We start from the raw sequence: 72,089 nt of genomic DNA, 5'->3' as shown, positions 1-72,089 counted from the left end.
GAGAAATAGTGGTAGAACTAGAACTGGGATTCAGAACCCTAACTCCCGCTTCTGGGAACTTTCAAATCTACAACCATGTCTATTTTTTTTTAATATTATAATTAGCACCAAGATAATGTTAGGGAAACCACTGACCAACACCTCCCACCTTGGTCAGGCAAGATAGTAACCACTTGCACAAATTATCTTACATCAGGAGGTCCTGGTAAGGAATGTGGAACTAACAAGCTACCACTAAACCGAAGAATTTATGAAAGGTCAAAAGGAGAGAGGAAGTTCCAGTCCATATGTCCTACCAATCTCCCAGAATCCTCATAGGAACCCACCTTGGCTGAGCCATGTGTGCACAACCAGAAGGACCCTGAGTTAGAGTGATTGGCCAGAGAGAGCCCAGAAACTAACCCCTTAACCGCAAAACCCAAGACTTTGAGCCACATGCCAGAGCAGTTCTCCTGGGTTCCCTTACTGTGTTGTTCTCTGCCTGGGCACCCATTCCCAATAAAGTCTCTTGCTTTGTCAGGATGTGTGTCTCCTTACACAATTTATTTCCAAGTGTTAGACAACAGCTGACTCTTTGGCCACGGAAGGGATCCCCCTTAATGCAGCAATAATGTTCATTCTATTCAAGAAATGCTTTTTTGAACTATGAGATGTATATCTATGTGCACTTACTTATCCTAGGCATTGTACCAAGAGTTGGGGCTATAGACCAGTTCCCTACTTTCTTCTAAGAACCAAGATTATTTGTGTTAGCATGACTTAGTAACCCTGTGTTCCAGGAAATTCTTAACTTAGAAGAGAAAATTGCCATCTGATGGAGAACTTTATTGTTCGCTTCAGGAAATTCTTGTAAGTTAGTTTATCTGGGTCAGTAATCTGCTTATCTCAGCAATTAGCCCTTGAATTAGAAAATAGGCTGTTTATCAAGATTCCTGTCCAGACTCTCATCTCATTTGGCCAGCAATCTAAAATTATTATGTCAGCAAAGTTTGCCCAGTTCCAGGCAATTCTCTGCCATGAATAACATGTTTTAAACGTTGTGATCCCTGTCCCCCTAATATCCTTCTTCTGAGACACTATGATTCTGTCAAAATGCTCTTTTCCATGTTGAATAAATCTAACACCTTTTTCTGATCAAAACATTTTTTTGTTGTTGGTATTTCTGAGGAGGTAACTGTGGATACATTCTACAGGAGGACAGGATGTACAAATGAGGAATATATATTTATCATGATCTGTTTGGATATAGCAGAGACCTTCACTTGTCACATCCTTTAGCAAGGTATTTGCCCTGGAAATGTCTGGCTGGTTGTTGCTTTACAAATTTGTTAAGCATACATAGGTTTTTAACTGGCTATCCCAATTTTGTTTTAATCTACTCTTTAGTGCATATTTAGTATTGGATATTCTGCTCTCTGATTCTGAAACTTTGGTGCCAAAATTCATAGAAGAATGTAGAAATGGATGACTCTGAACACAAGTGAAAGAAAGGCAGTCACTGGAGGAACAACTCCAGGAGGCCACAGGACATTATCTCAAAGCACTGATTGATGTGAAGGTTTGTGACTTTATGTGATTCTAAAAATTATTGTTTTTATTTATTTTGCTTAGAGTTTACATCACTGTTTTCTCAAAATAGCATTTTTGTGTAAAATTCTGCCCCTTCTTACCACCCCATTGAAAATACTATCTGCAGCATGAGATATAGTAACCACAAGCAGTAAAATAGCAAGGGCAGGATTTACAGGACCCTAAGTTGGTCACAGGCCGAGAGGAGCAACCCCACATCCAAGGAGTGGTGGCTGTGCCAGCGCAGGAGAGCTGAGAGGAGCTACTCCACATTCAAGGTCAGGAGGGGTGGCGGTGAGGAGATACCCTTCGTCCAAGGTAAGGAGCAGCGGCTGCGCTTTGCTGGAGCAGCTGTGAAGAGATACCCCACGTCCAAGGTAGGATAAACCCAAGTAAGACAGTAGGTGTTGTGAAAGGGCATCAGAGGGCAGACGAACTGAAACCATAATCACAGAAAACTAGTCAATCTAATCACACGGACCACACCTTGTTGACATCACCAGATGGTCAACACCGAAATCAGATTGATTATATTCTTTGCAGCCAAAGATGGAGAAGCTCTATACAGTCAGCAAAAACAAGACCAGGAGCTGACTGTGGCTCAGACCATGAACTCCTTATTGCCAAATTCAGACTTAAATTGAAGAAAGTAGGGAAAACCACTAGGCCATTCGGGTATGACCTAAAACAAATCCCTTATGATTATACAGAGGAATTGAGAAATAGATTTTAGGGACTATATCTGATAGATAGAGTGCCTGATGAACTATGGACGGAGGTTCGTGACATTGTACAGGAGACAGGGATCAAGACCATCCCCATAGAAAAGAAATGCAAAAAAGCAAAATGGTTGTCTGGGGAGGCCTTACAAATAGCTGTGAAAAGAAGAGAAGTGAAAAGCAAAGGAGAAAAGGAAAGATATAATCATCTGAATGCAGAGTTCCAAAGAATAGCAAGGAGAGATAAGAAAGCCTTCCTCAGTGATCAATACAAAGAAATAGAGGAAAACAACAGAATGGGAAAGACTAGAGATCTCTTTAAGAAAATTAGAGCTACCAAGGGAACATTTCATGCAAAGATGGGCTCGATAAAGGACAGAAATGGTATGGACCTAACAGAAGGAGAAGATATTAAGAAGAGGTGGCAAGAATACACAGAAGAACTGTACAAAAAGATCTTCACAACCCAGATAATCATGGCGTGATCACTGACCTAGAGCCAGACATCCTGGAATGTGAAGTCAAGTGGGCCTTAGAAAGCATCACTACGAACAAAGCTAGTGGAGATGATGGAATTCCAGTTGAGCTCTTTCAAATTCTGAAAGATGATGCTGTGAAAGTGCTGCACTCAATATGCCAGCAAATTTGGAAAACTCAGCAGTGGCCACAGGACGAGAAAAGGTTAGTTTTCATTCCAATCCCAAAGAAAGGCAATGCCAAAGAATGCTCAAACTACTGCACAATTGCACTCATCTCACACGTTAGTAAAGTAAGGCTCAAAATTCTCCAAGCCAGGCTTCAGCAGTACGTGAACCATGAGCTTTCGATGTTCAAGCTGGTTTTAGAAAAGGCAGAGGAACCAGAGATCAAATTGCCAACATCTGCTGGATCATGGAAAAAGCAAGAGAGTTCCAGAAAAACATCTATTTCTGCTTTATTGACTATGCCAAAGCCTTTGACTGTGTGGATCACAATAAACTGTGGAAAATTCTGAAAGCAATGGGAATACCAGATCACCTGACCTGCCTCTTGAGAAACCTGTATGCAGGTCAGGAAGCAACAGTTAGAACTGGACATGGAACAACAGACTGGTTCTAAATAGGAAAAGGAGTACATCAAGGCTGTATATTGTCACCCTGCTTATTTAACTTATATGCAGAGTATATCATGAGAAACGCTGGACTGGAAGAAATACAAGCTGGAATCAAGATTGCCGGGAGAAATATTGATGACTTCAGATATGCAGATGACACCACTCTTATAGCAGAAAGTGAAGAACAACTAAAGAGCCTCTTGATGAAAGTAAAAGAGGAGAGTAAAAAAGTTGGCTTAAAGCTCAACATTCAGAAAACTAACATCATGGCATCCGGTCCCATCATTTCATGTCAAATAGATGGGGAAACAGTGGAAATAGTGTCAGACTTTATTTTTTTGGGCTCCAAAATCACTGCAGATGTTGACTGCAGCTATGAAATGAAAAGACACTTACTCCTTGGAAGGAAAGTTATGACCAACCTAGATAGCATATTCAAAAGCAGAGACATTACTTTGCCAACAAAGGTCCATCTAGTCAAGGCTATGGTTTTCCCAGTGGTCATGTATGGATGTGAGAGTTGGACTGTGAAGAAAGCTGAGTGCCGAAGAATTGATGTTTTTGAACTGTGGTGTTGGAGAAGACTCTTGAGAATCCCTTGGACTGCAAGGAGATCCCACCAGTCCATTCTAAAGGAGATCAGTCCTGGATGTTCTTTGGAAAGAATGATGCTAAAGCTGAATCTCCAATACTTTGGCTACCTCATGCGAAGAGTTGACTCACTGGAAAAGACTCTGATGCTGGGAGGGATTGGGGGCAGGAGGAGAAGGGGATGACAGAGGATGAGATGGCTGGATGGCATCACCGACTCAATGGACGTGAGTTTGAGTGAACTCCAAGAGTTGGTGATGGACAGGAAGGCCTGGCGTGCTGCAGTTCATGACAGAGGATAAGATGGGTGGATGGCATCACCGAGTCGATGGACAGGAGTTTGAGTGAACTCTGGGAGTTGGTGATGGACAGGGAGGCCTGCAGTTCAATGGGTCGCAAAGAGTTGGACACGACTGAGAGACTGAACTCAACTGAGGTTGGTCACAAGGAGATGGTCTCTGAGAAACCTCATCATGGCCTGGATGGCACAGCCCTCAAAGCTTTCCACCTCCTTTGATTTTAAATGTCATCTGATCTTTAATTATTCAGGTATTTAGCAGAAAGAACCTTCTGGTTAGAGGATAGTAACATAGTGGTTAGATTAAGGTTACAATGAGTAGAAATATCAGTTTCTCAGAGAGGAATTATTTATTTATGTTTGTTTGTTTATTATGCACCTGCTGGGCTTTAGCATTGTACTACATACACTTGCCTTCAAAAACAAGGTCCAGCTTTTGTTCCAGAGTTTAAATGTAGGTAGGAAACCAAGTGACACCTCAGCTGACGCCTGACAGAAATTCCAGATAGAGTGTCTTAAGTGGGGCAAGAATTCAGACTAAGTGCTCACCACACAGCTGCCCAAAGTTTCCTTGTGAGGCCAGAAGTCAGCATTTCATTCTTATTAAGCAGAATTCATTCATTTAACAAGTATATATTGAGCATCTACTATGTCCCAGGTAGTATTATAGGAACTTTGGACCGATGAGTGAATAAGACAGACAGCAATCCCTGTCCTCATGGAGCTTACATCCTGGTAGGAGTTTGGTTTATCTGCTTTGGTACTGGGTTTGAGTTCCCCACACATGGCTATGTCCCATGATGTTTTGCAGCACTCAAGCAGAACGGTTGAAGCAAGCAGGATGAGTCACCAGAACCCATTCTGAGAAAAGTAAGGAACAAAATAAGGAAACAGAAATTATTTCCTCTTTTAACTTTACATCTTACCTCAAGCATGTCCTTGAAAATTTCCAGTCTGAAGTAATAATTCATGGACCCAGGACACTCTCCATTTCTATAAAAAGTCCTGCTTGTTGGGAGTACCAGCTGGAAGCTATATGACAGGATCTGTGGGGAGAGTGGAGAATGAGGGGCTCTGCTAAACCTAGAGTCTGGAAAACTGCGTCCATGGTCTCCACCCTGTAATGAATTGAACTGTGTAATGAATTGACCACAGGAAATGGGTTAGCATCTCTGTTACCCGTGACAGATCATTCTGAAAACTCTGAAGTGTTTCACAAATGTGTGAGATCATTGATATTCATATTAATGTCTAGATTGACAGATCCTAAAGCCATAGTAGAGGTCACAATAAAGAACAACAGCTTGGCTGCCAATAGAGAGGGGATTAAAATGTCAATTAAGTATATTCCTCAGTGTGCTTCAGGGAACTGGACTTTTCTTGTGGATTAGTTTGATTCTTACCCCAGCCTTGAAGCAGAAAATGGCTTTTGTATCTGATCTGATCTGATCTGATCTGATCCCAACAAAGAAGTAAATCTAGCAGTCAGAGTTTTGGGTGAAGTGGAAAAGAATAGTTTTACTGCTTTGCTGGGCAAATTGGGCCACAGTGGCCTATTGCCCTCACAATTGTGTGTCCCAAACTGGAGGTTAGTGAAGAGTTTCAGAAAGAGTGTGATCAGCTCATGGACATTCTTCTGATTGGTTGGTGTTTAGGTAAATGGGAGTCTTCTGATTCCAGCCAGTCTAGGGTCTACAGTTGTGGGCAGCATACAGTTCTCCTGCCTGGTGGGGGTTTCAGTATCTGCAAAACAGCTCAAAGATTTATATTCCTTGATGAGGAACCAGAATCTTGCCCCAAGGCTGCACTATCGCTTTTCTTTTTTGGCCACAGCACGAGAGAAGTGTGCTGAACTTTCCCATCTGGGGATTAACCCTACATCCCAGCAATGGAAGCAGTGGAGTCTTAACCACTGGACCACCAGGAAAGCCCTATTGTTTCTCTTGGCTGTTTCTCCCTTATTTCCGCAACCCCTCCCGTCCCTAAATAGCAACTGTTCGAACCTACTCATTGGAACTCGGGAAAGGTCATAGACGCTGAATGAAGCTTATCTCCTGTAATTTCCTGTAATCAAGAAGTGGGGGACACCTTAAGCCCCACTTTGATCTCTGCATCAGGAAAGCAGATGTGTAGGCACAGTAAGTACAGGGATATTTCTAGAAGCTTGTCTTATGCCAGGATAGGAAAAACAGAACCATTCACAATGTAACCGTGAACCAGTAAAATATATATCACTAAATCTAAACTTAACCATCCTTGGCTCAACTTCTCAGCCACATCTCAAAGGCACAGCTATATCAATAGCATCCAGTATAAGCAGAAGTGTAAAGAAGGAAAGTGGGAGTGAAACAATTAGCAGTTATAACCAATTTGGTTAAAATACATGACTTCAGCAAATTTTATAAAAATATATGACTCTTGTTAGCCCCCATCACCTAAACACTGAAAAAAGACTAAACTAGTGAGGGTCCTAGAACTTCAACTAATTAGCTTTGTAATACATCTGCCTATGGCTGTGATGAATTTCTTATCTATCTGAATGTTATCATTGCTTACAACATGTAAAATGTTCATCCTTATATTTAGGTTAGTAAATATGACCTTACTAACTAGTAACAGTGATAAATATATGAGGATTCTGTTGTATGGTCAAAATGGTGAATCAGATCCAAGTCACTGAAATATTTTCATAAATATTTCATAAACTTACATAAGGGTAGGATTAAAGAGATCTTTTTTTGAACTAGTCACAAAGGTTTCTTTCTGTCTTTCTGAATGTTCACCCAAACCACTCACATCCATTATATTAAAATTTGCATATTAAATTTTAACTTATCAAATTCACAAACTAACTCTCACTTCGGTTTCCTCTTTTGTAATTCCTAATAGCAAAGTTAATGTAGGAGATTTTTTCAGTGGCTGATTTACCCTCAATGTAACAATGCCCTACTACTCTTTTTCTGGAGGTGCCTATGATAGAAATGTGGAGGGAAAGGGATTTTAAAGGGAGATTCTGAAATCGTTGGGAAATTCCATAACTGTTCTTTGTAGCCATGTCAACAAATGATATTGTCCCAGATCCATGATTCACGTGCCAGGCATGCTGTTGTTGGAATGGAGTCAACAGAAGGAAGTTAGCTTCAGACACAGGGACTCAGCTGCTGAGCTAGAAGGGCTATGAAAGATTTCTATTTTCATCAGACTTTTCTTGAACCTTCACTCTGTGTGAGGTGGGTGGGGTTCAAATTCAGCTCCCACAGTTAAGAGGAAAGAAACCAGGAAGTCACTTAGGAAGAGGTACGGTTTGGGCTATAGGAAGGCTCAGAGATAGGAGAGGACAAACCTTGAGATCTTAACTCTTATGGGTGAGGTGGAGATTGAAAGAATGAGCTCTTAGGAAGTGCCCAAACAGTGGTGTGACCTGGCTTGAATTTCAAAGGTTGCATTGATTTTGTCATGTAAAAAGGGGAAAGACACTCCAAACAGAGAAAACAGTATGGGCAAAAGGTACAAGGTACAAGAATTTAAAAGACTGAAGCTAAAGATGGGAGGAGAGAGAAATCGAGAGAGGAGACTGGGGAGGTCTGACAGAGTCAAGCAGAGAAAAACTTCCATCAGGTCAAGCATGTGAACTATCCTGAAGACCATGGCAAGTGGTAGACACTGATGATTAAGCCTGAGAAAAGATATGGCCAGATTCATGTTTTTGAAAGTTCTCTTGGTAGAAGCAAGTGAATGGTGAGGGAAAAGGCTTGGGTTAGGCCATTTAGGAGATTTCTATGGAATCTGGGGAAGAGAAAGGAGGACCAGTCTATTATAGTGGAGATAGGAAGAGGGAAGAAATTTACTAAGAAATTATTTGAAAATTTTAAAAGACTAGGAACCATTACATGTTGGAATACTTCAGAGATGCAAGTAGAACTAATGGCCAGACAACTGTGACATAGAAGTACTGATTGATATAAGGAAATGCTGATAACACAAGAGAAGGTGCAATAACCAAGATACAAAGTCATGGCATACACAACACACAAGATTAAAATGAAATATATCAAAATCGTAAAAGCCATAATCTCTGGATAGTGAAATGATAGCTTATTGTTCTCTTTTGTTTTATATTTTTATATACTCAAAGTGAATCATATTTGTGATATAGAACTATGACAAAAGTTAAGGAGAAAATAAGGATGAAAGGAAGTAAGTGAAAAAAGGGAAAAGAATGAAAGGAGAAAGATTTTATGTTAAAGAGATACACTCAGTGGTGTATGGGAAGTAAAAATGGCTGAATAGAAAGATACAGTTATGATTTCTACATGGGCATCTTTCTGTTCAGTTCAGTTCAGTTCAGTCACTCAGTCGTGTCTGACCCTTTGCGATCCCATGAATTGCAGCACACCAGGCCTCCCTGTCCATCACCAACTCCCGGAATTCACTCAGACTCACATCCATCGAGTCAGTCCCCTTCTCCTCCTGCCCCCAATCCCTCCCAGCATCAGAGTCTTTTCCAAGGAGTCAACTCTTCCCATGAGGTGGCCAAAGGACTGGAGCTGCAGCTTCAGCATCATTCCTTCCAAAGAAATCCCAGGGCTGATCTCCTTCAGAATGGACTGGTTGGATCTCCTTGCAGTCCAAGGGACTCTCAAGAGTCTTCTCCAACACCACAGTTCAAAAGCATCAATTATTTGGCACTCAGCCTTCTTCACAGTCCAACTCTCACGTCCATACATGACCACTGGAAAAACCATAGCCTTGACTAGATGGACTGTTGTTGGCAAAGTAATATCTCTGCTTTTCAATATGCTATCTAGATTGGTCATAACTTTCCTTCCAAGGAGTGTCTTTTAATCTCATGGCTGCAGTCACCATCTGCAGTGATTTTGGAGCCCAGAAAAACAAAGTCTGACACTGTTTCCCCATCTACTTCCCATGAAGTGGTGGGACCGGATGCCATGATCTTCGTTTTCTGAATGTTGAGCTTTAAGCCAACTTTTTCACTCTCCACTTTCACTTTCATCAAGAGGCTTTTGAGTTCCTCTTCACTTTCTGCCATAAGGGTGGTGTCATCTGCATATCTGAGGTTATTGACATTTTTCCCGGCAATCTTGATTTCAGCTTGTGCTTCTTCCAGCCCAGCATTTCTCATGATGTACTCTGCATATAAGTTAAATAAGCAGGGTGGCAATATACAGCCTTGACGTACTCCTTTTCCTATTTGGAAACAGTCTGTTGATTCATGTCCAGTTCTAACTGTTGCTTCCTGACCTGCATACAGGTTTCTCAAGAGACAGGTCAGGTGCTCTGGTATTCCCATCTCAGAATTTCCCACAGTTTATTGTGATCCACACAAAGGCTTTGGCATAGTCAATAAAGCAGAAACAGATGTTTTTCTGGAACTCTCTTGCTTTTTCCATGATCCAGTGGATGTTGGCAATTTGATCTCTGGTTCCTCTGACTTTTCTAAAACCAGCTTGAACATCAGGAAGTTCACAGTTCACGTATTGCTGAAGCCTGGCTTGGAGAATTTTGAGTATTACTTTACTAGCATGTGAGATGAGTGCAATTGTGCAGTAGTTTGAGCATTCTTTGGCATTGCCTTTCTTTGGGATTGGAATGAAAACTGACCTTTTCCAGTCCTGTGGCCACTGCTGAGTTTTCCAAATTTGCTGGCATATTGAGTGCAGCACTTTCACAGCATCATCTTTCAGGATTTGAAAGAGCTCAATTGGAATTCCATCACCTCCACTAGCTTTATTCGTAGTGATGTTTTCTAAGCCCACTTGACTTCACATTCCAGGATGTCTGGCTCTAGGTCAGTGATCACACCATCGTGATTATCTTGGTCATGAAGATCTTTTTTGTACAGTTCTTCTGTGTGTTCTTGCCATCTCTTCTTAATATCTTCTGCTTCTGTTAGGTCCATACCATTTCTGTCCTTTATCGAGCCCATCTTTGCATGAAATGTTCCCTTGGTAGCTCTAATTTTCTTAAAGAGATCTCTAGTCTTTCCCATTCTGTTGTTTTCCTCTATTTCTTTGCATTGATTGCTGAGGAAGGCTTTCTTATCTCTCCTTGCTATTCTTTGGAACTCTGCATTCAGATGCTTATATCTTTCCTTTTCTCCTTTGCTTTTCACTTCTCTTCTTTTCGCAGCTATTTGTAAGGCCTCCCCAGACAGCCATTTTGCTTTTTTGCATTTCTTTTCTATGGGGATGGTCTTGATCCCTGTCTCCTGTACAATGTCACGAACCTCATTCCATAGTTCATCAGGCACTCTACCTATCAGATCTAGGCCCTTAAATCTACTTCTCACTTCCACTGTAAAATCATAAGGGATTTGATTTAGGTCATACCTGAATGGTCTAGCAGTTTTCCCTACTTTCTTCAATTTAAGTCTGAATTTGGCAATAAGGAGTTCATGATCTGAGCCACAGTCAGCTCCTGGTCTTGTTTTTGCTGACTGTATAGAGCTTCTCCATCTTTGGCTGCAAAGAATATAATCAATCTGATTTCGGTGTTGACCATCTGGTGATGTCCATGTATAGAGTCTTCTCTTGTGTTGTTGGAAGAGGGTGTTTGCTATGACCAGTGCATTTTCTTGGCAAAACTCTATTAATAGTCTTTTCCCTACTTCATTCCATATTCCAAGGCCAAATTTGCCTGTTACTTCAGTTGTTTCTTGACTTCCTACTTTTGCATTCCAGTCCCCTATAATGAAAAGGACATCTTTTTTGGGTGTTAGTTCTAAAAGGTCTTGGAGGTCTTCGTAGAACCGTTCAACTTCAGCTTCTTCAGCGTTACTGGTTGGGGCATAGACTTGGATTACTGTGATATTGAATGGTTTGCCTTGGAAATGAACAGAGATCATTCTGTCGTTTTTGAGATTGCATCTAAGTACTGCATTTTGGACTCTTTTGTTGACCATGATGGCCACTCCATTTCTTCTGAGGGATTCCTGCCCTCAGTAGTAGATATAATGGTCACCTGAGTTAAATTCACCCATTTCAGTCCATTTCAGTTCGCTGATTCCTAGAATGTCGACATTCACTCTTGCCATCTCTTGTTTGACTACTTCCAATTTGCCTTGATTCATGGACCTGACATTCCAGGTTCCTATGCAATATTGCTCTTTACAGCATCAGACCTTGCTTCTATCACCAGTCACATCCACAGCTGGGTATTGTTTTTGCTTTGGCTCCATCTCTTCATTCTTTCTGGAGTTATTTCTACACTGATCTCCAATAGCATACTGGGCATCTACTGACCTGAGGAGTTTCTCTTTCAGTATCCTATCATTTTGCCTTTTCATAGTGTTCATGAGGTTCTCAAGGCAAGAGTACTGAAGTGGTTTGCCATTCCCTTCTCCAGTGGACCACATTCTGTCAGATCTCTCCACCATGACCCACCTGTCTTGGGTTCCCCCACGGGCATGGCTTAGTTTCTTTGAGTTAGACAAGGCTGTGGTCCTAGTGTGATTAGATGGACTAGTTTTTTTGTGAGTATGGTTTCAGTGTGTCTGCCTTCTGATGCCCTCTTGCAACACATACCAACTTACTTGGATTTCTCTTACCTTGGGTGTGGGGTATCCCTTCACAGCTGCTCCATCAAAGCGCAGCCGCTGCTCCTTAACTTGGACGAGGGGTATCTCCTCACTGCTGCCCTTCCTGACCTTCAAGGTGAGATTCCTTCTCTAGGCCCTCCTGTGCCCGGGCAGCCACCGCTCCTAGGACGTGGGGTTGGTCCTCCCAGCCGCTGCCCTTGGCCTCGGGCGTGGGGCATGGGGTACCTCCTCCCCGCCGCCGCCCCTGCCCTCGGACGTGGGGTAACTCCTCCCAGCTGCCACCCCTGACCTCGGACGTGGGGTAGCTCCTCTTGGACGGCGCTTAGGCCACCGCTGCGCTTAGTGCGCCGGTCACAGCCGTTGCCGCGCTTAGAAAGAAGTTTCTACAAAGCAAGCGTTATAGCCTAAAGGACTATAGTTTCTTTGAGAGGTGATTAGTTTATGAGGGTGGAGCCTTTGCTCCACCAGGATTATAAGCATACCTTGGAGATATGTGGGTTCTGTTCTAGAAAATCCCAATAAAGTGACTATCTCAATAAAACGAGTCACACTATTTTTTTGGTTTCCTATTGCATATAAAACTTATGTTCCCAATTTGCTATAGTATACTAATTGTGCCACAGCATTATGTCTTAAAAAAATACAATGTACATAACTTATATTAAAAAACACTTTATTGCTAAAAAATGTTAACTGACATCTGAACCTTTGCAGATCCTAAACGTTTGGCTGGTAGAAGGTCTTGCCTCAATCTTGATAGCTGCTGACTGAATAGGGTTGAGGTTGCTGAAGGTTTGGCTCTAGCAATTTCATAAAATAACTGTGAAGTTTGCATCATCATTTGACTCTTCCTTTCACAAACAATTTCTCTGCACCATACAATGCTGTTTGACAACATTTTACTCACAGTAGAACTTCTCTTCAAAACTGAAGTCAATCTTTTCAAACCTTGCCACTTCTTTATTAACTGAGTTTACATATATTCTAAATTCTTAGTTGTCATTTCAACACTCCCCAAAGCATCTTCCCTAGGAATAGATTCCTTCTCAAGAAGCCATTTTCTTTGTTCACCATAAGAAGCAAGTCCTCATCCATTAAAATTTTATCATGAGATAGTTGAAATTTAGTCACAACTCCAGGCTGCACTTTAAATTCTAGTTCTTTTGCTATTTCTAACACATCTGCAGTTACTTCCTCCACTGAAGTCTTGAGCCCTCAAAGTCACCCATGAAGGTTGGAATCAACTTCTTTCAAACTCCTATTAATGCTGATAGTTTGATCTCTTCCCATGAGTCACGGAAGTTCTTAATGGCATCTAGAATGGTGAATTTTTTCCAGAAGCTTTTCAATTGGCTTTGCCCAAATCTACCAGAAGAATCACTATCTATGAATAAAGATAAAGCCTTATGAAATATATTTCTTATAGAATAAGACTTGAAAGTTGGAATGACTCCTTGATCTGTGAGCCACAGAATGGATGGTTCTGTTAGCAGGCACAAAAAAATAACATTAATTCCATCATACATGTCATCAGATGTCTGAGTGCATTGTTGATGAGCATTAACATTTTGAAAGTATTCTTTTTTTCCTGAGTAATGGATCTCAAGGTGATTTGAACACATTCAGTAAACCGTGTTGTAAACAAATATACTGTCATCCATACTTTGTTATTCTATTTACAGAGCTCAGGCAGAGTAGATTTAGCATAATTCTAAGGGCCCTAGGATTTTCAGAATGGTAAATGAGCATTGGCTTAGAGTTATCAGCCAACTTAGAGTCATCAGCTGCATTGCCATTAGACTCAAGAGTCAGACTGTCCTTTGTTTTCTTTTTTTTCCATCTTATTTATTTTTATATTTTATTTTATTTTTTAACTTTACAATATTGTATTGGTTTTGCCATATATCAAAATGAATCCACCACAGGTATACATGTGTTCCCCATCCTGAGCCCTTCTCCTTCCTCCATCCCCATACCATCCCTCTGGGTCGTCCCAGTGCACCAGCCCCAAGCATCCAGTATCGTGCATTGAACTTGGACTGGCAACTCATTTCATATATGATATTATATATGTTTCAATGCCATTCTCCCAAATCATCCCACCCGTGCCCCCTCGCACAGACTCCAAAAGACTGTTCTATACATCAGTGTCTCTTTTGCTGTCTCGTATACAGGATTATTGTTACCATCTTTCTAAATTCCATATATATGCATTAGTATACTGCATTGGTGTTTTTCTTTCTGGCTTACTTAACTGTATAATAGGCTCCAGTTTCATCCACCTCGTTAGAACTGATTCAAATGTATTCTTTTTAATGGCTGAGTAATACTCCATTGTGTATATGTACCATAGCTTTCTTATCCATTCATCTGCTGGTGGACATCTAGGTTGCTTCAGACTGTCCTTTGAAACTTTGAAGCCAGGCATTGACTTGTCTCTAGCAGTGATGGTCTTAGATGGCATCTCAATAGAATCCTGTCTCATCTACACTGAAAATCTGTGAGGATGGTGTTAGAGTGCATGCATGCATGTTCAGTCGACTCAGTCATGTCCGATTCTTTTTGACTCTATGGACTGTAGCCCACTAGGCTCCTCTGTCCATGGAAATCTCCAGGCAAGAATACTGAAGCGGGTTGCCATACCCTTCTCCAGGGGAATCTTCCTGACCCAGGGATCAAACCCAGGTCTCCTGCACTGCAGGCAGATTCTTAACCAATGAGCCACCAGGGAAGTCTGGTGTTAGTGTAACTGCCATTTATCTTAGCTAGATCTTCTGGATAAGTTACTGCAGCTTCTACATGAGCATCTGCTGTTTCACTTTGCACTTTTATGTTATGGAGACAGCTGCTTTCATTAAACCTCATGAAACCCCTGCTAGCTTCACCTTTCCTCTGCAGCTTCTTCACCTCTCTCAGCCTTTAGAGACTGAGGAGAGTTGGGGCTTTGCTCTGGATAGGCTTCAGCTTAAGGGAATATTGTGGCTAGTTTAATCACCTATCTAGACACTATAACTTTCTCCATATCAGTAATAAGACTGTTTCACTTTCTTATCATTTGTGTGTTCACTGGAGTAGCACTTTTAATTTCCTTCTCTTTTTCTTTGCATTTACAATTTGGCTAAGTGTTTGGCACAAGAAGCTCAGCTTTCAACCTACCTTAGCTTTCAACATGCTTTCTTCCCTGAACTGAACTCTTCTCTAAATTTAATCATTCCTGGTTTATGATTTAAAGTGAGAGATGAACACTTGGAGGTATTGTAAGGTTATTAATTGACCTAATTTCAATGTTGTTGTGTCTCAGGGAATAGAGAGGCCCAAGGAGAGGGAGAGAGATGGGGGAATAGTGTTTGGTGAAGCAGTTAGAACACATATTTATTGATTAAACTCAATTTTATATGGACAGAGTTCATGATGTCCCAAAACAATTACAATAATTAAATCAAAGATCACTGATCACAGATCACCATAGCAAATCAACATGTACACTTTGCTATATTTAAAATGGATAACCAGCAAGGACCTAATGTATAGCACATGGAACTCTGCTCAATGTTATGTGGCAGCCTGGATAGGAAAGGAGCTTGGGAGAGGATGTACACATGTATATGTATGGCTGAGTCCCTTCCGCTGTTCACCTAAAATGATCACAATATTGTTAATTGGCTATACCCCAGTAAAAATAAAATTTTTAAAGCAATTGAATAATAATGAAAAAGTTGGAAAATTACCAAAATTACCAAAATATGATACAGAGACGCAAATCAAGAAAATGCTATTGGAAAAATGATGCCAATAGTCTTGCTTGATGTAGGGTTGCCACAAACTTTCAATTTATATAAAAAAAATGCAATGTCTGCAAATAAGCAAAGCACAGTAAAATGAGGTATGCCTGTAGAGTGCTTACAAAAGAGATCCTAGATAGCTTCATCACCCTTCCTTGCCTTAGGAAGACACAGTGAGAAGAAGGCTGCTTACAACCAGGAAATGGGTTCTTACCAGACACCTAATCTGCTGGCTCCTTGATCCTGGAATTCTTTGTCTTCAGAACTCTGAGAAATAAGTGATTCTTGTTTAAGCCACAAGCCTATATGCTATTTTTGCTACAGCAGCCCTAACAGAGAAAGACCTGGACATTAAACAAAATAGTTCTTATACCAAATCAATTAAACTTTAAGCACGTGGAAAATTTGTGGAGACCTACGAGTGTTTGCCTCTCTCAAGGTTAGTTTCAAAGTGCAGGGAGACAGACTGGATTTTGTGTAATTTCCAGTAATGTAGTACCTGATGAGAACCCATGTACCTTTAGTGTTGCAATAATATAAAAAGCCTCAGGAGCACCCCAGCCAACACAAGTCTTCAGAGACAGTCAAGCAAATGGTGTCTGGGGCTGCAGAAACCTGCAAAGAGAGGATCCAGGGTAAACATGACTTCCAAGCTGACCATTGCTCTTTTGCTTTCTTGGCAGTTTCATGCTCTCTGTAGCATCAGGCAAAGGTAGGTACATACTTCTGATTACTAGAGCTTTCTTTTATCTAATTATGATCCTCAGAAAGTAAGGCTTTGAGAACAAAATGCTTTAAGAACAAACATTTATTTTCAAAACAAAAAAAATTTCATTTAATGTGAACAAGGATGAAAAATGACTTCCAGAGTCCTTGGACAACTTTACCTTTACTAACACTTTCTTTGGCTCTAAAGATGTATGTTTTCTTTTGATTTTAAAAGAAATTGAAATATTTTCACAGGCCTCTAAAATTATTGTGGTGCCTAGGCACTGCGTCTATTATGCTACATGCATAAGTCAGCTGTGATTGAATCAGAGTTTGAATTATTTAGGCTCTATCTCTATTCCTCTAAGGAAGTTGTGGTATTTGGATTGGTATAAACATTTGGTTGCTAAAAATAAAATCTTGTTTTATAACACATTTATTTACATGTCTGAATATAAGTTGAATTTTATAGACCAATGTATGGGACTTCCCTATAGCTCAGATGGTAAAGAATCTGCCTGCAATGCAGAAGATCTGGGTTCAATTCCTGGGTCAGGAAGATCCTCTGGAGAAAGGAACGGCAACCCACTCCAGTATTCTTGCCTGGAGAAGCCCACGGACAGCGGAGCCTGGTGGGCTACAGTGCATAGCATCACAAAGAGTTGGACACAACTGAGGGACTAACATTACTACTGTCACTATATATAAATACATATGTACCCAAACCCAGTTACAATTTGTATTATATTCCTTGGGATCCACAGTTGATAAATATTGTTCATTAACATTGAGCTAGGTAACCCATATGTTTTAATTATCATTCAGTTGATGAAGATTCAGACAATAATCATTTCCTATCTGTTTTGAAGACCCCATGAGGGATCCTAGACCCTTCTGAGAATCTGTTCTACAGCAAGTAACATCTTGTTTTTAACATGTGGTTTCTGCACTTGAATTTTTTCTTTCATCTTTCATTAGCATTAAATAATTTTTTAAAAACACATCTCTGTGAAATAGACATAAGTTTCTATTCTTTCTAAAGATGGTTTATTTGTTGATGTTATTATAGCTGACCTCTTGGAAATATCACTATGGTTTCACAAAGGATTCTGCAAAATCAAGTGGAAAGAAAAGTGTCATATGGAGGTTCAACATTAATTTTAAAAACTATAAATATTAGTCTTCACATAGAAAGTTACTCAAAGCAGTCAGCAAAAACATTTTCAGTTCAGTTCAGTTGCTCAGTCATGTCTGACTCTTTGCGACCCCATGAACTCCAGCACTCCAGACCTCCCTGAAAGAAAGCAAATGGAAGTCAAAGTAAAAGTGAAGTTGCTCAGTCGTGTCCAACTCTTTGAGACCCCATGGACTGTAGCCTACCAGACTTCTCCATCCACGGGATTTTCCAGGCAAGAATACTGGAATGGGTTGCCATTTCCTTCTCCAGGGATCGAACCCAGGTCTCCCGCATTGTAGACAGACATTTTACCCTCTGAGCCACCAATGGAAGTCAAAGGATAGCCAAAAAGTAGTCTTATTTGCAGCAATCTTCTTCTTAAAATTAAGACTTTTGTGTGTGTGTGATCCTTAACTCATCATGTTAGAGTTTAAAGAGATGCAGCAGAGTTCTTCCTTTTAATGAAACCAGTGCCTATTCCTTTATTATTTTCACTGCTTCCATTGTGCCAAGTCTGAGCGCACTGCTTCAGTGCCAGTGGATGATAACATGTTCCATTCCTTTCCATTTAAAATGTGTCAAATAATGAAGAATGGTTCAGAATAGATTACACTGTAAAAGTTTAGAAATCATGTAATTGCTTTTAAAAGTGCTGAGTTATTTTGTATCTGCCAATGAAGAGTAACAGGGTTCTGGGTGTTCAGTGGTAAACAAAAATAAGAAATATCTCTGTCTTTATGAAACTTAATGTGGTGCAGATGTCTGTTTGGTTTTGGCTCGTGTTCCCTAGCTTCCAAATCCTAGAGCAGTAATTCCACTTACTTGATATAAACAGATTCTGAATCACCGCCTGGGGAGCTGGCTAACTTTCATCCTTTAAAGTAATTAGAGAAGCAGGACAGAGTTTCTGAAATAATAAGTTTAAATTGGGAATGTTATGGCTTCCCTGGTTACTCAGCAGTAAAGAATGCAGGAGAATTGCTAAAGACACAGGTTCAATCCTTGAGTTGGGAAGATCCTCTGGAGAAGGAAATGGCAACTCACTCCAGTATTCTTGCCTGGAAGTCCCCATGGACAGAGGAGCCTGGCAGGCTACAGTCCATGGGGTCACAAAGAGTGGGACATGAATGACTGAACAACAGCAGTGATTAAAGCAACTCTTGGTTCATCCTGGTTAACTTTAGCAACCTGCCTCCAGATTACCCAGGAATTCCCTTTACTGTGACTTCTGGGTCCAATGGCCTTTGGCAACATAAGTGAAGTGCTGCCGTGGTTACTGGAAAATTGTGAAGAAATCCTGTTGGGACCATTTCAGTTAACCACTGAACTCAAAGGACCATGATTTCAATGCCAAAGAATACCTAAAAACAGGTAAATAAAGCATCTCCCCGGAGAAGGCGATGGCACCCCACTCCAGTACTCTTGCTTGGAAAATCCCATGGACAGAGGAACCTGGTAGGCTGCAGTCCATGGGGTCGTGAAGAGTCGGACACAACTGAGCGACTTCACTTTCACTTTTCACTTTCATGCATTGGAGAAGGAAATGGAAACCCACTCCAGTGTTCTTGCCTGGAGAATCCCAGGGACAGTGGGGGGCCTCGTGGGCTGCCATCTCTGGGGTCACACAGAGTCAGACACGACTGAAGCAACTTAGCAGCAGCAGCAGCAAAGCATCTCCCAATTTTTTTTTTTTTTTAGCTCATTCACCAAGAGACCTCTCCTGAGACTTTAGAAAAAGTGGGTGCAGACAGTAGTTATACAGATAGTTTTGAGAAAAGTTGGTTTGATTTTTCGCAATTAAAATTTTCATTTATCATGGAACTACTAAGGAAAACTCAGAAAACTCAGCTCCTCGATTACCTGATGGAATTACTAACTCCAACCTGCCACCTTTTCTGTTGCTGCTGCTTAAATGATTACTTTTTCATTTGTTTGCCTCTTCAGTGAAAGAAAAAAACAGCAAAAGCAATTTCGCTTTTTTAATTACTGAAAATGTAGAGTAAAACAGTAAACTTAATACTATTAATTTCTCAAAAAAAAAAAAAAGGCACAATGAAAAAGTTTCTTTGCTCTTACCTAATTCAATGCTGAGTGCCAAAGAACTGATGCTTTTGAACAGTGGTGTTGGAGAAGACTCTTGAGAGTCCCTTGGACTGCAAGGAGATCCAACCAGTCCATTCTGAAGGAGATCAGCCCTGGGATTTCTTTGGAAGGAATGATGCTAAAGCTGAAACTCCAGTACTTTGGCCACCTCATGCGAAGAGTTGACTCATTGGAAAAGACTCTGATACTGGGAGGGGTTGGGGGCAGGAGGAGAAGGGGACAACAGAGGATGAGATAGCTGGATGGCATCATCAACTCGATGGACATGAGTCTGAGTGAACTCCGGGAGTTGGTGATGGACAGGGAGGCCTGGCGTGCTTCAATTCATGGGGTCGCAAAGAGTCGGACATGATTGAGCAACTGAACTGAACTGAATTCAATGTTATCAACAGCTTTGAAGGATGAGAAAAATAAACGATAAAAAGGGATAATTTTTCCATTATTTCCAAAAACTTCTCAGTAGATGTGCTAACTTCAACTAAACAAAATCAGAGTTCTAGCCAGATTGGCACCCATACCACCCTATCCTTACTACTCACTGTATTTAGTCTTTCAGGGCCCTCTGGCCATCAATCCACTACACCAGCAGAACAGAAGACTGGAAATACTGGGAAATTAATAGGCCTGGAAGCAACCTTTAATGACTCACCAGTTCAGTTCAGTTCAGTTGCTCAGTCATGTCTGACTCTTTTCGATCCATGAACTGTAGCACGCCAGGCCTCCCTGTCCATTACCAACTCCCAGAGTCCACCCAAACCCATATCCATTGTGTCGGTGACGCCATCCAACTATCTCATCCTCTGTTGTCCCCTTCACCTCCTGCCCTCAGTCTTTCCCAGCATCAGGGTCTTTTCAAGTGAGTCAGCTCTCCACATCAGGTGGCCAAAGTATTGGAGTGTCAGCTTCAACATCAGTCCCTCCAATGAACACCCAGGACTGATCTCCTTTAGGATAGACTGGTTGGATCTCCTTGCAGTCCAAGGGACTCTCAAGAGTCTTCTCCAACACCACAGTTCAAAAGCATCAATCCTTCGGCACTCAGCTTTCTTCACAGTCCAACTCTCACATCTATACATGGCTACTGGAAAAATCATAGCCTTGACTAGATGAACCTTTGTTGGCAAAGTAATGTCTCTGTTTTTGAATATGCTATCTAGGTTGGTCATAACTTTCCTTCCAAGGAGAAAGTGTCTTTTCATTCATGGCTGCAATCACCATTTGCAGTGATTTTGGAGCCCAGAAAAATAAAGTCAGCAACTGTTTCCCCATCTATTTGCCATGAAGTGATGGGACCAAATTCCATGATCTTAGTTTTCTGAATGTTGAGCTTTAAGCCAACTTTTCCCACTCTCCTCTTTCACTTTCATCAAGAGGCTCTTTAATTCTTCTTCACTTTTTGCCATAAGGGTGGTGTCATCTGCATATCTGAGTTGATATGCAGATTGACATTTCTCCCAGCAATCTTGATTCGAGCTTGTGCTTCCTCCAGCCCAGTGTTTCTCATGATGTACTCTGCATATAAGTTAAATGAGCAGGGTGATAATATACAGCCTTGATGGACTCCTTTTCCTATTTGGAACCAGTCTGTTGTTCCATGTCCAGTTCTAACTGTTGCTTCCTGACCTGCAAACAGGTTTCTCAAGAGGCAGGTCAGGTGGTGTGGTAATGACTCACCAGCTCAGATCAGATCAGATCAGTCCCTCAGTCGTGTCTGACCCTTTGCGACCCCATGAATCGCAGCACGCCAGGCCTCCCTGTCCATCACCTACTCCCGGAGTTCACTCAGACTCACGTCCATTGAGTCAGTGATGCCATCCAGCCATCTCATCCTCTGTCATCCCCTTCTCCTCCTGCCCCCAATCCCTCCCAGCATCAGAGTCTTTTCCAAGGAGTCAACTCTTCCCATGAGGTGGCCAAAGTACTGGAGTTTCAGCTTCAGCATCATTCCTTCCAAAGAAATCCCAGGGCTGATCTCCTTCAGAATGGATTGGTTGGATCTCCTTGCAGTCCAAGGGACTCTCAAGAGTCTTCTCCAACACCACAGTTCAAAAGCATCAATTCTTCAGCGCTCATCCTTCTTCACAATCCAACTCTCATATCCATACATGACCACTGGAAAAACCATAGCCTTGACCAGACACACCTTTGTTGGTCATAACTTTCCTTCCAAGGAGTAAGCGTCTTTTAATTTCATGGCTGCAGTCACCATCTGTAGTGATTTTGGAGCCCAAAAAAATAAAGTCTGACACTGTTTCCACTGTTTCCCCATCTATTTCCCATGAAGTGGTGGGACCGGATGCCATGATCTTCGTTTTCTGAATGTTGAGCTTTAAGCCCACTTTTTCACTCTCCGCTTTCACTTTCATCAAAAGGCTTTAGAGTTCCTCTTCACTTTCTGCCATAAGGGTGGTGTCATCTGCATATCTGAGGTTATTGATATTTCTCCCGGCAATCTTGATTCCAGCTTGTGTTTCTTCCAGTCTAGCGTTTCTCATGATGTACTCTGCATATAAGTTAAATAAACAGGATGACAATATACAGCCTTGACAAACTCCTTTTCCTATTTGGAACCAGCTTGTTGTTCCATGTCCAGTTCTAACTGTTGCTTCCTGACCTGCACACAAATTTCTCAAGAGGCAGATCAGGTGGTCTGGTATTCCCAACTCTTTCAGAATTTTCCACAGTTTATTGTGATCCACACAGTCAAAGGCTTTGGCATAGTCAATAAAGCAGAAATAGATGTTTTACTGGAACTCTCTTGCTTTTTTGATGATCCAGCAGATGTTGGCAATTTGATCTCTGGTTCCTCTGACTTTTCTAAAACCAGCTTGAACATCAGGAAGTTCACGGTTCACATATTGCTGAAGCCTGGCCTGGAGAATTTTGAGCATTACTTTACTAGCGTGTGAGATGAGTGCATTTGTGTGGTAGTTTGAGCATTCTTTGGCATTGCCTTTCTTTGGGATTGGAATGAAAACTGACCTTTTCCAGTCCTGTGGCCACTGCTGAGTTTTCCAAATTTGCTGGCATATTGACTCACCAGAGTAGCATGTAAATAGCTCAACTCCCTTGCCCCTCAGGTGGATAACTCCAAAGCATGTTTTACATGGTTTCCAGGAAAGCTCTGGGCTTCCCAGGTGACTCAGTGGTAAAAATCTGCCTGCCAGTGCAGGAGACTCAGGTTCAATTTCTTGGTTGAGAAGATCCCCTTGAGGAGGGCATGGCAACCTACTTCTTCTTTTTTTTTTTTTTTTGTGTTCCTTTTAGATTTTTGTTTTCTTTTCTTTTCTTTTATTTTTAAACTTTACATAATTGTATTAGTTTTGCCAAATATCAAAATGAATCCGCCACAGGTATACATGTGTTCCCCATCCCGAACCCTCCTCCCTTCTCCCTCCCCATACCATCCCTCTGGGTCGTCCCAGTGCACTAGCCCTAAGCATCCAGTATCGTGCATCGAACCTGGACTGGCAACTCATTTCTTACATGATATTTTACATGTTTCAATGCCATTCTCCCAAATCTTCCCACCCTCTCCCTCTCCCACAGAGTCCATAAGACTGTTCTATACATCAGTGTCTCTTCTGCTGTCTTGTACACTGGGTTATTGTTACCATCTTTCTAAATTCCATATGTATGCATTAGTATACTGTATTGGTGTTTTTCCTTCTGGCTTACTTAACTCTGTATAATAGGCTCCAGTTTCATCCATCTCATTAGAACTGATTCAAATGTATTCTTTTTAATGGCTGAGTAATACTCCATTGTGTATATGTACCGTATCTTTCTTATCCATTCATCTGCTGATGGACATCTAGGTTGCTTCCATGTCCTGGCTATTATAAACAGTGCTACGATGAACACTGGGGTACACGTGTCTCTTTTGAAAATTCCTTGGACAGAAGAGTCTGGTGGGCTGCAGTTCATGGGGTCGCAAAGAGTCGGACTGAAGTGATTTAGCACACACACAGGTAGTGAAGCTCCAATTAACCCATAACTATAAATTACACTTCATTGATTACCTTTTTGTTTATTCACTATTGTCTCCACTTCACCCACTTTGTTCACTGGAATCACTTCCAAAATAAACTACTGAAACTTGAATTCACAACTGAGTGATAGCTTTTGGGACAACCAGTCTTGAGACAGTAGCTTTGAATACTATGCAAGGCTGGAAACTAACCTTTGTGTTTAGTTTCTTCTTAATTTCTAAAGTGGGTAAAATTATGCCATTTCCTATCACCAAGAGAATTTAAGGACATGTAAAATTCCTATAACTTTTAAAATAGTCAAATAAAATAATATTTTCAAATGTAATCTAGTTCAAATATAATAAAACATATGTACATAGATAGATTAACTAAATGTTCACACAATTATAAGGTAAAAATATTAAGAGAATAATATAATGGCCTGTGGGTGCTAAGTCACTTCAGTCATGTCTGACTCTGTGAGACCCCGTGGACTATGGCCTGCCAGGCTCCTCTCTCCATGAGATTCTCCAGACAAGAACACTGGAATGGCTTGCCATTGCCTTCCCCAGAAGATCTTTCCAATGCAGGGATCGAACTCTGGCATTTGATGCTTCCACTCTCATCTTTTCTGCTGGCAACACCCTGCTTATATTGCTTTCATGTTTACTCATTATTCTTGAACCATGAGACTAGTGTTAGAGCAAAATTGCTATAATTTCATTATATTGAACAACAAAATAGCAAGGATTTACCTGACATTATATTCAGTGTCATTGTTTATTAGTCAGAATGATTTACTTTGTACCATAGGTTGTCATTGTACAGGAGACTGGGATCAAGACCTTCCCCAAGAAAAAGAAATGCAAAAAAGCAAAATAGGTGCCTGAGGAGGCCTTACAAATAGCTGTGAGAAGAAGAGAAGTGAAAAGCAAAGGAGAAAAGGAAAGATATACCCATTTGAAGGCAGAGTTCCAAAGAATAGCAAGAAGAGATAAGAAAGCCTTCCTCAGCAATCAATGCAAAGAAATAGAGGAAAACAACAGAATGGGAAAGACTAGAGATCTCTTTAAGAAAATTAGAGCTACCAAGGGAACATTTCATGCAAAGATGGGCTCGATAAAGGACAGAAATGGTATGGACCTAACAGAAGCAGAAGATATTAAGAAGAGGTGGCTCAGTGGTAAAGAATCTGGCTGTCAGTGCAGGAGACTCAGATTCAATTCCTTGGTTGAGAAGATCCCCCTGAGGAGGGCATGGCAACCCACTTCTTGCCTGGAAAATAGACAAACTATATAAAAAAGGTCTTCATGACCCAGACAAACTGTATAAAAAAGATCTTCATGACCCAGATAAGCACGATGGTGTGATCACTCATCTAGAGCCAGACATCCTGGAGTGTGAAGTCAAGTGGGCCTTAGGAAGCATCACTACGAACAAAGCTAGTGGAGGTGATGGAATTCCAGTGGAGCTATTTCAAATCCTAAAAGATGATGCTGTGAAAGTGCTGGACTCAATACGCCAGCAAATTTGAAAAATTAAGCAGTGGCCACAGGACTGGAAAAGGTCAGTTTTCATTCCAATCCCAAAGCAATGCCAAAGAATGCTTAAACTACCGCACAATTGCACTCATCTCTTACTCTGGTAAAGTAATGCTCAGAATTCTCCAAGCCAGGCTTCAGCAATACCACGAACCATTAACCATGAATTTCCAGATGTCAAGCTGGATTTAGAGAAGGCAGAGGAACCAGAGATCAAATTGCCAACATCTGTTGGATCAGTGAAAAAGCAAGAGAGTTCCAGAAAAACATCTATTTCTGCTTTATTGACTATGCCAAAGCCTTTGACTGTGTGGATCACAATAAACTGTGGAAAATTCTGAAAGAGTTGGGAATACTAGACCACCTGACCTGCCTCTTGAGAAACTTGTATGCAGGTCAGGAAGCAACAGTTAGAACTGGATATGGAATGACAGACTGGTTCCAAATCGGGAAAGGAGCACTTCAAGGCTGTATATTGTCACCCTGATTATTTAACTTATATGTAGAGTGCATCATGAGAAATGCTGGACTGAAGGAAGCACAAATTAGAATCAAGATTGCCTGGAGAAATATTTATGACTTCAGATATGCGGATGACACCACCCTTATGGCAGAAAGTAAAGAACGACTAAAGAGCCTCCTGATGAAAGTTAAACATGTGACTTCTGCTAACAACTGGGCTTCAAACAAATGGCTTCTTCTTCCTTAGGTCCAGTTTCTCTTAATTTTGAATCTACAGTGCATCCAAAGCTAGCCATACTGTCCAATTGCAGTGATTATTAGCATTAAGAGAGGGTCTGATTATTATCCATTTTCTCCCAGGTAAAAGACTGTCTTGACAAGTGAGTTGGCAGTAGACAATAAGAGGAATATCTATTTTAATAATTGCTTTCAGAAGCCAAAATGCTTTTCTTCATAAACGCTTTCCATATCCTGATGAGAAATGAACTTTTTTCCAGGGTTATAAGAGTGAATAAAGCCGTACTGTGAGGAAATAAGGCACACAACCATGGTCTTGAAACATAAATCTATAGACTTCTGTTTCCATCAAATGGAATAGGTAGCTAGATTGACTCCTAAAGATAATTTTCAAAGCTGTATTAAATATTATTTTAAACCACCTTTGAATCTGTCAATAAACTGCTAAAAACATAAGGCAAACAAGCAAGAGAATGAGTAGAAGAAGTTGGAATGCTCTTTGTGTGTTATGTACTTTTGTCTAATTATCATTGTTCTATATCTTGTCTGCATATGTGCAATCCTCATAATAACTCAAAATAGGTAATGTCATTTTAAAATTTCACAGATGAGGAAACCAAGGCACAGAGAAGTTAAGTGATATGCTTGTGGTTACATAGCTAGGAGGCTCAAGGCTGGATAAAAATTTAGGTATTCTTATATGTCTACAGACTTACAGACACATAAGAGTTGATGAGAGTAGTCTGGTGCAATAGTTAGGAGAAAGATTGAAAACTCTGAATAAAGGTGAAGCAGATTGAAAATTATTCCTATTAAGACCTAGTAAAGTCAGAGATAATTTAGGTGCATCTGAAATGTGGAACATCAATTTAAAACATGATAAAAATTTTGTTTTTCCACAATGAGTTTTCAGCTTATTCAATTAATTAAAGCAAGAAGAAAAAAACCATCTATTACAAAATGTGGGAGAATAAATTTAAGTGAGAAGATGCTAATGCTTTCTGCCTAACAGAAATGCAAATTAGACCACAATGTGGTACTAAGAAACAATATATCAAACAACTCTGAGCATTAGTATCTGGAAAAAGGTGAACACATACATTGCCCAAAGAGAAATTTAAATTCATATAACCACTTTGCAGATGATTAAGTAGCTTTCTAAATTACTTTCTACCAGCAACAGATCATCTGGATACATAGACAAGATATATTTGACAGAGAATGAGGGGTCCTGGGCTTTATGGGAACTGTCTAAGGTGGTAAGAAGTTGACATCTATGAATGCTTACTTTCAAAGTACTTTTAAAAAGATTGTATTATCCTGAATCTAGAAGCTAGAATTTGCAACTGTGTGATAATGTACATGTTATAACTTCTGAGGTCCCCAAAACAAGGTGTATTATTGACAAGATAAAATTCCTTGAATAGTCTATAGAATTAAAGAAAGAGATCTGGTGACTCTGGTCATACAGATCTAAAATTTATAGTAGAAGAAGGTACATTGACAAGACTATTTTTACTCTCTTTAAAGTACAGGTATATTAGTGCCATAGCATGCTAATGCAAACTATCTCAATAGAAGGGAGAGATGGGGGAAAAATAAAGCATACTCCTTTTCTCTCCTGGGTGTCATAAAAAACCCCATGATTTGGATCTAAAAAGCTTTTATTTAGGAGAAGCTCAAGTAATCAGCAAATAGAAGGATATACTAGAGGGGAAGATTTGTTCTAGGGTTTAGGTATACTCTGTAGATGAAAAGTATAATGGATATATGAAAGGGAAGCAAGTAATGGTAATGTTGAGTAACTGAAGTCTATTAAACAATTTTGGATAATTATTTTTGGTAGAGACCAATGGTCTAAGAACCTCTATTAAAGAAAAGTTGACCAACACAATTACTTTGAAATCTCATCATATATACATTTCGAGTTGTCATAGTAAAAAAGAGTCCCAGGAAAAACTTGACTGACAGTGGATTTCTATACTTTTATTGGTCAACAAAGGTTGGTTGTTAAGTATTTGTTTGCCAAACCCTGTTTTGAACTGTTTAGCTTGTTGTGAAGCCCTGGTTTCATAGTGAGATTGTGAGATGGTAAGACTAGGTACCAAAACCTGTTGAAAGGAAGAAAAAAACCACATTTTCCTCCTCAAAAAGATTTTTTTTCTTTTTTTAAAATATAAATTTATTCATTTTAATTGGAGGCTAATTACTTTACAATATTGTATTGGTTTTGCCATACATCAACATGAATCCACCATGGGTGTACATGTGCTCCCCATCCTGAACCCCACTCCCACCTCCCTCCCCGTACCATCCCTCTGGGTCATCCCAGTGCACCAGCCCCAAGAATCCAGTATCCTGCATCGAACCTGGACTGGCAATTCATTTCGTATATGATATTATACATGTTTCAATGCCATTCTCCCAAATCATCCCACCCTCTACCTCTCCCACAGAGTCCAAAAGACTGTTTTATACATCTGTGTCTCCTTTGCTGTCTCGCATACAGGGTTATCATTACCATCTTTCTAAATTCCATATATTTGCGTTAGTGTACTGTAGTGGTGTTTTTCTTTCAGGTTTACTTCACTCTGTATAATAGGCTCCAGTTTCATCTACCTCATTAGAACTGATTCAAATGTATTTTTAATGAACTTTAATAGATTCTTCTGGGCTGATCTGAGGACTCCCAGTAGGGTTTAGTACCTAAGAAGATGATCTGTGTTGAAACTCACCCGGAAGAGCTAATGTAACTCTGGCAATGGGTGGTAGCAGAAGAAGCAGGTGCCTCTCTTTTCAGATGCAGCACCAGAAACACTTTCATTAGAGCAATCATTGTTTTAGGAGTTCAGGGGATCAGTGATGCAATCTGTGGTGTTCCTATCCAGTGAGGAATAGTTATGTTGCCTTTGCCAGCTTCATTCTATTGTGAAATTCAGTTGACATTTTTTCCCAGCTATGAGTCCACTGGGCCAGACTTTCTGGCACCTGAGGAAATTCTTTGAGATAACCAATTTCCATCTCTCTTTGCAACTTTAATGAAGCATACTTTTCCTACAAAAACTACATATTTGAAATGAACAACTTTATGGTCTTTGGTATACATATATGTTTACAAAATCCTCACCAGATTGTTTCATCATCAAAAACATTCATCTTAGTAATTAAGCCCTCAAAAGTTTCCTCATTCCTCATCTGTCCCCCTAGCCCTACCTCTCAAGTCCTGAGGAAAACACTAGTCTGCTCAGAGACTCCTAAGAAGAGTGGTCCTATGGATTAAGGGGAAGCTGCAAGATCTAGCTCATAAGTCATGCCGTATCACTTGTGTCACATCCTATTTGTCAAGGAAGTCACCGATGTCAACTCAGATTCAGAGGAGGGTAATTACATTCTGCCTCTCAATGGAAGAAGTAGCAAAAAAATTCTTAGCCACCTTTAAATTACTGCAACAGGACTGAAAACCACTACAAGAGGCTAACCTATTGTAGTGTTACCAAAGCACATTGGTACTTCGGTAGAGTCACCAAAGTACAAAGTTTCGATGTGACATCAACTTTGAGTAAACTCTAAAATCCCAAATAGGATGCTCAGGACTGAAAACTTTGAGTCAAAAACTTTGTTAGATACCTGCACCATTGTTTTGGCCTCTCAATAAAAATAATTTCGATGTGACATCAACTTTGAGTAAACTCTAAAATCCCAAATAGGATGCTCAGGACTGAAAACTTTGAGTCAAAAACTTTGTTAGATACCTGCAACGTTGTTTTGGCCTCTCAATAAAAATAATTACCTTTCACTGTCTTCTTAAAACTTCCCAGGAGACAGTCTTCCAATTTTTATCCACTTCTTATGCAGGCTAGAGAAAGGAAAAACATAATCTTCAAGGTGCATGGAAAACATTCACAGACCCCATTTTAAAGAGATGTGATCATTACAGATACTCTACATTATGTGGTTTCCACCATCTTTCAGTCTCACAATTTCATACTGCAAACCTGTTTAGGATATTACCAAGAAAGAAGAACTACACTTCAAAACATCCTGAAAAGATTTAGATCATTAGAGAAAGTGTGGTCACGGATTGACTTCTCAGGAAGCAGATATTTATGAAAAAGTCTCGATGTCTATTAACAACAAAGTGCATGTAGTTAACACTACTGTACTGTACACTCAAGCGTGTTAAGGGAGTAAAACTGATGTCATGTGCTTTTTATCACAATTAAAAAAAACAGGAGACAAATTCCAAGATGATTTTGGAGTCTAAGACATACATTAAGGATCAAAACCTAAGAAAAAAGGGGGAAGGAGCAGAACTGGACAGAAGAAAACAGATGAATTGTTCTGAAAGCCCTACATAGACTTGCTGCTGCTGCTGCTAAGTTGCTTCAGTCGTGTCCTACTCTGTTCGACCCCACAGACGGCAGCCCACTGGGCTCCCCCGTTCCTGGGATTCTCCAGGCAAGAACACTGGAGTGGGTTGCCATTTTCTTCTCCAATGCAGGAAAGTGAAAAGTGAAAGTGAAGTCGCTCAGTCGTGTCCGACTCTTAGCGATCCCACGGACTGCAGCCTACCAGGCTCCTCCGTCAATGGGATTTTCCAAACAAGAGTACTGGAGTGGGGTGCCATCGCCTTCTCCGACACAGACTTAGCCCAGAGCAAATAATGTCACCCCACCTGGAGCAAAATAATGTCATCCCACCCCAGAGCAAGTAATGTCACCCCACCTGGAGATGAGATGACCCACCTTTGTACTCTCATTGAGCCACTGAATGCAGGCTGACCCAGGAAGGCCATGATCTTGGTCAAAGCAGCTCCCTGCCCCCAGACTGCAAAGTTCTTCCATGAAGTGGGGATCGGGTTATGGAATCCCATGTCTACGCCAACAATGGAGATAGGAAATTCAAACAACATAGGGAGAAAGTAGTGTTTCTACTTTTGAGGATGTTGTCTGTGATCCCTGAAGGAAAAATATAGGATGCATAATACAGTGAAAATTCCAGCACACTGTAAATAGAATTCAAGAGTATTTAGCACTAATTTTAGCTTGAAAAATATGTGCTCCTTAGTTTCACACACACACATATACACACACAAATTATCTTTTAACATGACTGAAAGATCAAAAATAGATCATAGGGGAATAAGTACCAGGCATGTCATTATTTATGCTTTGTAATTTCTATACTGTTGAGTTTGTTCATAATATTATCAGTTTTTTGGTTTTCTTCCAGGATTATTGCCTTTTTATGTTATTTTGTGCATTTATAAATACAGAGTCTCTAATCCAAAATATCCTAATAACATACAATTCGAAGCTTTAAAATGTTCCTAAACGGTGATTTACTTCATGTCATTTTTCACTTTCACATAAAACAGCTTTTTTTTCATATCTTCAGCCAGAATATTTTGAGGCTTCTTAAGACCTCACTTGCTCTCTGCAGGAACTTAGATAAATTATTTATTCCTTCTAAACCTTGGCTGCCTCATCTGTAAAGTGGTGATATGATGGCATTTACTTCATAGGATTCTTGTGAGCATAAAATGATTTACTATGTTAATATATATATGTTTATGGCAGTGGCTGGGACATAAAAACAAGTCAACTTAGTCTAACACTGGTAATCATTCTTTCATTAGTAAAAATCACCCATTACCACATGCAACCCCTTTGCAAAATATATTTGTTGAAAGGTAACAATTTAGTAACTGAAATAAAATTTCTGACCCTAGGGGCCAGCCTCCAGGACTTTTCTAAATCCGTCACAAGGTGGCCCCAAATCCATATCCCTTCAGGGCTCTGTAGTCATAGAAAATGAATCAAACAGTAAGAATTTACTACAGCAAAATTTATGGTAATAATAATAATTGAAAGTGTAGGTGGTCTCCTTAATAATCAATTGCCCACTGGTTGGAAGAAGATAGAAAAGCAAGCCTCATATGTTTGAAATGGTCAAGAAGGCTGTTAAATGTGTCTATATATTTTTCTTCAAGGCTAGTCTCAATAAAAGTGGTTAATAAATTATACTTGACATTGAACACTTCAAATAGTGCATGGCCTAGCCTGCTTGGATGAGAAAATCTCTAATCTTTACTTTTTTCCTCTTTTATAAGTTGGTTAGTTAGCAATTATTTATTTTTTGGTTTTTACCAAAAATACTTGCAAAGCCATTTCAGAACCCTTTCCTCTTTATTTTCTTCTACCTGAAACACAGAGAAAAGCTATAAATTATAAATCATGTAAGATCCTGTCAGGAAAACCACAGATTAAAGGTTTTATAAGATCATGACTAATTCATTATTTCTTTCTCTTATTTCCTTAAGATCTTAAGACGGACCCTCAAAGACGCTTTCCAGGCTAGATAATGTAATTCTAGGAGAAATGCTTGGCAATTGATTGCAACTGGTAGATATTTGAATAAATTGTAAAATAATTAATACAGTGACCATTTAAGAACTACTTTGGGCTTCCATGGTGGCTCAGACAGTAAAGCGTCTGCCTGCAATGAGGGAGACCTAGGCTTGATCCCTGGAGAAGGAAATGGCAACCCACTCCAGTATTCTTGCCTGGAAAATTCCATGGATGGAGGAGCCTGGTAGGTTACAGTCCATGGGATCACAAAGAGTCAGACATGACTAAGCAACTTCACTGATTCACTGGTTACTGTGGTATAGAGGTTAAAAATATCCATCACCCTCAAAAGTTATAGATAAGAGTCAGAAGTTTGGTATTCTAGTTTAATTCAATAGTGGCATAGCTTGAATAAGTCACTTCAAGATAATCAAACTTTCTTCATAGAGGTTTTTATGAGATTTGAAGTAGGTCACATGTGCTTGTAAAGTGCTGAACATTTTGCCTAGAATATGAAAGAAAAAGTGAAAATGTTTAGTCAGTCAATCATGTCCAACTCTTTGTGATCCCATGAACTGTGGCCCACCTGGCTCTTCTGTCCATGGAATTCTCCAGGCAAGAATACTGGAATGGGTTGCCATTTCCTTCTTCAGGAGATCTTCCTGACCCAGGGATTGAAACCGGGTCTCCTGCACTGCAGGCAGATTCTCTACTGTCTGAGCCACCAGGGAAGCCCTGCCTGGAACATGATAAGGACATAAAGTACTTCTGGTTACTATCACTGCTTTCACTCTTGATACCATGGGATAATGGAAAGAATTAATTTAATCTTCAATAGAAAGATCCAAACACATCTCCAATGGTATTTCTCAACTGATTCTGAATTCAGCTTCAAAATCCAGCTCTAAATGGTACACCATCTTCCATGTTTGTTGGTTTGGTTTTGCAGAGCAAGAAGGGGCCAGCAGGGTAGATAGCCCAGCATTGCTAGGGATTGTGCAGCCCGGAATTTAGCAAGGTGGTCTGAGTATACACTTTAGATAAAAATATAGAAAACTATATTTTCTTGAGTGAGCTTATAGACTTTTCAGAATAATCGAGAAAGACTTGGTGTGCATGCTCTACTATGTATTTGATTTTTGTCTCAGGAAAATAAGCAGAAATAAGATTAAACTGTTGAACTTACTAATCTACAGAAGTTTTTTCCTTTATCCTGTAAGAAAGTAATTTAGACAGTCTAGTTGTAGTGTAGATAAATAACAATTAATAATTAAATGTGACTCACCATATGCCCAGGATTTCCAACTAAATGTTTTATGTGAGTTGTTAAAATTATATTCTTAATTGCTTTATGGCTAGTGCTTGCAGGCAGTCATCAAGACAAAGACATTAAACAGCATTTGCAATACTATATGGAGGACACATGTTTCATATTCTCTTTATACTTTGGAGAAAGCTGTTCAGTTAAGACATGGTCACTTTCATCAAAAATGTACTTGTACACCTAAAGCATTTCAAGATGAACTCAAATGCAATATTCATACATAATCTTTTGAAACTTACCAAAACTAAAGTGTACCTTCAAAGACCAATTTTAAAATTGGAACAAAAATTAGCATAAATGGTTATATATGTTGCACACATATACCAAGCATTCTGTTGCATATTTCATCTAATTGAAATGATAATTTTATAAGTATTATTTTGATTTAACATATAAGGTAACCAAGGGCTTGATATACTAGATTAGTAGTTTCCAAAATGTTGACTATATGCTATTTTATTATGCAACAATTGATAAATAAAAAGAAATATTTACAAAAGATGAAAAATATAAAGCATTTGGAAAAGCATAACAAAAACACTCATGAATGCACACTGTGAGCAGCAAAGGTAGAACCTTGTCACTAATACTAAATCTATGTGCTTCTTCACTGATCTGTCCCTCTGTTTCCCATCAAAGTCAGTTATAATCCTAAACTTTGATTCATTCTTACAGCTAGAAGTGTAACTATTTTCTGAAACTAGTCTAGGCATTAATTCATTTATAGATTCTTTTGGTTTGTGTAAAACTGCAGCAATGTTCAGGCAGTAATAAATTTATTGTAAACATGGTAACCATAATTTTCAGATTTTGTCCTTTCTACTTAGGATTGATCTGTTGGTTTTGTGGTTTCAATTTAGTACTTACACACGCTTTCTGGACAATCACTTACTTTACAATGATTTGATCAGAAAACTCAATTTACCATTGTCCTTTAAAACAGCTTTCTTAAAATTGTTCAGATTTGAGGCTGAACAAGAGTAGCATCAAATGCACCTTTTCATGATTTCTTTGACTTGTTTATTATGTTGTCAAAGGGAATGTTGAGAATGAGGTAAACCAAAATAATTATTTTCTGTTATGTGCCAGAACCATCAGATTACAGAAATAGCTCAGCTTTTCCTTTGGTTGCTCTCATAGTGTACCTTCTATTTGCCAGGCATTGGCTACAGGCCTTAGGCATATTATGGCATTTAATATTTCTGTCTGAATTGCTAATAATGTTGATAAGATGGACCTTTCTTCCTTCCTCTGATCACATATTTATTAAGAATCTACCAAGTGGTGAAAGCTATACTGAAATCTGGAGATTCAAATATGAAAGGATATGATCCAGGATGGAAGAGACGACACAATACTAAGAGGATATGAATATGTTTATTTTTAAATTCATTTAATAAATCATTTACAAAAACCAATGGAATCTGGAATATAATGGAGTCCTAAAGAAATGTATGCAGGCACTATGGGTGTCTGGAATTCTGGATTGTGACCTTTGGTGATAGGCAGCTGCTGCTTTGAGCAAGTGTCAGCGGAAGGGAGGATGGTGGACATCTCCTCTGTCCCATGTCATCACCAGCAATACTCACACACTGAATTATAAGGGGGTAGTTGCAGAGCACTTTAACGAAGGCTTGACAGCAACCAAAGGGAAAGTATGAGGTAAGCCTGAAATAGCCTCTCAAACTAGATAGTAAGGAGATGTTCAGAAGCTGAGAGGCATATGTTACAGGAATCATTTCTTCATGTACTGTATGATAATTATAAAGGACCAATATTTTAGGATTTGAATCCTAATATTTTTAATATACTGGTAATTAAATATGGAGAGGGGGATGTGTTCAAACATTCATGTGTGTGTTTGAGTATGTAGTAATATAGAGAGTTTTTCTTTTTTACAGCTTTTTAAATTAACCTTTTTCTGTCTTTTTCTAGGCGGGGACCAGACTCTACTGGGAAAACTGGGATGAGCTGATGGGAGGAATTTTGTCATCTTTGTGCTAACCTAGACACATCATTGTGAGTTCATCAAGGAAAATTGCAAAGTCATGATTGTTAAGCAGTTTTTCTTTTTGGTACCATCCCACCTTCATTCCCAAGCTTCTTTGCTTCTCCCTTGTTCTTGCATCTTGGCACCTACAGCTTTATCAATGCTCTCTGGCAAACCAGAGCCTGCTCTCCAGAGCCTCCTGTCTCTCCTTCCAAATGAAAATTACCTCCACTCCTCCCCCATATCCACCCCTTCTTCAGTGTTGCAGATAAAATAGTTATTAATCTGATTATGGTGCTTGATGATAAGATAAATGAACGGGCTGTAGCTTTTATCAATGAACATTAAAGAGAATTTGCAGAACTATAAGCCATCTCTATTACAAAAATGTGCTCAATCATTAAGTCATGTCTGACTTTTGTGACCCCATGGACTGTACCCACCAGGCTCCTCTGTCCATGGGATTCTCCAGGCAAAAATACTGGAGTGCGTTGCCATTTCCTCCTCCAGCGGATCTTCCCACCCGCTCCTCCCCCAGCCACCAGGGATGGAACCCATGTCTCCCCCCGCTCCACACATACACTCCCATGCTGAAAGTAAAATGAAAGAAAGGAGCTTTTCCATCACATGCAATTCCTTGCTTCCACTCCTCTCCCTTCTGCAACCTATATTTTCATGCACAGAGTTTTAGTGTGGGAGAGGTTTGTGTGTATGTTCTAACAGAGTACTCTTAAATGCCAAGCTCCACTTCCCAGAAGTGTCCTGTAGATTGATGCATTGTTTTATGCAAAGGAATGAAACCTTGCTATTAGAAGGGAATATGATATTGATTTGACCAGGATGAGGTTTAGAAAATAATGTAAAGAACTAATAACGTTATTCAGTATTTTAAATGTTTTTGTTTCTCTCAGTTATAAATAATCACCCTGCATCAGAATTCAACTACTAAACAGAAGGATGAAACATCACTCTTACTTCTTTTGTAGTCAGAACATATTTCCAACCACATCAAAATAAAACAACTTACAGAAATACTTTTGATTTTAAACACAGGATGGTGTAGTGGAATTAGCTTAATTCTAATTTAAGCTTCTGAAAGGCTCCTAGAACTAACTCTGCCACTCTTAGTCTGGCATACAGTTGGGTGGCTCCATTACAGACGGAAAAACTGCCCAGAAAGGGTAGGAGGTTACTCAACATATTAAGTAGAATCATAAAAAAGAACCAAGGGTCTCTGACTCACAGTCCAGTGTTTTCTAAAGGCAGACCATACTTAGATCTTTAGATTCATTGCCAACAAACACAACTAACCATAGGGACTGAGATCAGGCCACTTGGGAAAAGTGTACAAGAGCTGTAACCTCTTGAGCAAGCATAAAGCGTATCCCAGAAACATGGTGACTCACTTTGTTTGGCTTCCCAGGTGGCTCAGTGGTAAACAATCTGCCTACCAATGCAGAAGATGCAGGAGAATCCGCCTGCCAATGCAGGAGATACAGGAGACATGGGTTTGATCCCTGGATCAAGAAGATCCCCTGGAGTAAGAAATGGCAACCCACTCCTGTTTTTTTGCCTGGGAAATCCCATGGACAGGGGGGACTGGTGGGCTATAGTCCATGGGTCACAAAAGAGTCAGACACTATTGAGTGACTGAGCACGCACACGCACAAATCTGTTCATTGCAACATAACACTAAGGGGAGGTGAGGGGCAGAGCATCAGGGGTTGCATTATCACCATCCTGCAACCAAACTAGGATGCAGGGTGTTGATGCTTGTGTCCAAAAAGAGAAAACAACATAAGACGAAAGCAATGCAAACCAAGGAACTTTAATGTGGACAACTGGGCTATGGAAAGATAAATAATTTTACAATCTATTGAACTCCCAGAGTGTTTCTTTTCTTTATGTGTTTTTTTTAACTTTTTATTTAATATTGGACTATAGTCAATTTGCAAAGTTGTGATAGTTTCAAGTGCAGAGAAGAGCAGCTGAACTGTATACGTATTCATTCTGCCCCAAACTCTCTTCCCATCCAGCCTGCCACATAATACTGGGCAGAGTTCCATGTGCTATACAGTAGGTCCTTGTTGGTTATCCATTGTAAGTATAACAGTGTATACATGTGGATGAAAGAGATGTATTTTTGTAGACAAAATAATTAAAAAAAAATTTTCTCTCTCTCTTTTTAAAAGAACTGCCTTAGTTTTTACTTTCCTAAGATCAGAAACTAAACAAGGCTTTGGGTCCTGGTAGTTCATCTGTGGAGAGATTCAGGACACCAGAGAAAAGAAACAGAGAAATGGAACAGGGAAGTGTGTAAAGTCAGTGTAAGCAAGCATTCCTCATTGAGTTGCTGCTGTGGACAACAGGATCTCTATTTCCCTGGAGTTTCCAGGAAGCAGACAATGTTGGGGGATTAATATTCTCCTTTAGAGGTCTGGAGTCTGGAGTAGATAACCGTCAGTTCTCCTCATCCAGCCAGTGGTTGAGGATGGCTCCCAGGGGCACAGGGGCATTATCCTGCCTTCCTCCCCCCACTCCTCAGCCCCCAGCTCCAGGCCAGCTGTTCTTGTGCACTAGTCAGGCACACTCCCACTACCTTAGTGAAAGCTGTGAAAGTGGAATGCAGAAAGATGCCAGCTCTTGATGTGGAAGTTCCCAGTGCAAGGCTGCTGAGATTATTGTCCGGCGCTCTTCCCCACTGCAGTGACCGAAATCAGAGGAACACCGAGGCGTATGTGACCTAGAAAACAATAGAGGTATACGCCTCCCAGCTCTCAACCTAAGATGTTTTCTTCCTTCGGAGGGTAGTTGTAATAATAGGGTTGTAAACAAGATCAGGAGAATGGGACAGAGACAGACTTGATCTCAAAGAAGCATCTAGGAATTTGAACTAAATTATTTTTGATTGGCTATTCTCTATTATTTTGAGTTGCTATTCTCTGTTTTATCAGAACATTAGCAAATTTTCACTATGAATAAGTCAAAGCTCATTATCCTAATTCTCTCTGAACATTTTTTACTTTGAAACTTTCTACTGCCAATAGCCAGATCCAAAGCATTGACTATTAAAATAGTTCTATAGGTCATCAGGGCTTCCCTGATAGCTCAGTTGGTAAAGAATCCACTTACAATGCAGGAAACCTCAGTTCGATTCCTGGGTCAGGAAGATATGCTGGATAAGGGACAGTATTCTTGGGTTTCCCTTATGGCTCAGCTGGTAAAGAATTCACCTGCAATGTGGGAGACCTAGGTTCCATCCCTGGGTTGGGAAGATCCCCTGGAGAAGGGAAAGGCTACCTACTCCAGTATTCTGCCTGGAGAATTCCATGGACTCTGTAGTCCATGGGGTTACAAAGCACTGGACACGACTGAAAGACTTTCACTTACTTAGTGACTTTATAGGTCATCATGGTTGCCCAATAGAAAGAACTTCCAGGTGATTCTGCACATTTCATCATCAAATTCAAAATAGGGGCAACTCCTAGAGATGCATTCGAGGAGCATCTACAGGGACTTCAACTGTGGTATAATTTTTTATTTCCTAAAGCAGAACAACTATTTACTAGATTACTTTTACATCATTCTTAACTTCCAAAATATTTTATAATAATTTTAAGCTACTGGGTTGAAAAGAAAGAAAGGATTGTACACTTCTTTATGATTATTTACCTGTCAAGACGGAGAATGTTTTATTAGCTCTACAGCTACTGACACGACTTAGCAGCAGCAGCACCTATAAATGATAATCACTAAAACAATAGAATAGATCATGCAGAGATTTCATGCAAGTTCTTTTGTTCATTTACTTAATAGGAAAGAATAATTACATGATTGAGAGGCAATGATGAATATTCTTCCAAAAGAAGTTTTTGCAGAATATATGACCTCTCTTTAAACGTCTGCCTGGCTGAGACCCTACACCATACTTTTCTTCACAAAGTAGATGCACATATCTCTCCTTCCAGGGTAGGTCATCAACCTACCTTTGGCTTTCCCTTGGTATTTTCCTTTTTCCTTCTTATTTACTAATCAGTTCAATTCAGTTGCTCAGTCATGTCTGACACTTTGTGACCCCACGGACTGCAGCACATCAGGCTTCCCTGTCCATCACTATTTACTAATAGTCAAAGCTTTTTTTTCTTTTTAACATATGTTAAAATTTATTTTATTTTTGGCTATGCTGGGTCTTCAGTGGTGTGTGGGCTTTGCTCTAGTTGCAGTGAGCAGGAGTTCCTCTTGGTTGCAGTGCGTTGGCTCTTCAATGGATGGCTTCTCTTGTTTCCGAGCACCGGCTGTAGGTGCCTGGGCTTCAGTAGTTGTGGCGCACGGACCCAATCGCTCTGCAGCATGTGGAATCCTCCCAGACCAAGGATCTAACCTGTGTCCCCTCCATTGGCAGGTGGGTTCTTATCCACTGTACCACCAGGGCATTCTGAACTTGTATTTTTAGATTGCCAGGAGATGGGTGCTTATATTCAATATGATATTGTCTTTGTTAATATACTCATAACCTTACCAGTCAACTTGACTTGCCTCCAGTTATGTCCTATAAATCATAATCTTTTGCTCATATGTTCAGCACTGTCTAATTTCTGAGCATTCACTAATTCACTAATCTCTGAGAATTCACTTTAGAAGGTGGAACTGATGCTCTAGAATTTGCAGTACTACTGCCTACATAGCTTCTTTTGAAATTTTCAGGAGGGTGATGCATTAATTTTGAAGCATTCTAACATGACATAGATATTTTATATCATAGATATAAATAGATATATAAATAAATATCATAGATATTTTGTAACCTCTCACTCACTGTGTCCTCAACATTTCTATTATAGTGTTGGATCAATATTTGACTAACATTTACTTCAAAGTTATGTGAGACTCTTGAAACAACTCTGCAGGGAGAAAGAGATAAAAACATTAACAGGGCCTGCAAATAGCAATCAATATTGCTCTTTTAAAAAAATTGCATGCTTATTTCCAAGGAGATGGCAACCATTAGTATAGGTAGTTGCATCTTTAAATAAGTATCATCTTGTATTACTGGTGAGTAAAATTTAAAAGGAAATTATGGGCTTTTCAAACTTCTCCATGTCCCTATTGGAATATAAAAGCATATTCCTGAACAACCATAGGATTTCCATAAGCTGATGAAAAGATTACTCAGGAGGTGAAATACTCTAGACCACAAACCACTTACATATGACTGCGTTAAAATTATGTAAATATCCTATTTTAAAAGCACTCATATCATCAAGAAAATAAATTTATTGTGCAAAAGTCATTTAATCCCTGACTCTTCCCTGAAATGTCTGCAGGCAATTCATTGAATTCAATTTCATGAAATACTGTTCTGAAGGAGATTTGTAGATTTCAAACAGATTTATTATAATGACTGTAAACATTCTTTTGGATTCATTTTCTTTGCTGTCCTCATGCAGAAAAGAATTATATATCAATATAAGGACTTTTTGCTAGTGTGCATTCCACTGATTGCTTGCAGTTCTTTGATGAGCAAATCCCAGTGTATCTGACTCCAGCCATGTTTGTGGCCACTTAACCAGACTCTGTAGATTGCAACCTGGTCCCTGGTTATTTATATGGTCTAAAGACTGGTCCAACCAACCACACTTGGTTCCATTAATTATGTGGACACAGGCCTTGAGCAAAGAGTATTACCAGATGAAATGAATGGACTATATGGTGGTTGACTTGGTGGGCCCAGCAGAAGGTGATGAAAACACTGAATTGGCAACAGATCTCCAAAAGCAGCAGTATACAGCACTCCACCCTGGATAACATCTCTATTGAGCTATTACTCAATACAAACTGGTGAATGATCTTGACAATTACCATAAAACTCTGATCTTTAAATGTGCAAATATGTATTGTGAATGACAAAGATGCAATTAGTCCATTCTTTTGTGAAAGTGAAAGTTGTTCAGTTGAGTCTGACTCTTTGCAACTGTATAGTCCATGGAATTCTCTAAGCCAGAATACTGGAGTGGGTAGCCTTTCCTTTCTCCAGGGTTTTTTCCCAACCCAGGGATGGAACCCAGGTCTCCCACATTGCAGGTGGATTCTTTACTAGCTGAGCCAGGAGTGAAGCCCAAGAATACTGGAGTGGGTAGCCTTTCCCATCTCCAGCGTATCTTCCTGACCCTGGCTTATAGAAATCCTACCAGGGTCTCCTGCATTGCAGGAGGATTCTTTACCAACTGAGCTATCAGGGAAGCCCATTCATTCCTTTGGAGCTCCTAAAATCTTAAATGAAATTAATTTCTGTGCTGAACACAGTACTTAGTGCTTAGTTCCCAATCTCAGAGGCAAATAGCTTAACCTTAGAATACTATAAACCAGGAAAAAACTGGGAATACAAAGATCTACTTTTTGTCATTGAAGAGTTCATAAGCTAGAGCAAGATAGATATTTTATAATATAGATATTAATAGAGTTGCAAGGAGCTTCAGAGTGCATATCATGCTCACTATCTAAAAACAGAGAAAAGTTAATATTATATAAATTAATATTGGGTAAATTGATAATATTATCCAGCTCTAAAGGCTGTTATGAGGACTAACTGCAGACTGATAGGAAGACTGTTCAAAATAATTCTTGGTACATGTTATATGCTAGCAATTATTTTTACTTGTTATCATTATGGAAATTCCACACTTCCTTGTGTTTAGTCCCTGTATGGTAGCAGCTATCATTCAATGGATGCCTACTACATACCATATATCTTATTCCAAATAATAATTGTTAATCCTTTTAATAACTCTCTGAAGTATCTGTCATAGATCCTGATTTTTAAATGGAAAATTCAACATTCTGAAATTAAATAATTTTCCCAATTTTAGCTGCAGTAAATCTGGATTGAAAATTCAGCCTCTACTTTTCTACTAAACTACACAGACCGGTGGATAGAGATCACTAATGGAGAATTGGGATTAAACTGCTTAGTTCTCTGGCAGTTCTGTTCTCTGAGGGATTGGCTTTCTTTAAACGTTATTTATTTACTGTATTTGTTTTTGGCCATGCTGGGTCTTTGTTGCTGCACATCAGCTTTCTCTAGTTGCATTGAGCAGGGGCAGCCCTCTGTTGTGGAGCGCCGGCTTCTCATTGCTGTGGTTTCTCTCGCTATGGAGCATAGGGAAGCTCCGGGTGTACGGGCTTCAGTAACTGCAGCACGCAGGCTCGGCACTTGCAGCTTGTGGGCTGAGTTACTCTGCAGCACGTGGGATATCCCTGGACTAGGGATCAAAACCATGTCCGCTGCACTGGTAGATGGATTCTTAACCACTGAACCACTGGGAAGTCTGGGATTATCTCTTTCAATCCACCCTTTGTTCCTTTTTGAAGCAAAGACAGACACTTGAGATAGTGAACTATTATAACGTATAGGGAACTGGCAAATATATACAAACTAAACTCAGTTCATTTTTCTAGCACTTCCTCTCTTTTTACAGGTGGCCTGTAAAGAAGATGGAGTCTGTAATCCTCCATGAGTGGGAAAAAAAGCATTTGAACATTACACTTCCACATCCAATGGTTTGTAGGAAAATCTATATTTCTAGGTATATCATGTCATGTTCATAAGACAGGATTAATAATCTCAGTTCATCCCAAAGCACTGAGCAATCAGGAGAGAACTGGATAAACATGATCCACGAGGAATAGAGCTGAATGAAGCCGTAGGGAAGAGGCATGCTTTGCTTAGGCAGGACTTGCACTGATGACCTGACCAGCCTACTCTTTGTCTGTTTCCGTGCTATGTCCTTCTCAAAGTAAACTAAGTAAGCAAAATAAGCTGTGATTAAACTGGGTTTTTAACAATACTCAGCTGTCTTTTAGAATGGGCAGCATGGGCAGCTGTGTTTATTTTCAAGTTTTAAAACTTAGATATGTATGTGTGTGCGTGTGCATATGCACATTTTCCTTTTTTTAAAGGTAATAAATGGTTAAAATTTATTAAAATGGTAACTGTGTGTCAGGACTGTCTATTGCTTTACATTATTTCATTTAATCTTTGCAACAGTTCTATTAGTTAAGTATTATTATTCCATTTTCACAGATGAGGAAACTGAGGCCCAAAATAACAAGGCCTGGTAGTGTATATGAGATCATAAAGCTAGTAAAAATTACAAGCTAGACAGCCAAATGCAGACCTGGAGGTTTTGTGTGTGATGTTAGACCACTTTCTGTGTTCCTCAGAATATTTGAAAAATAATTGAGAAATAAATGTTACATAATTGCATTGCTAAGATATATGCCAAAGCCTTTGACTGTGTGGATCACAATAAACTGGAAAATTCTGAAAGAGATGGGAATACCAGCCACCTGACCTGCCTCTTGAGAAACCTGTATGCAGGTCAGGAAGCAACAGTTAGAACTGGACATAGAACAACAGACTGGTTCCAAATAGGAAAAGGAGTACATCAAGGCTGTGTATTGTCACCCTGCTTATTTAACTTCTATGCAGAGTACATCATGAGAAACGCTGGGCTGGAGGAAGCACAAGCTGGAATCAAGATTGTTGGGAGAAATATCAATAACCTCAGATATGCAGAAGACACCGCCCTTATGGCAGAAAATGAAGAGGAACTAAAGAGCCTCTTGATGAAAGTGAAAGAGGAGAGTGAAAAAGTTGGCTTAAAACTCAACATTCAGAAAACTAAGATCATGGCATCTGGTCCCACCACTTCATAGCAAATAGATGGGGAAACAGTGGAAATAGTGGCTGACTTTATTTTTCTGGGCTCCAAAATCACTGCAGGTCATGATTGCAGCCATGAAACTAAAAGACACTTACTCCTTGGAAGGAAAGTTATGACCAACCTGCTGCTGCTGCTAAGTCGCTTCAGTCGTGTCCGACTCTGTGCGATCCCATAGATGGCAGCCCATCAGGCTCCCCCATCCCTGGGATTCTCCAGGCAAGAACACTGGAGTGGGTTGCCATTTCCTTCTCCAATGCATGAAAGTGAAAAGTGAAAGTGAAGTCACTCAGTCGTGTCCGACTCTTTGTGACCCCGTGGACTGCAGCCTACCAGGCTCCTCCGTCTATGGGATTTTCCAGGCAAGAATACTGGAATGGGGTGCCATCGCCTTCTCCGATGACCAACCTAGACAGCATATTAAAAAGCAGAGACGTTCCTTTGCCAACAAAGGTCCATCTAGTCAAGGCTATGGCTTTTCCAGTAGTCATGTATGGATGTGAGAGTTGAACTATAAAGAAAGCTGAGCGCCGAAGCATTGATGCTTTTGAACTATGGTGTTGGAGAAGACTCTTGAGAGTCCCTTGGACTGCAAGGAGATCCAACCAGTCCATCCTAAAGGAGATCAGTCCTGGGTGTTCATTGGAAGGACTGATGTTGAAGCTGAAACTCCAATACTTTGGCTACCTGATGTGAAGAGCTGACTCATTTGAAAAGACCCTGGTGGTGGGAAAAATTGAGGGCAGGAGAAGGGGACGACAGAGGATGAGATGGTTGGATGGCATCACTGACTTGATGGACATGGGTTTGGGTGGACTCCAGGAGTTGGTGATGGACAGGGAGGCCTGGCGTGCTGTGATCACAAGCAGTCGGACATGACTGAGTGACTGAACTGAATTGAAGAGACAGTCAGTCTGTATTTTGAAGCTTTTGTGTACATAGCGAATACTTTGCCAATTCAAAGTTTTCACATTTTTCACTTGATGCATCATAATGTACAATTTAAGCTATTTTAAATTGTTTGAACATGATGTTTTCTTCATTTACCATGAAGAAAATCATTTATTTTACAACTTCCATGTTTTTAAGAATTTATGGTACCTTCATTTTTCTCATAAAAATCTTACATTGATATCTTTGTGTTTAAAGTTTCTAATGCAGTTATGTAAGATTAAATTTTAGGATGTATTTTTGGAAGTCTAATTCCTATCCCAAAGACATGATTTTTGTTTTAATGCTCCAGATTTTTTTTAATAAAAAATAATTTAAAACTTCCCATGAGACTTTCTGTCTGTTCTTTTTGTTGACCCCTTATTTGCCCTTTTGCAATGGCTTTACCTCCCAAAGAATTTCAAATGTCTAATCATTTAGAGTTAGAAGACAAGTTCATTTCAAAATAAAGGCCACTGTTTAGCTGATATTAATTTAACAAGTTAGTGTTTGCAATTCTTGAAATGTATTTTCTCCCAAGTAATTTTACTCATTAAATGCAGGCTTTGTTTTCTTGAGTACTTCTGGATCAAGCGCTGACTATGCTGCCACTTACCCCAGTAAGTCTGGCTTTCCAGTCTCTCTCTTCCAAGCTTTCACATTCTGACTGTCTCACAATATTACTCAACCGTGACTTCTATCTTGGTTCAAGCTAGATCTACTGCTTTCTTAGCTTTTCTGGTGGCTGAAGGCTTGCTTTCAGTGGGACAGAGGTCTGGACAAATAGGCTTTGCATTTGAGGGTGTCTGCTTGTCCTCCCAAGTCCTCTGACTTCCCCTGCGGGTTGGGCTGTGTGGTCAGACTTTTACTTGGAGTTGTTCTGTAACATATCATGTCTAGGCAGGTGGGAAAGGAAAAATCTTCCAACCCACAAAATGTCTCATAAGCATGACCAGAGCATAATTCAAAAGCCTGGAGATAAGTAGAACTATTATTATTCTCAATACCATAATTCAGCACTTAACAAATTCACCATGAAGAGATAAGCTCCACAAAGAATCCGCAATTGCAGGCGGATTCTTTACCATCTAAGCCACCAGGGAAGCCCTTTCAATTGCACACTTAGTGCTAAATCCACATTGCCAACAAAAGATAGAATAACACAAGTTAACTGGCAAATAAGTCTAAACCTTTTAATAAAAGGACCGGGAAAAGCTCAAAAAGTTGCAAAGATGATGGCCATGGGAGCTTGCAGAAGATCATTAGAGACTAACCATACTGTCCATGACAGCTTCCTGTTTAGATATTGGTATCAGCCTTATAGAAATAGAGATCAGAAGGAGTAGAATCCTGTGAAACAAGCTCAGGACTAGGAGATAAGAATTAGAAAACCTGGGGTCTAATCCTAGCCTTGACTATTACTTTATTTATTTGAACAAATTATTTAACTTTTGTTTCTCAATAACAAGTGCTAACTATGAGAGAAATTACAATAACAAGTACTAACTATAAGAAAAATGACAAAGCAATCCTTTCAAGTAAAATTCTTGATCTGAAGAAGATGTAGGAATAGAAGTCACTGTTCAGCTTTCAGTTCATATCATCTTTTAAATGTGTGTACATGTTTTAATGTCAATATTGACAAAGCTTTATGAAAAAATGGAAACGGTTGCCACATTCCAGTATTTAACAGTTTAAATCATTCTAAAATGTTGGCCAACTGGCGGAGGCGTTAACAGAGATCAAAGCCTCATGAAGGTATTAACTGAGCTTCACATGTCTTCAATTATTCATTTCCCAAAAGAAGGAAAATACAGACTCATTTTATTAAACAGATGTTGACAAATTTTTGGAACCATAGAAAAGGAAATAGACAATCTTTTTCAAAACGCTTTTAGACATTTATCTGTAATTCTTGGTGAAAATTCTTAGCACAAAAAGTATCCTGGCTGAGGCATGGGAGGTCAGGGAACATAGTAGAGAGGTAATGGAATAATCTAGGGATAGACAGCCAAGAGCTTGGAAGACTTACAAATTCACTGAAGCAAATATGGCTTGAGTGTCTCTGACCAAAATCTTGATCTTAGATAGGAAAACTAGAAAATAAAATGGAATACAGTGTGGAATGCATATTCATTTAAAGCCAAACAGTCTAAGTAAAATATAAACCCCATTTTGTAATGGGTATATAGCAAAAAGTTCCTCCGAAACTAATGCATTATACAACTTAGCAGAGAAGCATGTTATTATTATTTTTTGTTTTGTTTTTTGGCCACATGGTGCAGCCATGGCCCACATGGTATCCTAGTTCCCCAACCAGGGTTTGAACCATGCCCCCTGAAGTGGAAATGCAGAGTCTTAACCGATAGACCTTCAGGAAAGTCTCAGAAGTCTGTTATTATTGATAAAGGGGATCCTTTCATTTCTAGCACAATTATTTATTCTAAAGTGAGAGAGAAAAATAGACCTATATTAGTATATCTCCAAGGATCTCATCAATCAGTACTTGGAAAACTATGCTGAAAAGGAAATCGACATCTTTTTGCTTGACAGAAAAATAAGATAGTAAAATGCTAGGCTGGAGGCCCATATTTATATTTTCTGTCATCAGTTTGCAATTTATAAGTGGGTTATATTCTAAAATTTTGCATCCAAGTTGGGTTGTTAGTATTTGACATGTTTTCTGTCTAGAAATAACGTGCTGAATGCTGGATTGCTTCACAGAATAATCCCTTTTCTGACACAGCATCAACACACACGCACATGCATATACACATAAATCCATAACCTTTCTAATCCCAAATATGAGGCAGTATGATATAGCACAGATTTTAGTGATGGAACACAATAACACCCACCAGTAATCACTTGGGGGTAAATTAGTGGCCTTAAGAAATATGTTTAATTTCTGTTAATTTTATTTTACTCATTTTGAAAATGGAAATCATAAACTTCCTCATAGAGTGGTTAGTTGTCAGCCTTAAGTAAGGCAAGGTAAGCAAAAGTTCTTTTTACATTGCATTATCCTCCAAAATGTTAATTATTAATGTTCTCTAGTACTCTATAGTTTAGCTCCTCTTTGGATTTAATCACCCTTGGTAAACAAAGTTGATAACTAAGCTATTTATAATGTCTCCATAGAGAAAAGTGCATTGTGTGCCTAGAAGGGGCCGCAGCAGGTTATGAAGTATGGTGTCCCCAGCTGTGGTGCTGCCAGTCAGCCATCTGGCCTGTAGAAATATTTTTTCACTTTACCCTTTCCTTTTCTTGGCTCTAATGATCGCTGTTTCCCAGAAAGCAATGTATATCTATTCTCATCCCTCTGGTGGGCCCATGTCCTGTGTTTACCATATTCTTCTTTTTTTTTTTTTCCAAAATTGCCTTGGCTCTATTCTCTAGCTGTTCCATGCATCTGAGATTTATTTCTATAGATGGGGAAACAGTGGAAACAGTGTCAGACTTTATTTTTGGGGGCTCCAAAATCACTGCAGATGGTGATTGCAGCCATGAAATTAAAAGATGCTTACTCCTTGGAAGAAAAGTTATGACCAACCTAGATAGCATATTCAAAAGCAGAGACATTACTTTGCCAACAAAGGTCCGTCTAGTCAAGGCTATGGTTTTTCCAGTGGTCATGTATGGATGTGAGAGTTGGACTGTGAAGAAAGCTGAGTGCAGAAGAATTAATGCTTTTGAACTGTGGTGTTGGAGAAGACTCCTGAGAGTCCCTTGGACTGCAAGGAGATTCAACCAGTCCATTCTGAAGGAGATCAGCCCTGGGTGTTCTTTGGAGGGAATGATGCTAAAGCTGAAGCTCTAGTACTTTGGCCACCTCATGTGAATAGTTGACTCATTGGAAAAGACTCTGATGCTGGGGGGGATTGGGGGCAGGAGGAGAAGGGGACGACAGAGGATGAAATGGCTGGATGGCATCACTGACTCAATGGACATGAGTTTGGGTGAACTCCGGGAGTTGGTGATGGACAGGGAGGCCTGGGGTGCTGCAATTCATGGGGTCGCAGAGAGTCGGACATGACTGAGCGACTGAACTGAACTGAAACTGTTAGGAGGCATGACCCATATTTTGCACCTGTACACTCAGGGTACCTAGCACAACTTTAGGAACAAAACTAGCACTTGACCAATGCCAAGTAGAGACCAGGAGGGCACCTTCTAGGTAAAGTTAATGCTATCATAGAGCAAGAAGGTGAAAACAGCCCTGTTGTCTCCAAGAAGTGTTGGGTTGGCCAAAAGTTTGTTTGGGTTTTTCTGTAAGATGGTATGGAAAAACCCAAATGAAAAATTTGGCCAACCCAGTATTATACAGATTGAAGGAAAGGCAATAAATCCAAACCACATGGCAGAGTGGTAGTGATGCATAAAAGATTTATGAGCCATGGCCAAGCCTGAAGATATTTGAGAAGCAAATCACTTAGTAAAAATGCTTAGTAAGAGTATTTACTCTAGAAACAGAGAAGTTCCTGAGATCCAGAAATTTAGAAAGATAATTTTTTAATGGGAAAAGAAAAAAGAATTTATTAGGAAGTCATTTTCAGGGGAATCAATTTAGGTTCATTCTATACTGACTAAATCTAAGAAATTATATCATTCAGGCTATAAAGTAGGTATCTAACTCTGACTTGTCATCTGTACCACCTACAACAGATAGATAATTACCTCTCCTTTACATATTTTGAGCTGTGTTGACTTAACTAAAAGCTTAAATCATAAATACAATAGTTAATATTTTAAACACATGCTGCTTTGAGCCAAGACTATTTCACCTGCTTTGTATGGATTATGATATTTTATCATTGCATGAATGTAATGATTTAGGCACCACTGAGGAAACTGTTGCACGTTTGATCCCTGGGTTGGGAAGATCTCCTGGAAAAGAAAATGGCCACCCACTCCAGTATTCTTGCCTGGAGAATCCCATGGACAGAGGAGCCTGGTGGGTTACAGTCCATGGGGGCACAAGGAGTCGGACACAACTGAAGTGACTTAGCACTGCATGAGGAAACTGCAGCTGAGAAATTTTAAATATCTTGCCAAGGCTGAACAAGTGGTGAAACCAGGGTTGAACTCAATAATCCATATTTCCAAACCACCTTTCTCATCCACTATGACATAACACCATCCAAATATGAAGAACCCTTACTTACTTAGGTGTGCTTATTCTGTGTTTTGATGGGGAAAAAAAATCTCACCTCCCTCTATGTTAATGCATATGTTGTCCTCTGCTCCAGATGCATTACAGTCATCCTTTATATTGGATTGGCTTGTAAGTTTGTTCAGCGTTTTCCATAACATGTAACTGAAAAACGCAAACGAACTTTTTGGCCAACCTAATACGTTTAACTCCCAACTGCCCTGTCTGTTGGTCTTTCCTTCTTGCCTCATTTCCCACACTTTATCCAGTTGAAAACATTGCACAAGGGCTCATCTGCCCATTGGTGGTCTGTGGCTAGTCTGGGTTATGTGTTAGTGGGAGACAGAGAGCAAGCGGTCTGGCAAGTAAAGGAGTTGGTTTAGTTTCATTCTAGTCTTGTCCTTTTCTAAAACCCTTAAGTCATGATCCAAAACAGTGCCTAATCCTCTGCCTGGCTTCTCACCAAGACTGTCTTCGAGACTAGGTGTACCGAGGCTGAGGTCAGGGTGTGTGACTTTTCATCTTTCACAGCAGATGTAAGGAGGAGCTCGTAACTGATGGGGAAGCAACTTCTACTGTGTGTTCACTTTGTACCAGTCTAGCTACTCTATATAAACTGTTTCCTGTGACCTTTACAACAGCCTTTGAGAGTGGGAAGTACTCTAATTATCTCAGAGGGAAACGAGGTGGTCCTAGTTCTAGAAAAATGTCCGCATTTACAGCACCGTTTAAATACTTATTTATCAGCTGCACTGGGTCTTCATTGAGGCACACAGGCTTTTTCTACTTTTGGCGCATGGGAGCTTCTCTCTAGTTGCAGCAGGTGGGCTTCTTGTTATAGCGTGCAGGCTTCCCTTGTTGCAGAGCACGATCTCTTTAGTCATGGTGTATGTGGGTTTAGTTGTTTCCTGGCATGTGGGATCTTAATTCCCCAACCAGGGATCAAATCCAGATCCCCTGTGTTGGAAATCAGATCCTCAGCCACTGGACCACCAGGGAAGTCCCTCACACCACTTTAAATGGCAGAACAAGAATCAAGCTTACTTGATTCCCAAGCCTGTCCTCTTTTTCGCTATGTCAGTTACATCCCCAGGGCTGGGAGTTATCCAAGGGTAAAGAGTTATGGGATGACAAGCTCCCTGCATGAGTGAAGTGAAGTGAAGTTGCTCAGTTGTGTCCGACTCTTTGCGACCCCATGGACACTAGCCTACCAGGTTCCGTCATCCATGGGATTTTCCAGGCAAGAATACTGGAGTGGACTGCTATTTCCTTCTCCAGGGGATCTTCCTGACCCAGGGATCAAACCTGGGTCTCCTGCATTGCAGACAGACGCTTTACTGTCTGAGCCACAAGGGAAGAGTAGCTTTTAATAATAAAACCTACCCTTTTGTGAGCAATTGCTAAGTACCAGGCTCTTTGCTGAGAGCTTTGCATGTGTCTGCTTAATTTAATACCTCACAACTCTATGAAATAGATACTGTCATGCTTATTAAGTATCAGGCACTGTTCTAAAATCTTGATAGGAATTACTTCATTTAATCTTCATGACAACCCTATAAAGTAGCCATCATTATCCTGTTTTACAGAAGAGGAAAATAAGGCACCGAGTGAGTGAATCACTTGCTCAGTATCACACAACGATGAAAGGGTAGGATGCACTGTGGAGACCACACTTCTGTGCTCACTGAGCTCAGCTGCCTCTTACCATTTGTGTTGTCACCAGAGCCCTCTTCCTAAAATGTGGATCCAGTTGTGTCTATCCTCCTCCTAAAGATCTGCAATCATTTCCCATTATTTTGAGATAAATTTCAAAAATATTTGCTCAGGCTCCTAAAGATCTGCAATCATTTCCCATTATTTTGAGATAAATTTCAAAAATATTTGCTCAGGCTCCTAAAGATCTGCAATCATTTCCCATTATTTTGAAATAAATTTCAAAAATATTTGCTCAGGCTCCTAAAGATCTGCAATCATTTCCCATTATTTTGAAATAAATTTCAAAAATATTTGCTCAGGCTCCTAAAACTTTGACTTGCTATATTCTATTCTATTTCTCCTTCTTTTGATTAGCTGTTCCATCTACTCTAGACTAACTGCCACTCCTAAACTAGCCAGCCATACTCAGAAATTTGTGATTTTTTTTTTTTTCCACAGACTGGAAGACTCTTCTTCAGGTTGCAGAATCCAAATCAATATTCAAGCTTCCCATAATGCCTTCCTTGTTTCTTTTCACAGAGCAACCCCCTCCTTCTGCACTTATGTATACCTACATAATATCATGTCTTTGACCCTGCTCTGCATTATATTGTAATGTTTGTTCCTCTCCCATTCTTATGAGATCCTGTATCTCTTGAGGTCAAGGACTGTGTCTTATTCACATCCCAGTGTCTAGCATTTATATAGATTATTGACATTCATGAACATTCTTGAATGAACAAGTGTATGAGCAAGTGAATGAAGGTCTGAATATGTTTTTAACTTTGAGAGAAAAAAAGAAGTTCTAAGTGTTATTGAAGTAAAATTCAGAGTAAGTAAACAAAAATTACTTCTGTATTGTGTGTGTGTTACTGATAAGAGTGCAGCAATATTTTATCTTTTTGATAAAATTGGCACATCAGAAGTATTCACTTGTTCAACAAGATTTTGATGCAAAGGAGTTTTTCCTTAGTTGGAGAGATGAATAAAGGGGGCCCTATGATATTAGAGGACTTCCCTGGTGGCTCAGATGGTAAAATGTCTACCTACAATGCGGGAGATCTGGATTCAATCCCTGGGTTGGGAATCTCTCCCGGAGAAGGAAATGGCAACCCACTCCAGTATTCTTGCCTGGAAAATCCCATGGACGGTGGAACCTGGTAGGCTACAGTCCATGGGGTCCCAAAGAGTCAGATACGACTGAGAAACTTTACTTTTTATGATATTAGATGAAGACAGAGAGCACTGTTTTCTCAAACAGTTTTGAACATAACTCAAGGAACTGATATTACATCTTAACTCCATGAATTTTTGTTGTTGTTATAATACTTCCTATCTGTATTACTGGGCTTCCCTGGTGGCTCAGATGGTAAAGAATCCCGCTGTGATGCAGGAGACCTGGGTTTGGTCCCTGGGTTGGAACGATTCCCTGGAGGAGGAAATGTCAACCCACTCCGGTGTTTCCTGGAGAATTCCCATCGACAGAGGAGCCTGGTGGGCTACAGTCCATGTGGTCACAAAGAGTCTGACACGACTGAGCAACTAAGCACAACACACAGCTGTAATAACGGTGCAGAATTTCTCCTTGGGGGCCAGGCAAATTCTCTTTCTGACCATGTTTTAAACCACAGTCCTTGCACTCTTGGAATTTACCCTGAAATTTCCTGGCTCCTCGCCTTTGCTTTTGTTCTGTACAAATGCCCGTCTTCCTTCCCATGACTCCACCTGTCACCTCGCACCCAAATTCTTTGCCACAGAGGTCCATCTAAAATGTCCCATTCGCCACAAACTCCTGAGGAAAAGCAATGTCCTCATTCTCTGCTACCAATGCATGGTGTTTATTTGTGTTTATAATAGCATTAATCACGTTTGCTTATTTCTGTCTCTCCTGAAAGAAAATGAAAGTCTCTCAATAGTGCCTGACTCCTTTCAACTTCATGGACTGTGGCCCGCCAGGCTCTTCTGCCCATGGAATTCTCCAGGTAAAATACTAGAGTGGGTAGCCATTCCCTTGTCCAGGGGATCTTCCCGACCCAGATCAAACCTGGGTCTCCTTCATTGCGGAAGAAATTTTTTACTGCCTGAGCCACCAAGATAGTCATGGTCTGTGCCTCCTAGTGGATTATAAATTGATTGCAGAAGAGGATTCTGGCACTTAGCCTCATGTTCACACCACTTTCCCTAATCCACCCTAGTCTCCACTTGGTTCCTTTAGTGTGCCAAGCTCTTTCCCATATTACAGCTTTGGGTTTCCTCTGCCTGTGTGGTAGACATAAATTGTAGAAACCACAATCAATTTTCCCTTTTACTCAGAATATGACTGTCTTGTGAGAGACAAATTTCCTAGTTGCCCTTTCATCTAGCTGTAGCCTTATAACAAGCCATCTGACATCAGTAGCATATGAGTGCAAGGGATTATCTCATTTAACTCTCTCAACAACATATAGACAAGGCAGTAATATTATCATTATGTGACTTCACAAGGAAGAAATAGGCTTAGAAAGTTTCAGAAACTCGGTCAATTAAAAATGTATACTTCTAAGGATGCCCTTGTATGCTCGTATATCTCTTGTGAGTTTGGTTTGGAAGAATCAGGTGCACAAAATCCACACTGCTCTAGAATTTCTCTAACTGGGATCCAGGTCCTAGTGAATGACAATGATCGCACCGAGGCAGGTTAGTTCAGTAATAGCCTATCTGAACATCCAGATGACCTTTCCTTTAAGTGCAATATTCAGGTCATTTGTTTAAAGTTCTCCCTATATATCCATCTCCCTTCCCTTCCTGCTGGCTGGAAATGATAATGGGGAGCAACTCTGAACATCACAATGAGAAGACAGAGTTGCCTTTCTAGCCTGGATCCCCAGGTTACTTTACAGAGCAGAGCCTGACCACCCATCCTGTACTAAAATGTGATGGAGAAATGAGCTTCTGTCTTGTTTAGTCATTGAATTTAAGCCTATTTATTAACCATTATCCTGAACTGACACGCCTTGAAACATCTTTCAACCAGTAAATCCTACTGGTATTTCAGATGTCAGTTTAAATATAGTTTACATCAAGAGGTCTTTCTGGGCCTCTCCATCTAAACGGTTTTCTCTATTGATGACTCAGTTATTCTCTTAGAAAGTTTAGCACCAGCTAGAACTCCTCTTTATTTATGTAATTGTTCGTCCCTCTCCCTTACTAGATGTAAACTCCATGACGCTGACACTCTGTCCAGCACATCATTGGCTCTCTAATATGGCTATTAGCTGTATTTACATAGCACATCTTCTATGTGCTATGTAAATACAGCTAATAGCCATAATTTGAGCAACAACTGCCACTTGTTGAATATTTACAGTTTTTAGGAGTTGTATGAAGTGTTTTATGTATATTAGCTCATTTAATTCTCTTAATTAATATTATCATTACCCTATGTTCCTTGGGAAAAAGTAGGCTTAGAGAGATTTAGTAACTCATACAGTCACATAATTCAAAGCTTATATTATCAAGCTAATTCTGTGATTAGTAAGAGCCAGGTGCACAATATCCAGGCAGTTCTACTAATTGAGAAATCCAGGATTTCTGCTCATTGAGATCCAGATGCTAGTGAATGATGACCACACCAAAGCAGGCCAGTTTAACAATAACATGTCTGAACACTCAGCTAACCTTGTGTAACCAAGCATGGACATTCCTGTGTCTGTGCAACTGCAACACAAACAAAGCCCCAAACATTGTTTATAATTTAAAAACTATCATCTGAAGCCTATATAGTTAATTCAAGATGAAGCATGAATAAACATTATTTTGAAGTCTGCGTAACTCAAAGGGGCAACTACAAGCTTTAGAACATTTTTTTTATTTTTTAGAGTCAAAGATTTGAGTTGGAATTTATTCACATTTCAGAGGTACACGGGAGAATTCTGTCATTGCATGTTTGTTGTTAAATATTCCTTTATATACCAGATAAACCAAGCCAAGAGTTTGATAGTTAGCAGAAGGAAAAACTGTAAAAATACTTGTATAAAAGACTGGTAAGTAAGTAAGTAAGTGTTAGTCATTTCAGTCACATCTGACTCTTTGCGACCCCCTGGACCATAGCACACCAGGCTCCTTTGTCCATGGGATTCTCCAAGCAAGAATCCTGGAATAGGTTGCCATTTCTTTCTCCAGGGGATCCTCTCAACCAGAGATCAAACCTGGGTCACTGCACCGCAGGTTCTTTACATCTGAGGCACCAGGGAAGCTAAGAAAGTATTAAATCAGGAGTCAGGGAACTGATGGTCTATGTCTGCACTGCCCAATATGATAGCCATCACTCACAGAGGCAATTTACATTTAAATTTAAACTCAAAAAATTTAAAACTCAGTTCTTTAGTTGCACCAGCCACTAGCCACATCTTAGGTGTCATCAGTCTCATATGCCTAATGGCTATTATCTGAGACAGTGCAGTTTGATAGAATATTTCCATTGTGCTGCGCTGCGTGCTGTGCTAAGTTGCTTCAGTCATGTCCAGCTCTTTGTGACCTTTTGGACTGTAGCCTGCCAGGTGCCTCTGTCCATGGGATTCTCCAGGCAAGAATACTGGAATGGGTTGCCATACCCTCCTCCAGAAGACCTTCCTGACTCAGAGACTGAACTCACATCTCTTACATCTCCTGGACTGGAGGGCAGGTTCTTTACCACTAGTGCCATCTATGGAAGTTCCATATATTTCCATTATGGCATTAAATTCTACTGGACAGCATTGTTCCAGAACTGTAAATTTTTGGTTTCAAGATACTTTTAAACTGTTAAAATTATTGAGGGTCCTAAACTACTGATGCTAAAGCTGAAACTCCAATACTTTGGCCACCTCATGCGAAGAGTTGACTCATGCGAAGAAAAGACTCTGATGCTGGGAGGGATTGGGAGCAGGAGAAGAAGGGGATGACAGAGGATGAGATGGCTGGATGGCGTCACCGACTCAATGGACATGGGTTTGGGTGAACTCTGGGAGTTGGTGATGGACAGGGAGGCCTGGCGTGCTGCAATTCATGGGGTCGCAAAGAGTCGGACACGACTGAGCGACTAACTGAACTGAACTAAAGAATTTTCTTTAAGATATGGATTATAGTCATTGATATTTACTGTATTAGAAATTAAAACAGAAAGTTTAAAATACCAACTCATATTCCATTAGCCACCAGAGCAATGATATCATCACATATCACATAGTCACTGAAACTTCCACTGAACACTCAGAGAGAATTGGTGGGAGGGTGGTGAGGCATACACATTCTAATGTTATGAAGTCTTGTGACCTTACAGTCACCCTGGCAGTGTTTCAAGATCTCTTAAGTGTCTCCAGACCATATGTGGAAAACCACTGGTCTAGACCCCACTCTAGTGACCCTACTTTGTCACTACCTAGGTTCTTATTATGTCCAGTCAATAGTCAGGGTTGTGCCAAATACTAAGCATTTGGCTGACCAAGGTCTGTATAGTCAAAGTTATGGTTTTTCCAGTAGTCATGTATGGATGTGGGAGTTGGACCATAAACAAGGCTGAGTGTCAAAGAATTGATGCTTTCGAATTGTGGTGCTGGAGAAGACTCTTGAGAGTCCCTTGGACTACAATGAGATCAAACCAGTCAATCTTAAAGGAAATAAAACCTGAATATTCATTGGAAGGACTGATGTTGAAGCTGAAACTAATACTTTTGCCACCTGATGCAAAAAGCCAACTCATTGGAAAAGACCCTGATGTTGGGAAAGATTGAGGGCAAGAGGAGAAGGGGATGACAGAGGTTGAGATGGTTGGATGGCATCACCGACTCAATGGACATGGGTTTGGGTGAACTCTGGGAGTTGGTGATGGACAGGGAGGCCTGGCGTGCTGCAGTCCATGGGGTTGCAAACAGTCGGACATGACTGAGTTACTGAACCACAACAAAGAAGTAAAATAAAACTAACCTGAATTTTTTGTCAAACTAGGCTTTTTTGAGGGGAAGAAAATGAAGACACTCTCATCCAGAGACTATTTCTGGCTGAACTGAGGCCTAACTGCCTCCTCTAATGAGTACATTAGGGTTTGAAGTGATTTTTCTGCTTTGGTTCCAGTAGGTTTTCCACTGTGGTAAGAAGTCACAGTGGTTCAGGTTGCATAGCCTCAGTCAACAACTTGATATTTACACTTCCAATTCTCCCAATACCTTTTGTGTTCATGGTAGTGTCACTGTGTTAGAAAGGATCTCTTAAAAGATCATTATGATGTTGCAAATAAATACAATTATGGAATTATTATGCTGAATACCTGAAACAATATAATGTTTAATATAATATATATATAAACAATATAATAGGTCAATTATTCAATTTAAAAAGATCAGCATGCAGTACAAATGATAAGTTCAAAAAGTATCAAAGTCCTGAATCTGACCTCAGCACTATTGAAATTATTTCAGAGTATTTGGTTTTAGACTAAGTAGTCATGGGTCCTTCCCACCCAGTCCTAAAGTGTGAAAATATTCCACAATGCTATTCCACATCTTGAACTTCAGAGCTGATACTTTCTCTGCAAAGGCACTATTTCTAAAAGTAAAAATTGATTTGCTGATGAAACACACTGTAGTTGGTTAACCATAATAGAATTTTCAAAAATGCATCTAGTGAGAATATGGCTCTTTGCTGGGAATTCATAAATGTCCTCTCTGGTAATTATCTGAATTTTAATGATTTTAATGACAAAACTCAAGAAAGATTCCATATATTTTATTACTATCAAGATCCAATTTACCCCTTTCTAGAGTGTCTTTTTAGAAGGTGCATGATGTTTGAAATACATAGTGAATGAGACAGGAATGGAAGAATTCCCATTGCAGTAGACCCAACTTGGTGAAACACTTCATCAAAGGAAATTGTTGCCTCTTCTCTTCTGAAGATTCTTTGCTAGTCATTGGCAACAGAAGTAACTCACAAATAATCTCTTTATTCTGTGAGTGACAAAGTCCTATTTCTTCTTTCTAGGTCAAATTATTTCATCCTTCAAACTTTCAAAAAAATAAAAAAATATTTTTTTTTCTTCAGTGAATCCAATGTATACCTTAAGCAAGTGTGACCCCTGAGGCCACCAAAGCAAAGATTCTGAGTGATTCTATTTGGCTGGGATACTAGATTGATCTGCTTTTATTCCAACTCCTTTCAGTATTTAAACCAGGTCTACAACTGAAGGCAGTGATTGATATAAGGAGGATCTTTGTCATATATAACCCAAAGAAAGAGAAGTTACCTCAGCAGATTCATAACAGCCTGACTCCTTCTCCACTGTAAGCCTGAACTTAGAAAGAAAGAGAAAAAAAAAAAAAAAAACAGGAATGGGCACAATTCCATTATTGTTCTTGTTCTGTACTCAGTGAATTGCTTCTCCAGCTTTACTTTGGAAATGTCTCACTTATAAACATCTAACAAATACATAATCTGTAATTGTGTTGGAAACACATTGGGCTTGGCATAATGTGCTAGTTTGATCATCTTGATTTGAAAAAAGAGAAGAGGCTTTGTAAAATAAGTTCTCTCTCTTTAGTCACTAAGTCGTGTCTGACTCTAGTGACCCCATGGACTGTAGCCTGCCAGGCTCCTCTGTCCATGGGATTCTCCAGGCAAGAATACTGGAGTGGGTTGCCATTTCCTTCTCCAGGGGATCTTCCCGACCCAGGAATCAAACCCAGCTCTCCTGCATTGTAGGCAGACTCTTTACCAACTGAGCTATGAGGGAAACCCAAGTTATCTATATTTAATAACTGTATCACTGCAAATTGTAATGTCTACGTAGAATGTTGTAAAGGATTAGATCTGTTAGGTAGGTAGAACAGGGAAAAGGAGTCCAAAATGGCGGTGGCTAAAAGACAAGGAAGGTCCGAGGATCAGAGTGAAGACTTCAGGCAGAACAAACAGAACAAACAGCACTCCTGGCTAAGCCCAATTTGCATAGGGCAGGCCCAGGTGGAGGAAAAAATATAAAAGGAGGAGCCAAAGCGCTTTCTCTCGGACTCTCTCTCCCGCGTGCATGCACGCTCTCTCTCTTTCTCTCTCTCTCTCTTTCTCCCTCCCCACGCACTTCTCCACTCTCTTCTCTTCGGGTCTTGGATTCTCCTCCTATCTTATAAATAAAATAGAGCTGTAACACTGATTTGCCTAGGAGCTGTAGCACGGTTTGTCCAAGACCCGAGAGCTGTGACCCGCCGAGGGCTTCAATGTCCGTCGCTCCAAATCTTTGTTGTGACGAGACAAAGAACCGAGAAACATACACTCGCGTGACAGATCTATCCAAAATACTGTAAGTCTTCCAAAGAACTCTAAAATAGTATTTTTTAAATCATTATGAGTAGCGTTGGCCTTAAGGTTAAAATTTGTTTTCACTGAGCACCAAGTCTCACTTTTGCTTCTTGACTTCATTCTTGCTTTCTTTCTAATGGGTGATCGTAAACTCTCTTTCTGTTAAGAGATCGTTATCAATTTCTTCCTTTAGGGCCAGTGCCTTTCTCTTGCAAGGGTGGAATGTCAAGGTGTAGTACAAACTTGTTTGACCATTGCCCTCTGCATTGCTCCAAACTCACTAGCTCAAAATTATCCTTTTGAGGAAGTTCATGTTGTATCATACATCTTATCTTTAGGGATGGAAACTCTACAATTCACTCCAGGTGCAGAGACAGTGATCATACGCAAAGAGATGTGCCTCAGTATTATCTGCCTTAGGGATAGAAGGGGAGAAATTTTACCCTCCAGTATTGCCCAATACCCACCAAGAGGGTTAACTGCCTTTCACTTCTAGATGCTCCTGTGTCAGAGAAGTTCCAGGATACAAATTGAGAGACATGGTATATATAGCCAAAGCCAAGTGCTATCAGGTTATACCTGTGTAGAGCTGTCTGCTGCATAAATGGTGGGCCAGGGGAAATGAGGCAGGACACAACTGAACAAAATAATTACAAATTGTTATAAGTAACATGAAAGTCAGTGGAATGTATGGGGATAGTTTCCTTTGATGCAAAAAAAAAAAAAAAATGCAAGTATTGTGGCTGAATTTTCTTGGAAAAAAATACAATTTACTTGCTTGGTACAGAATCTATACAAGGAAATAAGATGAGCATAGAGCTGGGAAACATTATGCTCATCCAATGTCCTGGCTACCCTCAGATCTCAACTTCTTGATATTCCTTCATAGCTACACTTAGTCCTAGCTTGTTGGGTTCTGAGAATGTAACCAAGCAAAGTAGGTTGTGGTTTTGTTTGTAAAGTTCCTTATGCTCCTAATTTGATGGCTCACAGTGAGTCAATATATGGTCTTTGCTGTCAGCTCAATAGACTGCAGCTGCCTGCCCTTTTGTTGGTTTGGATTAGTTCCTGGGTTCCTTTTGTTCACTAATGGCAAAGAGAGGACAGCCAAGATCATCACAGGCCAGAGATAAAGCTTTAGATAGTGCTAATGATGGGAGGAGGCTGAGAGAAGCCAGAGAAGAGGGAGAAGAAAGGAGTGGCCCCCCTCTGCAGCAGATAAGAAAGAGCACACTCAGATGTGGGCTGGGGTTGTATTCATGACTGTGTCAACAGGGTGAGAAAGGGAAGGCTACATAATGAACTGAATCTCCCAATGACATTTTTTTTTTTTAAGTATTTATTTTTATTTGTTGGGTTGCAACAGGTCTTAGTTGCTGCACATGGGATCTTTAGTTGCAGCATGTAGGGTCTAGTTTCCTGACCAGGAATCAGACCCAAGCCCTTCATTGGGAGCACTGAGTCTTAGCCACTGGACCACCAGGGAAGTCCATCCCAATGACATCTTGAACACGCAGCCTTCATCATCATTTCTGTATTGTAATACAGAGGCATGTCTGCTCATCAGAGCCAAGAGCATGTATGATAGTTCTTTTAGGGGACTTACAAATAATACCTCATTAAAACTTCCTGAATTATGTCTTGATCCAATTAAGAAAATGGATGTTAGATAAGAGACCAAAATATCACCTTTACTATTAATAAAACTAGTGTTAGAGATAATGGGTAGGTGAACTGGTCCCCAGAACCAGGCAGATGTACCTACCCAGTCACAAATTGGGCTGGAAAATCTCAGCCATCCCTTGTGGGATGACATTCACCTGTGGCAGAGACAGGGCAGATCCTTTCCTGTAGGTGGCTCCCCTGAGAAAGGTGAAAGGGAGATGTTATGTCATCTCTCTCTCTCTATCTCTGTAGTCCTTAAGTTGTGTCTGACTCTTGCGACCCCATGGACTGTAGCCTGCCAAGCTCCTCTGTCCATGAGATTCTCCATGTGGAGAGTGGGTTGCTATTTCCTTCTCCAAGGGATCTTCCCGACCCAGGAATCGAACCCAACTCTCCTGCATTACAGGCAGATTCTTTACCAACTGAGCTATGAGGGAAGCCCTTATGTCAAATAAACCCTGTTAATTTATTACAAACTCACCCATTTAAATAAGTCAATTTTCCTCTCAGAAGCAGAGAGTTCAGATTAGCTAGCTTTCCAATATCCTTTCTTCTCCACAGGTAGATACATGATGAGAAGGGTAAGCAAGTTTACAGGTAAAATGCCTGCTTTTCCTGATCTGTACAACCTACAGCGCAACTGGCAAACCTCTGGTGATCTGTTCTTTGGGGGTAGGTTTAGTGCCAGAAGCCCAAGCTGTAATCAAGATTGCCAGGAGAAATATCAGTCACCTCAGATATGCAGATGACACCACCCTTATGGCAGAAAATGAAGAAGAACTAAAAAGCCTCTTGATGAAAGTGAAAGAGGAGAGTGAAAAAGTTGGCTTAAAGCTCAACATTCAGGAAACTAACATGGCATCCAGTCCCATCACTTCATGGGAAATAGATGGGGAAACAGTGGCAGACTTTATTTGGGGGGCTCCAAAATCACTGCAGATGGTGATTGCAGCCATGAAATTAAAAGACACTTACTCCTTGGAAGGAAAGTTATGACCAACCTAGATAGCATATTAAAAAGCAGAGACATTACTTTGCCAACAAAGGTCTGTCTGGTCAAGGCTATGGTTTTTCCAGTGGTCATGTATGGATGTAAGAGTTGGACTGTGAAGAAAGCTGAGCGCCAAAGAATTGATGCTTTTGAACTGTGGTGTTGGAGAAGACTCTTGAGCGTCCCTTGGACTGCAAGGAGATCCAACCAGTCCATTCTGAAGGAGATCAGCCCTGGGTGTTCTTTGGAAGGAATGATGCTAAAGCTGAAACTCCAATACTTTGGCCACCTCATGAGAAGAGTTGACTCATTGGAAAAGACTCTGATGCTGGGAGGGATTGGGGGCAGGAGGAGAAACAGCTCAGGAAAAGCAGGCATTTTACCTGTAAACTTGCTTACCCTTCTCTGATGCTGGGAGGGATTGGGGGCAGGAGGAGAAGGGGATGACAGAGGATGAGATGGCTGGATGGCATCACCGACTCGATGGACATGAGTTTGGGTGAACTCTGGGAGTTGGTGTTGGACAGGGAGGCCTGGCGTGCTGCGATTCATGGGGTCGCCATGAGTCGGACACGACTGAGTGACTGAACTTAGTGCCAGATTCTTTATCTTTAGGCTATGACTGATTCTGTTGCTATAGATTTTGACTCTTTTGTGTCAGTATTGAGATTAATAAAGAAAACATAACAAGAAAAGTAATATTTACATAGAAAATAATTTTTAGAATATAATATAAACTTGGTTGATAAAATGGCAGAAGGATTTTTTACTTGGAGTATAGTTGATTTGAAGAAAGTATTTTTATACCTATTTGCTCACTGAATATAAAAATGGAGCTTTAAAGATGTTAAGATCTGTGTGTGTGTGTGTGTGTGTGTGTGTGTGTGTGTGCACACTCAGTCGTGCCCAACTCTCTGTGGTCCCATGGACTGTAGCCCACCAGACTCCTTTGTCTATGGGATTTTCCAGGCAAGAATATTCGACTGGGTTGCCATGCCCTCCTCCAGGGGATCTTCCTGACCCAGGGATCGAACCTGTGTCTCTTGCATCTCCTGCATTGGCAGGTGGGTTCTTTATCACTAGCACCAGCTGGGAAGCCACTCTAAGATCTATACTATACTCCAACGATTCTGAGACACCTCTTTTACTATCCCTGAAATCACAATATGCTTACCACAAACGGAAAACCTAGATTATTATTTGACTGATTTTTCCCTTTCTAAATGATTGCTATATAATAATTTCTTGTTGTTTCATGGTATCTCAGATTCAACAAGTAACAGATAAATGACAAGCCTAGAATCTGTCCCCTGGGTTGTGTGATTTCAAACTTTATTATCTGGCAACAACAGTTTTCTCCTGAAATACACAAGCAAGTATGATAACACATGTTTCATATTCTTGCCCCACATAATTTCATGTATTGTCATGCAGCTTGGCATTCAGTCTTACTTGAGTGCATCTGTATAGCATTATGTTCTTTGGGAGTCAAATCCTTTCTTTCTCTGTGAACTGAGGCTACTTAGTAAGTTCTGTGAAGTAGACTGATGAAACATATGTTTGTTATCACAAGTTCAACTATTAGTGGTTGAATGTTCTAGCAGCTGGGTCTTGTTAGAAGATGAATAAACTTGGGCTGTCACATTATTTTATGTAAACTCTGCTTAAGTGGAATGTGAGGGAAAAGACTTGGGAACTTTTTTTATTGCTCAAGACTATTCCTCGTTGCAATTGAGAAATGTGGGAAATAACTGAAGTGATTGTATTATGGTTGCTTTCTCAAGCAATTCTTTGCAATCTTTTTCAATTAAATAAATCTAAGTGTCTGCTTTGTGTAAAGCATGAACTAGTGGCTTCAGGAGATAAGATATGCCACCTGCCATTAATAATGTGTATGAAATACAAAAGGAACCACTGAATGCATGACTAATAGATAAGGAGAGTAAGAAAAGGTCAGAGATCTGATATGTGGTTTTGAAGCAGGAAGAAATCACATGTGTATGAAAAAATGAAGAAGAGTGTTGTGGAAGCAATGGAAGTGCTTTGAAAATTGGGTCAAATTTTATCAAGTAGATATGGGAGTGAGACTTCTGGTTTCCAAGAAGAGCAGGCTAGGTTATTTAGATGACAATCCCCAGGAGACACAGGAGATGCTGGTTCCATCCCTGGGTTGGAAACATAACCTGGAGAAGGAAATGGCAACCTGTTCTGGTATTCTTGCCTGAGAAATCCCATAGACAGAGGAGCCTGGCAAGCTATAGCTGAAAGGCTTGCAAAAAGTCGGATACAACTGAGAGACTAAGCAAGCATACACCCAGAGAAAAAGCAAATAAAAATAGTAGATAAAGCATTTGAAAAAACCTTTTAAAAGTTGAATAGTCAAAAAAGACAAGAATTATTGGACCAAACTTTGAAGAGCATCAGGAACTCAAATAAATAGAGCATGAAAGGAGTATCTCTTTGTCCCTAAGGAGATTTGTTAATTTCCCTATATCTGAACTTAATTTTATTTACCTACCAGTATAATAAAAGACTGCCTTCAGTAAGTTCATAACCTAGGAGACGGCATAGATAGGATAAAGAAGAACCACATGTAAACTAGCTTTTGACCATATTTCATATTGGATGATGAAGCCTAGGTGATATTAAACCTCAAACTTTAAGATTTAAGGTGGTCCTGGACAGGTAGCAACTTGGAGCACAAATCAGTTTTCAGAAAGGCAATGAACAGCATATGGGCATGCACCACCAAGTTCAGTACTTTATTCCCCACTGGTAAGAATAAGACCACATCAATGCAAAACCGGAGCGCATGTAAGGGTGTGTATGTGTGTGTGTGTGTGTGAATATCTAAATAAAAGCACGGTATCACACATCTTTCTTGACACAAATAGTTTCTCTTATTCTAATAGTGGGGCTTCCCTGATAGCTCAGTTGGTAAAGAATCTGCCTGTAATGCAGGAGACCCCGGTTTGATTTCTGGGTCAGGAAGATCTGCTGGAGAAGGGATAGGCTACCCACTCCAGTGTTCTTGGGTTTCCCTTGTGGCTCAGCTGGTAAAGAATCCACCTGAAATATGGGAGACCTGGGTTCGATCCCTGGGTTGGGAAGATTCCCTGGAGAAGGGAAAGGCTAGCCACTCCACTATTCTGGCCTGGAGAATTCCAGGGACTGTACAATCCATGGGATTGAAAAGAGTCGGACAGGACTGAAGGACTCTCACTTTCATTCTAACAGTGGTGCCTCCTATTGAGTCATTTCAAATAACTTTTGTCTTCAAAATATAGTAATCCTGGATCAATATCTTTTGAGAATTTGTAATAAGAAAAAATCAACTTTTCTTACAGTGCATGGCAGACATTTTCTCTCAATTATTTGGACTACTGCTGCCACTGCAAATTCAGTGCATTCATGGTGCGGAGCAGGATTATTAGTTATTTGAAATAAAGTATAAACATCTGTTTTCCTTTCAGTCTCCACCACTGGATCATCTTCAGTTTTCTTTCTTTGCTTGGCTGCACTGCACATAGGATCTTAGTTCCCTGACCAGGAACTGAACCAAGGCCCACACCAGTGAAAGCGCTGTCTTGACCCCTGCACCTCGAGGGAATTCCAATCTTCAGTTTTTTGACCCCTAAAAGCTGGCATATACCCAGGCCCATCCTACGCGACCTTTTTCTCAACTTTATCTACAATCATGACCTACATCAACTGATCTCCTTCCATGACTATAATGACCACTTATATGCACAATGTGCTTGTCCAAAAAAGAACTTGCGTTACTCTGCAAGAGGAACTTACTTATTCTTTTCTTTATCTCACAAATGGCACTACTATTCACTCAATCACTAGGACCAAAACTGTGTTGCCTGTTTGGATTCTTCACTTTTTTTTTTTTTGAACTCTGCATCGAATCCATCAGCAAATCCTATCTCTCTTCATAAGATACCATTAATTCAACATCCTCACTTCCCCTACTGTTATCTCCTGAGTCCAAGCCACCATTCACTGTCTCAGATGAACTGCTGAAACAGCCACCAGCTTGTCTCTTCGCCTGCCCTCTGGCTCCTCATCCTCACCCCCTGTTCTCCACCTGTAGCCCGGGTGATATTTTACAAAGAATCAAACATTTCACTCTCTTGTCCTTAGGCCTTCAGTGGCTTCTCACCTGTACTACATGGAAAGTCTAAAATATTTTCCACGGCTTCAAAGTCCTTTATTTTAGTTCCTGGCTACTGCTTCATTTATTCTATGATTTCAACTCTTTTTTCATTATTCTTCCTAGAACTTGCCACTCAGGTTTCATTCACGAATTTTGCTCTTCTACCTGCCAGAAATGTTTCTCCACCAGAAATTCACATGACTTTTTCCTTCATTTTATTCAGCTTTCTGTTCAAATGTCCCCTTCTCAAAAAAGCCTTTCTGGAGCATCCTAGCAATTTCCTTGACTGTTATTTTTCTTCCTTGCCCTATCTCATTTCTTTCTGATGTAAATGTCAGAATAATTCTGATATAACCTGATATGATGTGATGTATTTGTTTATTTGCTGTGGTCTTGTCTCCCCGATTATGGCATAAGCTCCACGAAGACAGTTTGTATCTTATGCAATTATTCGTGGTTGTGCTGTGTGCTACTGCGCTAAGTTGCTTCAGTCATGTCCGACTCTTTGTGACCCAATAGACTGTAGCCCACTAGGCTCTTCATTCTATGGGATTCTCCCGCAAGAACACTGGAGTGGGTTGCCATGCCCTCCTTTAAGGAATTTTCCTGACCCAAGGATTGAAACCACGACTCTTATGTCTCCTGCATTTGTAGGTGGGTTCTTTACCACTAACACCACCTGGCAAGCCCTATTCATGGTTACTATAACTGAAATTAGACCCTACTGAGGGATTGGAGTTATTGGTTTGACCAAATATTTCATTCCGTTTTCTCTGTAAGATCTTACAAACAGCTTGAAGGAGCTTTTTGGCCAACCCAGTATATAATTAAACTATACTAACTGACCATTGCACCACCAAAGAAATCCCAGAAATGGCTTCTTCTGACATACAATTCTAATAAACAATGCAATACCTTGTATTTCACTAAAATACTGGCAGTCTTTGCTGTGCATGCTTCCAGTTTTGACTGAAATGTGTGCACATTGAAACTGAAAGCATACTAGTATTTATCTTAAATACTGGAAGTCTGTGCTGTGCATGCTTCCAGATTCAATTGAAATGTGTGCACATTGAAACTGAAAGCATGCACAGCAAAGACTGCCAGTATTTTAGTGATATACTAGTTGTTGCATTGTTTATCAGAATTGTATGTCAGAAGAAGCCATTTCTAGGATTTCCTTGGTGGTACGGTGATCAGTTCGTATAGTTTAATTATATACTGGGTTGGCCATAAAGCTCCTTCAAGCTTTTTATTAGATCATACTACATGAAGTAAGTCAGACAGAGAAAGAGAAATATCATATGATATCATTTGTATGTAGAATGTAAAATATGATGCAAAGGAACTCATATATGAAACAGAACAGATTCACAAAGAAAACAAACATATGGTTACCAAGCAGGAAGCGGTAGGGATAAATTCAGAGTTTGGGATTCATAGATACAAGCTATCAATACTATAGATAAAATGGGTATTATAAATTGATTATTGATTCTCCGTCATTCAAAGCAGTGTTTCTCAATGTTGGTGCTGTGATGGTGGTGATGGATATTGCCCTCTCCTTGCAAAGAGACTTTCTAAACATGATTTTCCTAATCAACTTCTACGCCTCCCTGAAATTTTAAAACCAGAGATACATCTGTTCATCTACGATGGCTCTTTGGAAAGTTGAGGCAATGTATTATCTAAGGCCATTCGACTCTCCACACATCAATTTTCTGTCTTTTTAAGGGCACTATGACCCTCATTGAGATTGCATATCTTAATGCAACTCTAAATTATTGGCTCAGTGGTAAAGATTCTGCCAATACAGGAGATGCAGGACACTCAGGAGATGCATGTTCCATCCCTGGGTCAGGAAAATCCCCTGGAGAAGGAAATGGCAACCCTTCTTGCCTGAAAAATCCCATGGAGAGAGGTATCTGGCAGGCTACAGTCCATGGGGTCTCAAGAGTGACTGAGCATACACATACACAAGTTATTGTATTCAGTTCCCATTAGACACATCTATAAATTTTAAGCCATATAAAGGAGTGTTGACTTAAAAAAAATATTCACAACCTAAAAGTTAAGAGTTGTATTTTATTTGGTGGGAATTTTTAAGACTTCAAGTCTGGGAAGCAGCATCTCAAATAATACTGAGATAACTGCTCTGAGGTGGCATGCAGGGGGAGCTAGCTTATATAGGAGTTTTGCAATAAAGGGCAGGTAGTCAGAATATCAAAAGATGATTATTAATGAAAGAAAACCAAATATCCCAAATTAAGGAATTTAGTACCTTCTTATGTATGAGAAGATTCAAATCTGGGCTCACTGATTTCATTCCTTTGATAGGCACCTCAGCTATCTGCAGCCAGTATTTGGTGTTTTCACACTCTGAGTTTCCTCGGGGCCCACCATAGGGAGTGACTGTAGGGAGGAGTTGCAGTCTGATGGCTGCTAGATGGTAGGTATTCTTTTCCTTCCTGAGTTCCCTTAGGACTCACCAGCTCACCAGCAGTGAGCTGCAGTCGCTGCAGACTGTGATATCCTTTGCTTACTGATACAGCAAGAAATATGGCTTCCTAGGTGGTGCAGTGGTAAAGAATCCACCTGCCAATGCAGGAGACACAGGAGATGCTGGTTCGATCCCTGGGTTGGAAAAATAACCTGGAGAAGGAAATGGCAACCTGTTCCGGTATTCTTGCCTGAGAAATCCCATGGACAGAGGAGCCTGACAAGCTACAGCTGAAAGGCTTGCAAAAAGTCGGATACAACTGAGAGACTAAGCAAGCACACACCCAGAGAAAAAGCAAATAAAAATAGTAGATAAATCATTTGAAAAAACCTTTTAAAAGTTGAATACTCAAGAAAGGCAAGAATTATTGGACCAAACTTTGAAGAGCATCAGGAACTCAAATAAATAGAGCATGAAAGGAGTATCTCTTTGTCCCTAAGGAGATTTGTTAATTTCCCTATATCTGAACTTAATTTTATGTACCTACCAGTATAATAAAAGACTGCCTTCAGTAAGTTCATAACCTAGGAGATGGCATAGATAGGATAAAGAAGAACCACATGTAAACTAGCTTTTGACCATATTTCATATTGGATGATGAAGCCTAGGTGATATTAAACCTCAAACTTTAAGATTTAAGGTGTTTTTGGACAGGTAGCAACTTGGAGCACAAATCAGTTTTCAGAAAGGCAATGAACAGCATATGGGCATGCACCACCAAGTTCAGTACTTTATTCCCCACTGGTAAGAATAAGACCACATCAATGCAAAACCGGAGCGCATGTAAGGGTGTGTATGTGTGTGTGTGTGTGTGTGAATATCTAAATAAAAGCACGGTATCACACATCTTTCTTGACACAAATAGTTTCTCTTATTCTAATAGTGGGGCTTCCCTGATAGCTCAGTTGGTAAAGAATCTGCCTGTAATGCAGGAGACCCCGGTTTGATTTCTGGGTCAGGAAGATCTGCTGGAGAAGGGATAGGCTACCCACTCCAGTGTTCTTGGGTTTCCCTTGTGGCTCAGCTGGTAAAGAATCCACCTGAAATATGGGAGACCTGGGTTCGATCCCTGGGTTGGGAAGATTCCCTGGAGAAGGGAAAGGCTAGCCACTCCACTATTCTGGCCTGGAGAATTCCAGGGACTGTACAATCCATGGGATTGAAAAGAGTCGGACAGGACTGAAAGACTCTCACTTTCATTCTAATAGTGGTGCCTCCTATTGAGTCATTTCAAATAATTTTTGTCTTCAAAATATAGTAATCCTGGATCAATATCTTTTGAGAATTTGTAATAAAAAAAAAAAGCAACTTTTCTTACAGTGCATGGCAGACATTTTCTCTCAATTATTTGGACTACTGCTGCCACCGCAAATTCAGTGCATTCATGGTGCGGAGCAGGATTATTAGTTATTTGAAATAAAGTATAAACATCTGTTTTCCTTTCAGTCTCCACCACTGGATCATCTTCAGTTTTCTTTCTTTGCTTGGCTGCACTGCACATAGGATCTTAGTTCCCTGACCAGGAACTGAACCAAGGCCCACACCAGTGAAAGCGCTGTCTTGACCCCTGCACCTCGAGGGAATTCCAATCTTCAGTTTTTTGACCCCTAAAAGCTGGCATATACCCAGGCCCATCCTACGCGACCTTTTTCTCAACTTTATCTACAATCATGACCTACATCAACTGATCTCCTTCCATGACTGTAATGACCATTTTTATGCACAATGTGCTTGTCCAAAAAAGAACTTGCGTTACTCTGCAAGAGGAACTTACTTATTCTTCATCTTTATCTCACAAATGGCACTACTATTCACTCAATCACTAGGACCAAAACTGTGTTGCCTGTTTGGATTCTTCACTTTTTTTTTTTTTTTTTGGAACTCTGCATCGAATCCATCAGCAAATCCTATCTCTCTTCATAAGATACCATTAATTCAACATCCTCACTTCCCCTACTGTTATCTCCTGAGTCCAAGCCACCATTCACTGTCTCAGATGAACTGCTGAAACAGCCACCAGCTTGTCTCTTCGCCTGCCCTCTGGCTCCTCATCCTCACCCCCTGTTCTCCACCTGTAGCCCGGGTGATATTTTACAAAGAATCAAACATTTCACTCTCTTGTCCTTAGGCCTTCAGTGGCTTCTCACCTGTACTACATGGAAAGTCTAAAATATTTTCCACGGCTTCAAAGTCCTTTATTTTAGTTCCTGGCTACTGCTTCATTTATTCTATGATTTCAACTCTTTTTTCATTATTCTTCCTAGAACTTGCCACTCAGGTTTCATTTCACGAATTTTGCTCTTCCACCTGCCAGAAATGTTTCTCCACCAGAAATTCACATGACTTTTTCCTTCATTTTATTCAGCTTTCTGTTCAAATGTCCCCTTCTCAAAAAAGCCTTTCTGGAGCATCCTAGCAATTTCCTTGACTGTTATTTTTCTTCCTTGCCCTATCTCATTTCTTTCTGATGTAAATGTCAGAATAATTCTGATATAAC

At 40.1% G+C, this 72,089-nt stretch overlaps 1 long non-coding RNA gene across 2 annotated transcripts; it reads left to right on the top strand.

Annotated features, from left to right (window-relative positions):
- The first annotated feature begins 16,174 nt into the window (after positions 1 to 16,174).
- LOC133249698 (uncharacterized) lies at positions 16,175 to 45,465 on the top strand. Of its 2 annotated transcripts, XR_009737062.1 has the most exons (4): positions 16,175 to 16,322; positions 35,419 to 39,875; positions 42,949 to 43,030; positions 43,962 to 45,465. It is a non-coding gene; the product is annotated as an uncharacterized LOC133249698 (long non-coding RNA). The 2 variants fall into 2 exon arrangements; XR_009737063.1 differs by having other exon boundaries at positions 42,949 to 45,465.
- The last annotated feature ends 26,624 nt before the right edge of the window (positions 45,466 to 72,089 follow it).

The sequence above is a fragment of the Bos javanicus genome, chromosome 6 (genome assembly GCF_032452875.1).
Source record: "Bos javanicus breed banteng chromosome 6, ARS-OSU_banteng_1.0, whole genome shotgun sequence".
Taxonomy (NCBI): domain Eukaryota; kingdom Metazoa; phylum Chordata; class Mammalia; order Artiodactyla; family Bovidae; genus Bos; species Bos javanicus.
Note: the sequence above shows the minus strand (reverse complement) of the source record. Positions and strands in the feature narration are given on the sequence as shown.